This window comes from Vicia villosa, unplaced genomic scaffold (assembly GCF_029867415.1).
Source record: "Vicia villosa cultivar HV-30 ecotype Madison, WI unplaced genomic scaffold, Vvil1.0 ctg.000911F_1_1, whole genome shotgun sequence".
NCBI lineage: Eukaryota > Viridiplantae > Streptophyta > Magnoliopsida > Fabales > Fabaceae > Vicia > Vicia villosa.
Genome location: NW_026705409.1, coordinates 88,209 through 158,624, shown reverse-complemented (window position 1 = coordinate 158,624; position 70,416 = coordinate 88,209). Strand labels below are relative to the sequence as shown.

Sequence of the window (70,416 nt, the reverse complement as noted above, 5' to 3'; positions counted from 1 at the left end):
GAAATCATCTATGAATGTAACAAAGTATTTGTTACCTCCATTCGAATCCACCTGGATTGGTCCACATACATCAGAGTATATGATTTCGAGAATAGCCTTCGACTTACTTCCTGCATCCTTGCTGAAGCTATTCTTGTGCTGCTTCGCCTGCACACATTCCTCACATACCTCGTTTGGAATGTCGATTTCTGGCAGTCCTGAAACCATATTCTTTCTTTTCAAGTCTCTGATGTCATTGAAGTTGAGATGCCCCAGTCGATAGTGCCATATCCATTCATCTCTGCTAGCTGCAGTTGCAAGGCACTCGTGCTCCATCACATTGAGTTCGATCTTGAAGGTTCTATTCTGTGACATAGGAGCCTTCAAGATTAACCTCCCACTTGCATCGACAACTCTCATCATCTTGTCTTCGATCGAAACTTTGTAATTCTTTTCGACCAACTGCCCAATGCTGAGTAAGTTGCTCTTCATGCCTGGTATGTACAACACATTGGAAATTACTGACCTCTTTCCATCTTTCCTCGTAATCATTACATCACCAATACCTTCAGCTGCTAGAGTATTGTCATTTGCAAATTTCACCATATTTTTCATCGAGGGTCTTATGTTGACAAACCAATCTTTTCTTCCAGACATGTGTGATGAGCATCCTGAATCCAAGTACCATTGGTCCTTGAATTTATGTTCATCTTTTGTTGTGACCATCAACAACATCTCTTCTTCTTCTTGTTTTGCAAACTTTGCATCACTTTCTTGACTTTTATTCTTTTCTGGACAAACTGTGGAATAGTGACCATACTTCTGACAGTTGAAACATTGAATGTGACTCTTGTCAGGCTTTCGACCACCACCTCTTCCTCTACCTGCAGCACCACCTCTTTGGTATCCTTGGTAAGAAGGTTTTCTCTGATTCGACCAATTTCCTTCTTGCTGATTTCGACCAGTCGAATTGTTGTAGCCACCTCTACCTTTATTTCCAGTCCAGCTTCCTTTGCCTTTCTTTTCGTTTGCTGATTGAGCCTGCAGAGCCACATCGCTCTTCGACTTGCCCGCAGCTCTTTCAGCCATTCTTTGTTCATGAGATTCAAGCGTCCCTTGAAGCTCTTCTTTTGTCAATTTCGACAAGTCCTTCGACTCTTCTATGGCTACCACGATGTGGTCGAACTTAGGAGCCAAAGATCTCAAAATCTTTGAGACAACAGCTCTTGTTGTTAATACTTCTCCACATATCTTGATTTGATTCACTAGTTTTGTAATCCTAGTGAAGAAATCAGTTATGCTTTCGCTATCTTCCATCTGAAGCAATTCATATGTTCTCTTGTGAGTTTGTAACCTCACCTCTTTCACCTTTTCTGCACCTCCAAAAGATTTTTCAAGAATCTCCCAAGCTTCTTTTGAAGATTCTATATCACTAACCTTTTCAAAATTATCTGGACTCAGACATTGATGGATTATAAAGAGAGCTTTATAATCTTTCTTCTTCAATTCTTTATAAGCAGCCTTTTCTTCCTCCTTCGCACCTTCTGCAAGCGGTTCTACCCCTTCTTTTACAAGATCCCAAAGATCTTGACAACAGAATACAACCTTCATCTGCTTGCACCAATTCTCATAGTTATCTCCTTTCAGAATTGGTAGTGTTGCTGGAAAATGCCCATTCGGATGATTCATTGCCATCGCCATTCTTCTTGCCTTGAATCGATTAACCGGAGCTCTAGATACCAGATGTTGGAATTGGACTCTCAAACCTTTGAGTAATTCCTTATCGTTAAAGATGACAATGAAGAAAATAGGAACAAAACTAGGATTAGGGTTTGCGGAAATTAAAAGAGAAGAAGGAAGTATTTTCTGCAGAGTTTCTCTCTGCCCACAAACTGTGGAAATTCTGTTATTCACTTGCAACTGCAACTTCTGTGAATACAAGATTAATGACTTGATTACAAATAATGAGGGTTACTCCCTATTTATAGATTTAGGTTTGCCTTCTCCCTAAGCCAAAGCCCAAAACTATAAAAGCCCAAAATACCTATTTTGGAGCTAAATCAAATCTAATCTATTTTAAATCTAAAACAAACTATCTAAATTTAAAACAAACTTATGTGTAACAAACTGTTACACACTTCGACACACCTTGTGTTCGAGTAACAAACTGCCTCGACACAAGGAATTACAAATTAACATATTTGACCCCTTATGAATGTATTAAGAAATTTACTTATTTTAAATAAGTTTTGTTTTTTAAATCTGGTCCAACCAATTTTTGTATGAACATTTGTCTTATTTTCTAAAAAAAAGCTAATAAAATAATAAATAACATAAATTTTTAGTAAGTGTAATATATTGAATTTTTTGAGTTATTATGGATGGAATAGGTTTATTAAAAAGCTCAAACTTGACTCTCTTTTTTTTTTTTAATTAAACGAGCTAATCTGATTAGATTTTTATAGACCTCTATTGAATATATTCTCCTTATTGACCGATCTACATCGCTCAAAACCAAGCCAACTTCTCCATTGACTATCTATTATGCTCATTATTCACATTATCAAATTTGTAGTCAAAACCAAACTTTAGAAAATTCTAATGGTTGAATACATAGATGGTTCAAAGTTGAAAGAGATGTGTTTGGTAAATATTGATCTTTTAACAACTCAAATGAATTGATGATATATCGTCTTACGTATTCAATGCAACATAATTCACATGTTTCTGTCATAAAAAAATGGTCTAAGCCGCCATGTCCTAAGAAGATTCAAAATTCCAAACTCTTAGCTTTACTTTTCCATTTCCCATATTTATATATAACATCCTAAAGGAAACAAGAAACCAATTTGCCTCCAACATACTCCAAAGAATTTGGAGAAAAAATAAACAAACTTCCATCTCTTTGCTTTCTTTGTATCTTCTCATTATTTTCCTTCATGGACCGTTCTCTCTTACCTAGCTTCCTCTACTCCTCTACCTCATCGCCGCATAAGAAAATCGTGGAGAATGTCTCCACCTATCACCATGCTGCGGCGGAATCCTCCAAGTTTATGATTCCTTCTCCCAGCGAAACTGGGAGAAGGAACATTAAGATGTTCTCTCGCGATTACTATCTTGCTTGCGCCGTTGGTGGAAGCATATGTTGTGGCTTCACTCACATGGCAGTTACACCTCTTGATCTTGTCAAATGTAACATGCAGGTTAGTCCATTTTAATGAACACTTACTCAAGTTAACTTGTTTATCTAACCATGCATGAAAAAAATATTATAAATTTCAGATTGATCCTGCAAAGTACAAGAGCATTTCGTCTGGATTTGGAGTGATGCTAAAGGAACAAGGGTTTAGAGGGTTCTTCAGAGGATGGGCACCTACATTTATTGGTTATAGTGCACAAGGAGCTTTCAAATATGGATTCTATGAGTATTTCAAAAAGTACTATTCAGATGTTGTTGGTCCAGAATATGCTACAAAGTACAAGACATTGATTTACCTTGCTGGAGCAGCTTCTTCTGAGGTTATTGCTGATGTTGCACTTTGTCCGTTTGAAGCTATTAAGGTTAGAGTTCAAACTCAACCCGGTTTTGCTAGAGGCCTTTCTGATGGTTTACCCAAATTGATCCGATCCGAAGGAGTTTCAGGGTATGTATGTTAATCAAATTTGTATTATATTTCTTGATATGTATATACAATCTTAAAATGACAATTATAACTGTACAATGATTTCAGGTTGTACAAGGGAGTTGTGCCACTTTGGGGAAGACAGGTTCCATGTAAGTAGTTTCCTGCTAATACTTTTTTGACAGATTCAATTTTACTCCTTTTGTTGTTGATTTTGAGTTGACGAATATAATGTTTTTTGTTGCAGATACAATGATGAAGTTTGCTTCTTATGAAAACATTGTTGAGATGATATACAAGCATGCCATCCCCACACCAAAGGAAGATTGCACCAAAACGCTACAACTTGGTGTGAGTGTTGTGGGTGGATATTTAGCTGGAATATTGTGCGCGGTTGTGTCTCATCCCGCAGATAATCTTGTATCTTTCCTAAACAGTTCTAAAGGGGCAACGGCTGCTGATGTGAGTGCCACATTCATTTTCTTTTGATCTAAGGATAAATCTTTAATTCAGTCCATAAACTATCACTATTTCATTTGTCCCTGAACTATTGCTCTATACTATGTCATTCGTCATTGTTATTGACTATACTTTGTAATGCAGGCGGTAAAGAAGTTGGGATTATGGGGTATGTGTACCCGTGGTCTCCCTCTTCGTATTCTTATGGTGGGAACTCTAACTGGTGCTCAATGGGGAATTTATGATGCATTCAAAGTTTCCGTGGGACTGTAAGTTTTAACATTTATGCTTATTGGTTCTGGTTTTTGATATATTGATCGATTGGTTTATCTTAAGTTTTCAAATTTGATTGGATTTTGGAACTGAAAATTGTTTCTTCTTTTATCAGGCCAACCACTGGTGGTGTTGCTCCTGCTCCAACTTCTACTTCTTAGCTCTGCAAAGGTGTAAAATGTCCAATGCAGCACCAAGATATAACACTTTAAAGTTTGCTTCTTAAACTATAGGAAAACTAAGGAAAAGAGAGCTTAAATAAACTAAGGATTGCAGAGGCTAATGGGAATTTTGTATTGAATAATTTGTTAGAATATTCTTTTGTAGTTATAGCTTTCTATAGTTATGATTTGGAAGGTTTTGCAGAATTTATGTATATCGTGTAATAAGAGTATGTGCAACTCAATTTTTCATATATAAAAATACTGCAATAACTCGATTATGGATGGATGTGACCCATGCTAAATGATAATAACATTTGAAGAACTTTATGTGCTACATTACAGCTGGAAACTAAGGGTGTTCAAATAATCACATAAGTTTATATGATGCATTAACTCAAAGATGGAAACAGAAGAGAAAGCCATGAACAATGTATTTTCAATCACTTTCAAACATTATTATTACTGTCCAAATGGAGTTTGTGAAAGACATGTCATCAGGAATCACCTAACCTAGCACCAATCCATATTCAAGCCCATTATCTTAGCCAAGAAAAAGGATGTTCTTTGGCTTTTTGTGTGGATTATCATACTTTAAATAAATCCAACATCCTAGATAAGTATTCAACCCCAGTAACTGAAGAGCTGTGATTGGAACTAGGCTATTACAAAGAATAGAGAAAACCCCGTTGATTTCTGAAGAAATTCAAGGGTCTAAAATCTCCATGCCCTAAGGCCCCAATTAATTCACAAGTGACTAACTAGCTCTCCGTCTCAGGAAAGATGCTTATTTCTCCAAGTGCTAAAAAGGGTCAAATATAGTAGCAGCAACGAAGGCTGCTATGTGATGGCAGCAATGAAGGCAGCCTAGTATTATGGCAATAAACTGTACATGCAAAACCGGTAATGTTAGTTAAACAGTAGACTTACTTGATTTAGAAGACATTACAATGATTATTTTCGACCAACACCAACAGAAGTAATTGGAAGAATGCACTAACTGATACTCTATTAGTGGATTGATTGACTTTGGTTGAGCATGTATTTTTTTCCAACTATCATAATGATGATTATGTTACACATCAAAAGAATTTTTAAGCAAGTTTTGTTTGATGTAGTTAAGTCGTTATTTGTTATAGTAAATTGGTTTCTGGCTTAATGTGGATGCTTTTAATTTCAATGCAGCATTCGTTTGTTGATGTGAAACTTCTCTCAAACAAATGGTGAGTTTGTTTCTACTTTAGCTTGCTTTTGTAGCTTCTGCAAATCGCGGCATATATGCCATTGAGAAGAAAATGCGCATTTGAATGTCAGTACAATAAAATTATGATAGTTTGACCTCTTTCACTTTCTAACCATGACACAATAATCTGATAGCATGCAATTATAATGTGCCACTAGTTGAAAATTTAATTGGACTCTCCTGCATATTATAGGAAGATAGTCAGATTATTGAGACTTTTCAGCTTGTATTCGGCTTAAAATTTCAAACAAATTACAATACAAGATGCTCTACTTTCTTTTGACAATTCAATTTTACAATTTGATTACAATTTCAAACAGAAGTCAGTTTCAAATAAATAATAACCAAACTGCAACTATACACATCATCTAACGACTGGGCAAAATAAGTAAACAGAAACTTCCCTCCTTGAGACATGACTTACATGTGAAAACAAAAGATTATATGGATCTGATGCTTTAAGCCAAGACCTTAATCATGAAGATGGATGGCAACAGATTTATACATGCCCAGTTAGTTTGAAACCACCATGGAAACAAAAATGCCTTACAATAACTACACTTCTATCTTCACAAGTTTTTGTTCCTCTTTCTTCTTTGACTTTCACTCTCAATCAAACTTCACAATTTTATCACCTTGTTGCTGCTTCACTGGTTCAGCAGGGAAGTATTTTATGCCAACTAGATCCCCTACATTGCTAATAACCTAAGAAAGGAGCACAATCACGGCAAGTTACAACATAAAACATTTGTGGAAGTGAGCTTAAATAAAGCTTGCAAGAATATTGGTACAAACAAAAATGATGAGACGTGGTAGTCACTTTCTTTGCAATTGAAAACACATTGTAACAACGTTGCACAAAATCTATATACTACCTCCAACAACTAAATCCCGAGTTTTTAAGAAAACAACCATTGAATGAAATTCAAAATACTCACCTTCAAGGCATGTGTAAGATCTTCCCTTGAATGAGAAGCTGATATGCATATGCGTGCTCTAGCCAGTAGCAATGGGGTTGCTGGAAATGCAACAGTCACAACAGCAATCTGAAAAAGTACAGAAACAAAAAAAAATGTTAACATTAAAATCCATGATATATGGCATCAACAAGAACAACAATGGTAGAAAGAAGAATGTTGATGCTCTCACATTTTGTCTGAGGCACTCCCTTGAGAAAGCAGGGATTTTGGCTGGGTTGTAAAGCATGATTGGCATAACAGGAGAATCGTTATCCCCGAGAACCTCAAATCCCATCTTCTGCAGTTCTGACCTGAAAAAATTGCTATTCTCTCGAATTTGTGCAAGTTTTTGGGCACCTACACAAAAAGTTTTATTCAATGCTGAGTATACCAGTTTTATTCAATGCAAGTAAAAAGGCCAAATAACATGAAATTCAGAGAGGAGATCAAGTGCCAGCCAAACCTCGACTTGAACCATCCTCTCCAAGAATAACTTTTATGGATGATATTATTTGTTGAGCAGCTGGGGGTGAAATTGAAGTTGCATAAAGATGTGCGGGGCAAGTGTACTTCAAGTATTTGATAAGTTCCTGACGTTAAATTCAAAAGTTCAACATAAGAAACAGAGTTTGAACTAACCCAATAGCAAACAAATGATAGATTTCTTATGGCGAATGCAATCTGGTAGAGACATATGAAACACATATAATAGAGCAACTTCTAAATGTGATACTAAAAGCAATGTACGTAGATCCAGGAGCACACTAATTCAGCATTGCTTGCAGCAATATTACATCATTTCAGCCAAATGAAACTAAGGTCTCCAATAGTGACAGATCCATAAATTATATAAATAGTGCAGGCAACTATCATATTCGTGAATATAAATTTGTAGGGGATATAAGGTTGGCTTGGTGGCTGGGGTGAGAGTTAAGGAGTTGAGTGATAAATGTGGTCTCTGAGTTGATTCTCATCTCCAGCAAATACTAACAAATTAACAATTAACATACTAACGTTGGTTGTTTCAATATATAAACATATATAAATTTGTAACATTAAAAATGTAATATACCATTTTTCAAAGAGAAAATATAAATCATAATTGTTTTGAATTTTTATTTTCTAGAGAGATTGCACGATTATCTAATATCATAAAAATCTCTCCCTCTTAATATAGTAATTAAATTAAACAATCACTCACCATTCATCACTTATAATTTTGCATATGATTCTTGATGATATTAATAGAAGAGGAAGATCTTTTTACAATTAAAGTTGCCATTGTTGGTATCTTAGTTAACTCTAACTGCATACACATTGTCAACGCATGCATTATAGGATGATTTTCAAGCTGTTGTTATAGAACCAAGTGGTATATTATTACTGAAAATGGGGGAAGACTTCCAATTGATTACAAACAATGGCAACACTTTGAGGGTCTGCCTAACCAAAAGGCCTTATTCCTCTCCAATGACAAGATGATGCCCTCTTTGATCACTCCTCTCTATTTGGCTAGCCATCTCTCAACACAGCCACTAACTAACCCATTAATTAATTAACTAACTGCCAGAAGTTCAAAAAGTTCAACAGAAGAAAACTCAGAAGAATAAATTTGAGCAAAACGAATCAACCTCCGCTTATTAAATTTGGGCAATTGAAGCCAGAACTTTGCTATGCATGGACCGGCTCAACACAAGAATTGTTAGCACCTAGAGGGATTTGAACATGACCTTGAGATTTGGGGATCTCCGTTACGTTTTTCTTAGGTAAAGATATGTTGCACGGGTCTTGGAACATACAATACAATACACGAATTGATAGAACCAACTGCTATTATTGAAGCGAGGAAATCCCCCTAATTAGAGACTATTGCTAGAGTATTCGAGAGACTCTTCTAGACTATCCCAGATGCCTAAATAACCGCATGCATATACAAATGACATGACAGATAACTCTCTAAGGCTTCCTTCTTATTTATAGGCAACATGCCTTATTTCCTATTTACCTAACTAACACGTATTGGGCTATAGACGGAAAATGGGATCACTGAGGCCCATACCAATCACACAGGTTATAATTTAACAAATGAAGATAAGGGTGCAGCACATTCAGCAATATATATTAAATAAAATATTTTATTTATTTGTGTGAAATTACAGTTAATCTATGATTGTTCTACTATCCCAGGTCTATGCATTCTCGCTCTTCCACATTAATTTTACTTCTTAAGCCCTGGTCCACTATGTCCTCCTTCGATCAACAATATGTACATTGTACACAAGGTTAAAACAAAAGTTTGTATTCTGTAATTTTAAGGGCAAGATTGCAAATTTGTTAACTTTTTTGGAGATGGTTGGCAAGGGACTTTCCAGTAACAAAAACATGAGGAAGGCATACACAAAAGAGACAATATACGGACACGTTTATTGTGTAATCATCCTTACCAGATATGAGTATGGTACAGATATTTCAGAAATATTGAATTACATTGCATAGTTCTCTCAACCTATCTATTTCAGTCTATCAGAGACTAAATTTTCCAAATTCCCCCTACCCCTTATAGATCCAGTCACTTTTCTCTTCATGCACAATGCACGTTGAAACCTATTCCTGGTTTTAACCGAAAGGAGAATAAATATAGGTGTCTAATATTCAAATGTACATACCTTAGATCCTGCAATATAACCTCCACATGATCCAAATGATTTGGTGAATGTTCCCATCATAATATCAATATCAGCAGTATCCACACCCAAGAGCTCACAAACTCCCCTTCCCGACTTGCCCACGGCCCCAATACTGTGAGCTTCATCCAAATATGTATAAACCTATATAGATAAGGATGAATTCAGAAAGAAATAAACAGAAGTAAAAATGCAAAAGAAAACCTAATAGTAACAAGTTAATAAAAAATCCAATTTAATGCCTGCTCAGAAGGATAAGGGGCCCTTAAAAAAATAGCACCATTAAAAGTTGTTATATTAGACTATTAAGCAAAAAATACCTTTTAGAGGTACAATGTTTTAGTATTTCTTCTGCATGATCAGCCCATTTGAGTCATCAGCTTAAATAAATAAATTAAATGCAAATACACTAATTTCTTGGACTCAAATTATTTACGGCTTACAAGTTACAAACATTTGGAAAATTTTAGGAAACCTAACTTGCATAGACTTTTCACAATCTATGAATTTTAAACTCAATCTAAACACTCCCCCTCCATAACAGCCAAAATTTGCAATCTTGCACTCAAAATTCTCAAGCATGTAGTGGTTTAGAGCTACCATAATAACCAACCTTAAATTTTTTGCATATAGCTATTATCTCTGGAAGTTTGCAAAGCTCTCCTTCCATACTGTATATCCCCTCCACAACAACCATTATCTTCTTCCAAGGTCTGTGTGTTCTTGGCTGTCCATCAGCAATTTGTTCTCGTAAAACTTCTTCTAGATGTGCTGGCACTGCAAGTAGATAGCCAAGGAGAAAATGAATAAAAATGTTGTGAGCTCTGGAGCATCATATCACACCACCAACAGACAGACAAACTGAAAAACTACAATCCAGTAGATAGCAAAGAACATCGCGCGTGCACACACATACACACACACCAAGCGTTCAAAATACATTACATACAAATACATAAATAATCAAATGTCAGTACAGTTACCCTTTCCTTCATCTTGATTCTATTTCTCTGCAGAAACGAAGTCATCATGTGAAATTTCACTATCTTATAACTTTTTAGTAAATAAATAATGTGCAAAATAGCTGTCATCATCATCCACAACCCATGTGTTGGAATGTAAATCTCTCTTTTTAGTGTTAAATATGTTTTTCATTCATACATGATGCTAATCGCATACACTGACTTACTATGCTAATCGCATACACTGACTTACTATGCTAATCGCATACACTGACTTACTATGCTAATCGCATATGCTAACTCTGGTCTACACACACAAACTTTCATTTTTCTTCCCTACTAAAATTTCCTTCAAACTTTTGCCCCCAACATGTTTTTTGGTCACCAATTTTATTCATCGCTTTTTAACGATACTGAGACGTGTCTAACGAAAATTCACATGGCAAGTTTCATGTTAATTTTTTTGATGACATTGTTGAGACCTTAAAATTGCATGAACTTAATAATATTTAACCCTTCTTTTTAAAACAGTGTGTGGAAATAAAAAAGCAGGCTGTCAACAACTAACTCATAAAACTTAATTTAGTAACAGAAAGTTGGCTCTCACCGTTGTGTTGAAAAACACGAATAGTTGCTCCTGATCCCCGTGCACCATTAACAATTGAGTTGTGGTTCAGTGAATCACTAATAATCAAACTTCCCTGTAAAAGTACTAGACCAATGAATAATCACGCAACTATTGGCATCTAACAAAGAAAGAAAAAAAAAACCAAAATATACCAACCTTCCCCATCAAGACCGGAAGAATAGCAGAGTTAGTCACATAGCCCATTCCAAAAACCAAAGCAGCTGGCTTTTTAACAAAACTAGCTACACATTCCTCCAATTCATTGTGAAGTGCAGTCGTGCCTATTAGAGAATCCACATTTCAAGAAACTTGATAAGACGCATGCATCAACAAACAGACCAGTTTGTTTCAATGGATAAAACACAAACCAACAATACCTACCCCCATCCACCCGGGTACTGCAAGTGCTTGGAGAATACTTCTTCAATGTATCAATTACTCGAGGAGTGCAGTATTCATCAGCCGCAGCAAAACCAAGATAGTTATATGATCCCAAGTTAAGACATCTACTTACTTTATCGGTTCGTCTGCATCAAGACAAACAGAATGACAAATATACTTTATTTAAATCTCTGATGCTAAATCTAGAAAAAGAAGCCAAATTACAGCGGAAACTTAATATTTCTGAAAACAGATAGTTCCCCCACTCCCCTTACACGCAAAACAAAACAAAAAAGAAGCATTATTATAGGCCTAAAAAATTGAAAAGAATGTTATACTTTAATGTCTTGTTATTATCATTGGAGTGGCGTTCGACTACATCAAACCAAGCATCGGGAGCACTTGATATTGGTCTCCCAAAACAGTCCTGCAAAAAACTCAAAACATAAAAAATAATACCATGTAGAAAATAACCACTTGAAACATATGAATATATTCGCCCTGGTGTTAACTCTCCATGGTTCCTCAGAAAGAAAGGGGTCTAACAAATCAAATGTTCAACCAAAATATATGTAAAACCTTACTAAGAATTCTTCTAGTCAAGAATCAAACTCAAATACCACCAGAATGATTGGACCTTAGCTGAAGCTATTTACCACTTGAGCTAAAGTTGTGTTTGATAGGGTACTTGTACTATTTGGATTTACTTATGTGAATTTATCCGCAAGCATAAGCTCTTGTGAGCCTATTTGTAAAAGTTTATGGAAACAGCTAATGACATATCCATAAGTTGTTTTCGCCTCAATTTCATAAGCTCTCCAGAATAGCTTATAGTTTATATTAAAACACTTAAACTTTAGTTTTGGCCTATCTTTTGTTATAGAACTAGCTAATACATAAGCACTTAATTGATAAGCACTTCCACTATAAACGCTTAATCAAAAAAACTATCCTATAAAACGCACTATAAAACAAAAATTGACATGCATATGAATAATTGTTAACCTGAATTCGGAGGTATAACCGGCGAATATAAAAATCTTCAAGTCCTAAACAGATCGGTGCATAACCCTGAAAAACGCGCTTATTGAGTTGTATCTAAAAAAAATAGAAAGAAATTGAAAGAAAGAAGGAAAGGAAGGTACCTGAAGATTATTGGAGCTGCACCAGTCGAAGATTTTTCTGAAGAAATCTCTGAATTGACCGAAAGCGAAGAGCAAACCGTAACTGAAATAGGTTGTGAGTGCAGTGAGATACGGAATGGCTATCATTTTCGGCGGCGAGAGAAGGATGTAGGGAACGGAACGGTGAGGGATCGGAGATCCGAACCCGAATCTCGTTCGCGGACACTTTCTCTCTCTATCGTTTTTGGTGGATGGAAGGGATGAAGGTGAAGGGAAATTGTAGAGAGAGAAACGGTGGTTCCAAAAATAAAATTAAAAAGAAAGAACGAACAACGTGTATGTTTCTGTGTGTATGGCTGGAATGAAGATTCAAATAGGACCGTGCAATATGTGCATAGGAAATTCAAGTCCAACTTGGATTCTCAAAGGGGGAAATGGAAATGTCATCACTTTTATTATTACGTGTCAAACATTTAAAAAAAATAATGAATAACGACTGACTCGGGCTGGCTAGAGGCTCAATCATCTGTTTATCTATCGTAATGAGATGTAGGAGATATAATACACTCGCGACCTTGAAATATGTATTCGATCCACATCATAGATGATTATTCGTCATTGAATATCATCTAACATTTCCACGTTGAAAAGTATAGAGAATCTCTAATTATCTCTCTTTCATAAATGTCTATTATGATTTTTGAAAATAATGTTAATATATGGCTAACGCATTTTGGTCTCGTTAGCTAGATTTCAGTTGAAATTTCATAAGGATTTGAGTTTCATTTTGATGTTGATGCGAGAACTTGTTAATGGATAACGAATATTATGTATGTGATTTTTGTAAATATTAATTGGATTGACAGTACGTAACGGAATAGAATGTAACGGAATGAAGTTGAACGAAATAGAATGAGATAAAGATTTCATTTTAGTATTTGAATATTTTAATTTAAAAAACACATTTTATTGCATATATCTAGAGATGTCAATTTGCATATGTTAATGGAGATTCCTCTGGAGATTATTGGTTTGGAGCACTGAAATTGGGGATTTTTTTACCCGCGGAGACGAGGATGGAGGAAAAAGTTTCCCGATGACACTTTGGAGCGGGGAATGGGAAAGTACCCTCCGCCCCGTGGATTCCCCGACTCCGACCATATTATTTAACTTTTATATTTTATATATTATATAATATATAATTATATAATTTTACATAAAAAAAATTAATACTAATGTATTAGAAAATGAAGAGTCATTAGTAGATCATTTTATTCGAAAATTTCTTTAGCCACCTCCCTATGGGGGTCACCCCCAGCGAAAATCCCAAAATACTCCTGCTTCGGAAATGAACTTCCAAAGCGTTTTTTTTTTTAAAAATTCCACAATTCGGAAGTGCATCTCCGAAAACACCTCATGGGGGGTGTCTTCGGAGATGAACTTCCGAAAACACCTCATGGGGGGTGTCTTCGGAAATGAACTTCCGAATTATGCAGAAACTGTGTTTTTTTTATGTTTTTTTTTATGTTTTTTCTTAACAGTCTCGCATTTTAATTAAACGCAAACGCCAAATAAAATAAGCAACAGATAAACTAAAAATACTAATATGATAAATCAAATCCAAATAATATATACAAGCCGAAAATAATAACAATACTGTGCGAAAGATACAATCCGAAATCAAAAAATAAATAAACCCGACCACTACTGGGTGTGCCTAACCCTCTCACCCTGGGCCCTCCTCTGCCGCCTGTACCCCGCCGCACGGCCCGCATAAGTGACGATCATGTCCATCACAGCCACAGCCTCTGGACCGCCTGCTGAACGACACCTCGATCCAACGCGTCCCGCCCAAGCATCTCTATACGCTGGCAGATCGGCATGAGATCAATGGCGTGGTCATCCTCGGCCTGCTGGTTCTCCAGGATCTCCTCGTGTGCTGGCCTATGAGCGTCGGGAACGTCGGGTCTCAGCAGAGGATGTGACACCCGATAGAACCATGTGACGTATCCCTCCTCACTGTGCCAATCCTGTGTGACCCGAGTGAGACGGTACTCCTGCGGTACCACATGATGCTGCCAGTCCTCCCATATGGCAGTGAGCTGCACTCGGGTCACTGTGTCGGGAGCAGCCTCAAAGGGTGACCTGGGTATCCGCTGCACGAATCCGAACTGACGCATGCACCACTTAGGGAGATACCGGACCATGATGGTAGTCCTGCATGCCAGCCAGCCTGAATATAGAGCAATGTCGTCAAAGGGGACAATCTGAGCGTAGTCGGCAAACGGCCTCCAGGTGACGTCGTCGTGCATCGTGCGGTCCAAGTACAAACGGTATGGTCCCACCGCATCGTTCCCCCTCTGGAGAGCGTATCTGGCGGCCCTGGGCATGGCGTCCACGTACGCAGGATCGATGTGAAAGCCGTGGATGCGGGAGAAGTAGGAGATGATCCAGCTTTGAAACACAAACACGATAATGTATTAAAAATAAATACGAAACATAAAAAAATAAATAAATACGATAATGTGTTAAAATAAAACGTACCGTAAGTAGTGTGCAGCATCCGACCAACTGCCTCGTCCTCCAGTTGGAGGCCTCATTCAGCTTCTGGTAGAGGTATGCCAGAGTAGCTGCCCCCTAGTTCCACTGGTGAACGGTATCCAGGTCCATGAAGTAGCGGAGGTAGGTCACGTCGACGTACCTGACACTCTTGTCCACAAAGCATGCAGCGCCTACCACATGCATGTACCAGCACCGGAGAGCGCAACCGCGGTGATACTGTGTGAATAGCTCGTCACCCTCACCCTCAGCCTCGGCAGCCGCGTCCAGGTGGTGCTCAAAATAAGTGCTCAGTGTGGTGAACCGGACATGAGGCCCAGATGTCGTGGCGCACTCAAAGTGAGAAACCTCGTGCTCCATGCCCAAATAGAGCGTCATCCACTCAATGGCCTCGACCATCTGGATCTTGGAGTGGGTGAGTAGCGGCCCCCTAATCGGCAGGTGGAGAAGACACTGCACGTCATGCAAGGTGATCGTCATCTCCCCAACCGGCAAGTGGAAAGAGGACGTCTCCTTGTGTCAGCGCTCCACAAATGCCCCCTGCATGCCGGTGCTGATGGTGGTGTACCCCGTCATGCAGAGCCCGCTAAGCCCTGAACCTCGCACATGGTGGTTAAACCACTCAGTTGTTGGTTTAAACAGACTGAAAATCTTTCGGGCGTGGTTAACCATTTTCAACGGCTCTCGCTCCTGTTACAAAAAAAAACAAATAAGCAACATATATCAAATAAGCGACAAATAAACGGTTAAATTATAAAAAATGGTGACAATTAAACAGTTAAATTATAAAAAATACCTCTCCCTCCCAGATACGCCGAGCGACGTGATCATGGTAGCTAATCAGCACGGAGGTGTCAAAGGGCCCTCCCGGATAGCCGTCCTCCTGCTCATCATCCTCTCCGGCTGGAGGGTCAACATCCGGTACCCCCTCCGGCTCGTGGTAAGTCACTGCCGCCACCTCCTCCTCCTCCTCCTCTCGCTGGCGGGAAGAAGATGCCCGAGCCAGCTGACTCCTAGATCCTGAACCAGATGTACCCTCTCCCACGTCCACGGGAACTCACACACGGCGTCCCCGGCCCTTCCCCCGTCCCTGGGTCGACGCCAGCTGCGCCGCCGCCCGCTCGCGTCTAGCCGACGCAGTCTGAGACTCTCTCCCCTGTCTGATGCGTGCTGGTTGGTTGCCTGACATGTTCTTGTAAACAATTGAAATCGATTAATATGCGAGACAAAAGAAGAAACAAAAATAATTGAAATTCTGATACAGTTCGGAAGTTCATTTCCGAAAACTGGGATGGAGGTGTTTTCGGAAATGAACTTCCGAAACACCCCTGCGAGGAAGTTTTCTGCAACTTCCATGGCAGACCCCTAAACCAAACATCAAACCTATGTCTACACATTCTAAACATCCTAAATATCAGTATAAACCCAACCTAATACATTTTTTGCTATTTGTAAACACCCTAATATACATTTTAATCATAGATCTTAAAATCAAAATGCTTACCGATTGAATAGATTGGAGGACTTTTGAATGTAATAGAGCAAGTAGATGGAGCCTTTGAGGTAGCTTGGAACTGGTTTGCACAAAAATATCTTGGGGTGTGAGTTTGGAAGAAGATTAGGGTAAATGATTAGGGGGAGGGGGTTGTTTTGCTTAATCTGCAAAACGCGCAGTATTTCGGAAATGGACTTCCAAAATGGTGTTTTCGGAAGTGCATTTCCGAAATAAGTCAAATTTTTTAAAAAAAAAAAAAACGCTTTCGGAGATGCATCTCCGAAAACACCTTTTTCTTGCATTTCGAAAATGCATTTCCGAAGTCAGGGGTATTCTGGGTTTTTCACCAGAGGTGGACTAGAAGGTAAGGAGGTGGCCAAAGAAATTCTCTTTTATTCTTATGTTTTATTGTATAATGTATATTTCACTATCCAAGTACCTAACCCTAGAGAAGTGCACCAAATACATAGAATGTACACAACATCCCCTCCTTTTGTTTTCTCAATTATCTTTGTCTCTCCACTCATCATCTCATATGTTCTCATCATCATCACAACAACCACCCTTCTTTGTTTATTGTGCTTATGGTAATTACTCTTTAAATTCTCCGTGGGGATTTGTGGGAATGGGGAAAATGTTTCCCCATGGTGGGGATTGGGGACGGGGATGGAAAATAAATTTGGAGACGGGGAGCGGAAAAACATCCTCTGAACATTCTCTGCCCCGTTGACATCCTTATATAAATCTCAAATTTAATAGGATATAAAGTTGAGAATTTGATAGAATGTGATAGAATAGATTCCATCAATTACATTTCACTTCATTTATTATTTATCAATTAAAACAATAAAAATCTAATTAAGTATCACCATTTCATTACATGTCATCACCTGTTGCCAATCCAAACATTGTTTTAAAGTTTCTCTTAACTTTGATGAGTTCATCATATCAAATTCATCAAAAAAAATTATTCATAAAAAATATAATGTTAATATGTTTCAATAAGTCTCTAAATATTGTCAATATAATTTTGAATGGAAAATTTAATAACTATTTAAAATGTCAAAACATATTAAATGTTTATTGATAGACATTGATATCATATTAGAATTAAAGTTTGACATAACACGTTTCTATAAAATCGACTTTCGAACAAATGGTTGTCACTCTATATAAATTTTTTTCAGGCTATATCGTTAACTAATGTGGGACTTGAGATATTCTTTATACACTCATTCACACTTACGCCTAACACTATTGAACTTGATTTGTGGATATAAACGAGGGTGGTTTGTGGTTCGATCAATCTAGGATTTGATATCATATTAGAATTAGAGGTTGAACTCATCTCTACAAAACTGACTTTTAAGGCGAAGGGTGTCACTATATATAAACTCTAATACCATAATAGACTAACAGAAAGTGTTCGTGTATATTCTTTATTTAATACTGTAATTCTTTTTAGTTTATATAAACTCTTTTTAAGCTATGTAACTAATGTGAGACTTGAGATTTTCTTATATACAATAGAATTAGAGTTTTGTCTAACTCATCATTACAAAATTGACTTTTAAGGTGAGATATGTGACTTTATATAAACTATTTTCAAACTATATCTCTAACCAATAGAGGACTTAAGATTTTCTCACTATATTATCTCACGCCAACACTATTGAACTTGGTACATAGATATAAATGGTGGGTGACTCATGGTCTGATTGATGGTTATGATAGTATGTTAAAATTGGAGATTGACTAAAGTCGTCGCTATAAAATCGACTTGTAAGGCGACGAATATCACTCTGTATAAACTTTTTGCAAGCTCTAAATATAACATGATATGTATTGAAAAAAAAAGTCCTGCATATCGAAACTTCGGGCTACCCAATGACTTATACCCACACATCAATCCTAATAGCGATGGGCGTGAGAGGGCATATTGGGGGAAAATCCAAAGTTTCACATAGATTAAACATAGAGGCTAAAAATGTTTTATATAAAGTGACACTCTACACTTTACAAGTCAGTTTTGTATGGATGAATTAGTTCAAATTCTAATTCTAATATGGGTCATGGGCCAGCTACCATTTATATCAACTCACCAAGCCCAATAATGTTGGGCATGGAGGGTGTAATGTATTGGAAAATCTCAAAGTCCCTTGTTGGCTAAAACTAGAGCCTAAAAAGAATGTATGTCACGTGATATGATATTAAAGTCTATTGATTAGACTATGACATATCCACCATTTTTATCCTTGCACCAAGCACAGTAGTATTAGGCATGAGAGAGTGTATTTGAAAAATCCTAAATTCTACAGTTATTAGAGATAGCAATAAGAAAGATTTTATATAAAATAATATCATTTTTCTTACAAATCAGTTTTGTATGGATGGATTAGGTCAAACTTTAATTCTAATATAACTAGATTGTGACCCGCGCGATGCGCGGCTATATCATTTATTTTTGTCACTACCAACTCCGTAAATGTTAAAATCTTTATTATTTTCATATTCTATATTTCTCAACTTACACATCCCCTCATAATTGTAGTTTTTTTTATGTAGCAGAATAAAATATAGAATAATAAGTCAATTTATAGAAGAATTTTTAAAAAAATATGTTCATAACAATTAAATGAAAATTAAATATTATTTATATGGTTATATTCGAAAGAAATCATAAATAAAAGAAGGAAATTAATTAATAAAAATAATTTAATTGGTATGGTTAGATCTAGACGAAAGCAATGACAGTGTATATTTCAATCTTCATTCTAAGATTGTTATCTGTAGAGACCATAAACTATAAAACGGCTAGACATGTAAATTTATGTGAATGTTTATTACAAAGACAATAAACAATATATATCAAAATAATTATGAGTACAAAATATAATTAAAATAATAATTAGAATTTATATTAAAGAAAGAAATAAAAATTTATCAAAAAGAAAACATAGTTATTTTAGACTTGTGAAGAAAGAGGAAGGAAATTAAACCCACAAAAATAAATAAAAATCAATAAAAAAAATATTTGAGCTCAGTTTCTAAAATTGTGATGCTCCAAATGATTGTAAGAGTAAGATACTTATATTTTGATCTTCATTCTAAGATTGTTCTTTGTAGAAATTGAAGCCTATCAGACTCTTATTCAAATTGCAAAAGCTGCAAAATAACAATTAGAAATTATATTAGACAATATGAATATAAGTATGAAATGAATTTAAACATGATCAAATTAATATTTATAAAATGAATTGGAATATGATCAAAACAATAAAATTAAAATTTATAGAGAAAAATATGGATATGGAATTGATTTGAATTGTTGTAAAAAAATGAAACCTTTCATGATTAGATAAAGATAGAAAAAGCAATTTTGTTTTTTATGGGTGTTGAATAATTTTCCCATTCATCTCATGCTTTTCCATTTTATGCATGTTCTAAAATATACGTTTCATGAAGATAGCAAGAGGAGTTTATCTATTAAAGATAGAAAGTGGGACAAATTGACAGTTTAAGAATAATAAAATGATATTATAGAAGGAAATAAAACATCACATATATTTTGATTGAATTTATAAAGAAATTACAAACTATTAAATTTAATTTATATATTTGTGTGATTGAATTTATAATTTAAATTTTCATTGAATTAACCGTTTCATTAAACTCTTTCTCTTATAAACATTAACTTTTACAATAATTAGAAATTTGTAACAGATAATTGTACTTAAAATAAATCGTAACTGATATACAATATAATTATGATAACATTAAAATATAAAAACAAAAAATTATATAAATTAAATTACTACTAAAATACAATTTACTACAAAAAAATAGAGTAAGAATAAAATTATTATACATTACTTTATATAAATTTTAAATTGCTTCAACTTTTAAAATTATTTGTAAAATGATTATTACAAACTTCATTGATAGTAACCAAAACAAATATTGTTGGTAGATATTAAGAATAAAATAATATAATAACAATGTAAATAAAATTACAAAATTTGTAATAAAAATTAATAACTAATTACATCAAAAGTCTTCCTTTTTAACATTCTCTCATTAATTTTGTCACCCCAAATCCTCTAATTTATTTATTAATGACACCTATTTACATTGATTCCATTAATTCAATGATTTCATCAAAATGTTCTTAGATATCTTATATTATAATCGTAAAAAATCATGAAAGAATAAAAACGTTTTATACTTTAAATATATTATTTTTTTAAAGAAGTTCATGTATTTTTAATTTAATAACATTTTAATAATATATATAATACTCATTTTAATTACCCATATTTTTATATAATTTTATGTTATTTAATTTTTATAAAATTCTTTATAAATAAATTATCTTTTCATTTTCAGTGAAAAATGATAGGTTCTAAATACTTGGATTTAGTTACTCATATTTTTATGTATTTTTTATATTAATTTTTAAAATTATTTTTAGATTAATTTTTTTTATTTAGAGTGAAAATGATATATCATAAGACATTACATTGTAATTAATTTTCATTGAATTAACCGTTTTATAAATCTCTTCCTTTTATAAACATTAATTTTTATAATAATTAAAAAGAATATAATTAAAATTTGTAACTGATAGTTGTACTAAAATTAAACTGTAATTGCTATATGATAACATTAAAAAATAAAAATGAAAAAATTAAATAAATTAAAAATTAATACTAAAATACAATTTGCTACAAAATAAATAGAGTAAGAAAAAAATTATTATCTATTACTTATATAAATTTTAAATTGCTTCTTTTTCAAAATTATTTATAAAAACGGTTATTAGAAACTTTAATTAATTTTCAAATTTATTTTTAAACAAATTATTTTTTATTTTGAGTAAAAATTGATGTATCAAAAGACATTACATTAAAATTAATTTTTAATAAATTTAATGTTAACATTATTTTTTGCTACAAAAAGTCATATTATAATACATATTTAGTTATATTTTAAAAATATATAATATTAAATTTTAACTTATAATTTAAATCTCTTAATTAAATATAAATATAAATTGAAGAAGAGAGAGATTTTTCAACTTATATTTTAGAAATGATAAATATATATTAAAATTTTATTTAGATTTTTGTATTTCTTCTCTATTGAAAATTATTTATACTTATTTATATATTTTTAATATAAATATTTATTAAAATTGTATTTATAATTTTTATTTTCGGCTACTGTATAATATACAAAAAATTATAATATTTATAAATAATATTATTTCTAATAGTGTTATCTGGATAATTTATTAATATTAATATTATTGTTATTATTATTATTATTATTACTATCATTATTATTATTATTGGTGGTTTAATAATATTATTTTTAATAGTGTGATCTGGATAGTTTATTATTATTATTGTTATTATTATTATTATTATTATTATTATTATTATAGTTATTATTATTATTATTACTATTATTATTATTGGTGGTTTATTATTTTTATTATTATTTTATTAATATTATTACTATTATGTTGATTGTTATGATATTATTATTATATATATATATATATATATATATATATATATATATATATATTAAAATTGTATTTATATTTTCTATTTTTGGCTATTGTATAATAAAAAAAATTATAATATTTATAAATAAAATTATTTCTAATATTGTTATCTGGATAGTATTATTATATATTATATTATTATTTATATGATTATTATTAATAGTAGTGCCGAAATATTATATTATTATTATTTATTTTTAATGTAAGGTCAAATTAGTAAATAACACATTAGGTGTAGGGTCAAATTAGTAAATAACACTTTAGGATTTTTGCTAGGAACGGCTATCATGATGACACGTGGCTAGGGTTGCCATCATGACAACCTTCCATTTATATATATTAAGATTAAGATATTAGACGAAAATTCTAAGAGCTTTTTAATGGAATATTAATTATATGTGATTTGTAATGGTGTAAAATATGACATTTTGCGACCGTCATTTATTTAAAAAATTATAAATTATATGTGAATCGCTACAATCTCTTTTAAAAGATTTGTATTTTCTTATTTATTTAGATTTGGAGTTAAGAGTATCATAAGTGACAAATAAAAAAATGCTTAAATAGTTAATTTATCAATGTAAATTGGTGAATTTTTTGTTTTTCGTCCTTATATGTTCTTTTTTTTTAAGTCCTTAAATGTTAAAATTCATTTGATTTTTGTCTTTGACGTCAACTTTCTGTTAACAAAAGGAAACATGGCAAATGTTTGTGATGTGGCACCACTAACATGGCCTGGGACGACAAAATCCAAAAAATTAATTTTCTTCTTCCTCAATCCATCTCCAACCTTCACTTTTTTCTCATCTCCAACCTCCATTTTTTCATCTCCAACCTCCATTTTTTCTCTTCTCCAACTCCCAAACATCTATTTTCAATCTTCATCTTCACCCTCCATCTTCAACCTCCACTTCCAACCTCCAACATTTATCTCTAACATCCATCTTCGGCCTCCATCTTTAACCTCCAACATTTATCCCAACCTCCATCTTCAATCTTCAACCCTGTCTTCAATTTATAACCTCTATCTCCAACCTTTTTTTGAATGAACTCTCATATATATAAATAAAAAGGTGGAGCAACATACAAAGGAAATCGGACACAGTCCTAAAAAAATATGGGAAAATAACCTTCCATCAACAGGATGTGAACAGATAGCAAGGCAAACCTAGCCTATTACTTACAAAATCTTTCCTTAAACCTAGCGAAATGGACTCAAAAATGGTTAGCAATGTCAATTGTAATCCTAAATTAGCCAAAAAAATTGCACAAGTGTTGCCTTCTCTAAAAATGTGCGAAAAAAAGAGATGATCATTGGAAAAGAAAGTGGTACAATAGCCATGTCTTTAACAATAGCGATGTTGTTTCCTTCTTCAAGAGCATCAATGGCAACACAAACAGGAACTTAAAAGTGCAACAACAAGTTGGAATTTAAGTGAATTTGACGATGGACTATGTCAATTGTAATCCTAAATTAGCCAGAAAATTTGCACAAGTGTCGCCTTCTCTAAAAATGTGCGAAAAAAAGAGATGATCATTGGAAAAGAAAGTGGTACAATAGCCATGTCTTTAACAATAGCTATGTTGTTTCCTTCTTCAAGAGCATCAATGGCAACACAAATAGGAACTTAAAGGTGCAACAACAAGGTGGAATTTAAGAGAATTTGACGATGGACTATACTTTTGCTGCACATTGTAACTTTACGATCATAAAAAGAACTAATATATTTGCAATGAATGTAGTAATGATATATAAGTTTGTTTTTCTCCTTCTACTGTAGTTTGTGATTGTTACTTTTTTATTTGTTCATTCATACTTGGAACAACACTTTCATAGAGTGCTTTAGCAATAATTGATTAGTTTTCTTCCTAATTTGAACATTATAAATTTTTGATTTGTGTTGGATATGATTCTACAACTTTGTTATGATACACAATATTAAAGATAAAGCACTTCAAATAGAACACAATCCAAGTATAATGCAATCAACCTCATGTATCTAAATAGGTTGGAGGATGGAAATGAGAAAAAAATAGAAGTTAGAGATGAAGGATAGAGATGAGAAAAATGAAGGTTACAGATGTGAATAAACTGGCGGTTGGAGATGATGAAAAAATGAAGGTTGAAGATAGAGGTTCAAGATGAAAAAATGAAGGTTGGAGGTTGGAGATGAAGAAAAATAAAGGTCGGAAATGAAAAAGTAAAGGTTGGAGATGGAAAAAAAATGGAGGTTGAAAATGAAAAAAAAAAATGGAAATTGGAGATTAGAGATGATGAAAAAATAGAGGTTGAAGGTTAGAGATAAGAAAAAAAATGGAGGTTGAAGATAGATTGAGGAAGAAGAAAATTAATTTTTTTGGAAGTCATGTCACTAGTGTCATATCACAAACGTTTGTCTTTTTTTTTTTAAACGGAAGGTTGATGTCAGGGACAAAAAACCAAATGAATTTTAATATTTAAGAACTTTTTAACAAAAAAATAATAATAATAAAAATACAAAGATGAAGAACAAAAACCGGATCACTTACAAGTACGATTTAACTATTTAAGCCAATAAAAAATTTCAAATTTTTTACTTTGTTTCTGAGTTAAATATTATGTAGTGAATTAATTAATTAATGGTGATAATTAGTAAGTGAGGTTAAAATATAAAATTAGAAGCATTATTGAGATGTTCTGTTTTTTTTTATATTAAGATTATGCATTGCGACCAAAAGATGATGTGTTCAACATGTGAAATTTTTATCATGTGAAATTGTGATAGTGTAAAGTTCTGATAACATGTTGTGGACATGTGATAATGTGCTGTGAATTGTGTCTATGTGATGTGAATAGATTGAATTGTGTCAAAATGTACCTTGTGCCACCATGTGAATTGCGTAATCGCCTTAACCAAATGATAAAACACGTATAGAACACATGAAACTAAGACTTCAAATTCATATCTATGATGACAAGCTTCAAATAAAAACAAGATTATATGGTGAATTTTCATGCTAAGCAATTTGATAGAAAGACATTGTTGATATACAACATTATTTTAACCATAATATTATTATCTGTTCAACCATACAAGAAATGGTTTACAATTTCCAATCTAGTTTTATCACAAATAAATTCACAAATACCACATGACATAACTTGTGTACAAACCAGGATTTGTAGGTAGCTTGAGAAGAACAAGAACAAGATTTAACAAATATGAAACTCTTACCATATCTCACACTATATATCAAACATTTCTACATAGGACATTACCAAATGCTCCAAACAGAACAAACAACTTTCTATTTTGGTGTGATTATCAGAAAAATCCACAGCACTCTTCTAGCACACAGCAGCAACAAAGCGCCGCAAAGCTGCAATGTAATCGAATGTTTCTTATTCATCAATTAGAACCATACATACAAAGAGGAGAGGAAGCAGAATACTGAAACTAAGAACATTTCTTGTAATTTTTATATTTTGATGAAAAAAGTTGATATTTCAAGCTGAAATAAAACAATTCTATAGGGTATTTATTTGTTTAATGATGTGTCATATTAAAGACTAATTGGTGAATTCTGCATATTATGAAAAAACATAGGCGGAAAATCCAAGGTGAAAATGTAATTAATTAAGTTAGGTTCAGGATTGATAAACTTGACTAAGTAATCAATTTTTAATGTCTTGAGCTCATGACTGAAAATGAAGTGAGCTTGTAAACAAAGTGCATATGCAATTATATTAATATGTATGGTTATTTAACTTTATAATCTTAGGAAAGTAGAAAACAGAAAATTAACAAATTTTGATGCAGTTTTTTGAAAGGAAGAAAATTCTTGCAAAACTAAGTTAGGAGCATTCTCAACTGTAAAACAAACATGCTTTTAAGCATTTGTCCACTTTCATGTTTTACCAAGAATCATATATCCACCATAATTCAGCACAAAAGTTTTAGAGTCTGTTTGGAGTTTGTACAATCAATTTTGAGGAACCTTATCTTTATAGACGGGGAATCAAACGGATTTGTGATAATATTTTTCAATCCAAAGAATTCAAAAACGGAGGAAATTTTATCAGATATGTTTTTAAGTGAAAGGTGAGATTAGGTTTTCAAAATCCTAATCTTGTTTTAGTAATCTCTTTGGATTATGCATCTAACAATCTTTTCGACCCCGCCACGGGATCTCTAAAACCGTTATATTGCAGTTACATACGGTAGTTTAAAGCTCAAAATTACAGTGACACTCAAATTTCCAGTGAAATCAGTATTCAGAGACTAAATCAAATTAGAACTAATAGTATAGAATCCAAACAGTGAAACCCTACGACACTTACCAGCCTTTGAAGAAAGAACAGCAACCGGGATCACCCTGATGATGATGATGATCAACATGCTGGTAGTTATACTGAGGCGGAGGAGGAGGAGGCGGTGGTGGATATCCGTTATCGAAATAGCCTTGGTAGGAGTCATACGGCGGACGATGATGAGGTGGCGGTGGTGGCGGAGGGTAGCCTCCAGGGTAACCCGGCGGAGGGTAGCCTTCGTACGGTTGAGGTTGAGGTTGTGGTGGAGGGTAAGCAGATCCGTATCCTAACAGAATGAAAATTGAGTTCAATTTTTGATGAAATTGTTAGAAATTGAAGAGGAAGTTGAAGTGACGTACCTGGAGGAGGGTAATTACTCATTGGATTTGATTCGAGAGAGTTCTTTTTTTCTTGTTCTGTGAGAGAGTAATGATATGATGGTGTTGAAGAAATGGTTAGTTTAAATTATTTATTGGATTGCGATTACGTTATAGATGAGATGAGAAAAGTTAATATATGGAAGTTATTAGTAGTGGGACATGTTTTTGGTGAGAAGAAGACAAGGAAAGAAAGAGAGAGGGAGTGAGTTTGGTTTGTTTCTTAATTGTTAAGTATGTACTAGTACTACTACTACTTCACATTGTGAATTTGTGATCTATGCCCAAGTCTTTACTAACACCTAAGTGATGTGACAATTCCAAATCCTTCATTTTCATAGCTGTGTCCAGCATGGTTTTGTACTACTTTCAATGATTTTGCTCTACACTTAGATGATAATTTAATTATTGTTTGTGGAATGTGAAGATGCAAAAATCTTGATCCAATAATAGTGTGCAAAGTATTCATGTTCAAGTTTGACACAAGTAAAGTAGACAAGACTCAAATGGTATATAAGATTATGAATGTTATTATCTTATATGTCAAAGATAAATTATTAAGAGGAGTTCTAAAGGGAAAATGTGTGACAAAAATGTGACTTAACTTTGAACAATAACTTTACGTGATAGAAAACAAATCCATTAAGTAGAAATTAACATAATTTCACAAAATTATTGATAATTTATAAAATATTGTGGTAAAATTTGATGACCATGACACAAATCCATTACTATCCATGAAAGCTGGAATTATCAGAACTGTATGATTTTTGGTGAAGCTATTGACCTTCAACAAATGGTGAATAAGATTATCGATGTTGTTGTGTACCGCTCCTGGCATAAGAGTAAGGCTAAGCTTAGACATTATCTCAGTATATTAAAGATGGTCTAAGGCCCCCTGTTTTTGTTTGGTCTATAGGTTTTTGTTTTTGTTGGACCCTTAGGGGTCACTTGTTCTTCATTGCCTTTTTGGAATTTCAATAAAGTTATCTTCGTTCCAAAAAAAAAGTGCATACAGAAAAATCCGTATCATTTATAAAAGAAAATCGGTTATTTAAATATTTTCCGCAATGTCAAAAACAAAATATTATAATTAATAAAAAAAATTGAAGTCGTAAAGTAATAAAATACCTCACGATCTTTGTTTTCATAATTCTCACAAATTACCGGTGTAATTATAATTGTGTGACAATTTATACTTATAGAATAATATAAACAATGGAATATTTATATTTTACAAATATACTTAAAATTACAAGACTCTCGAAAATTTGAGACATTGCGATAATAGTCTCGAAATTTAATTAGAGTTTAAAGTAGTATAAAGAAACTTGAATTAATTAGAAAAATTATAAAACTTTTATAAATAATATTGTTTTAATATTATTTAGTATATATTTAATCATAAATATTTTATTAAAATAACCACTATATTATATTGTTAAAATTTTAATATTACTATAATAAAATTAAACAATATATCCTTTTATATTAAAATAATAGATAAGATCATATAGCTTAATTGGTAGTGGGAATGGAATGAACATGTACTTGAACTCCAGAGTACGTGGTTCGATTCCGATTCCCACGAAAGGCAAAAACTTTACTAAAGAGGGGGTAGAGAAGATCGTGAGGTAATAGTGTTGGGAGCACCTTGCGAGGGAGATTGATTTATGTTCCAGAAATATGAATAGTTATGAGATTAACTACTTGTATTCGCAACATATCGGAGACGCATCGCTTTCGTATCACGACGTATCAATTTTTTTTATTGTTTAAATAAAAAATCTGGATATTCCTTTGATATGTATCAACAACGTATCTAAGCGTATTGATACATATTAAATACGATACATCATAGATTTTAGAGTACCCGTACTTTATTGGACGCCTCTTACGACATGACATCGGACCCACTTTACGTATCAACTAAGTCCTCCGTGTGACTTACGTATGAGAGGCTTGGTATGCTGTCCCCCGGGGCTCAGTGAGTATATTAGACTTGTTCTCCTTATTGATTTTTGATAAAAGATACACATTAGAAACCAATAAATATGTTTTGGAGATGATTGATAGTTGCACAATTATGTTGAAGATATATTAGTTATCATAACCCGATCATAGTCATAGTTTTAACAATCCATATATATGCGTTGAGTTGATTTAAGTATCTATTTATCTTGAACTGGTAATGTCTATTTTGATTCTAGTTAATTCGAAGAACTAGAATATGTAGCTCTGCGTAGAAAACACCAAGTTCTCACTAAAATATACACATAAGAAATTAAGTTCTCTAAAAACAATAATAAGGTACTGTTTAGCATTATACTCAGCAAAACCATATCTAATATTATTTTTCATAGATTTTCAAATAATATGTTTATTATAAGTTAAAAAATATATGAACATATTGCATGCAAGACTAAATGTTAGTGTCCCCAAATAAGATGCAACATACACAAAGAAAGAAAACAAAAAATAGTTCTACAAAACTAAAGTCAATGGTCAACTAGTCTCTTAATAGATTTGTGTCCATTACTAACTCTACAAATGACATATTTCCATGCATACTTTTTTTTTTGTTGAACCTTTCTATCCATTCATTTCTTTCTCTCTTTTCTTCCTCAAACAAAGACCGGATAAATGCTAACCTCTAACACTATTTCTAAAAAAGAGCAAAAAAATAATAAATTTGATAATAACCATAGAAACAAAAATAGAACACAATAGAAAACAAATAGAAAAAATTAAAAAAGAAAAAACAAAGCGGATAATTCTCCAATGTTGTCTCATCTTTAAACATTGTGAAACACATTGTGTGCCTTTTTGTTTTCTCTGAGTTGGGAAACCATAACACAAACAACCACAACAATGGAGAAGAATCTTGATGAACATTCCAACAGTCTCCCTCACGAAGATAAGGAGAATAACACTAATGCCGCCGACGGTACACCTCGTTCACCGTTGCCAGAGAACGAAGACAAAGTCGTCGGTGGGGACGAGGAAGCTGAAAAGGATGGTGATGTAGATAATGTCGAGGGAGAGGCGGGAGAGGAAAAGAAGGAGGAGGAGAATGAGGAAGGTGTAACCATTGAGGATAAACCTGAAACTCCTCCTCCAAACTTGGAGAAACTTTCAGAAGACATTGATAAATTTCTTGCTGCTACTACACATGATAACAATGACAATAAGGAAGAGATTATTCCTGAATTCATTGACAAGTTTCTAGATCTGGTGGAAGAGAAAATCGTGAGGTACGAATCGAATCAAACAAAATGGGGTGAGACTGTGGAGGAAGATTCATTGTTGTTGGAAGGCGTGAACCGCGTCTCAAAGCTGGTGAAGTTGTTAACCATAATTATCACAGATTTTCAATCTGGAGAAGAAGAGAAAAAGGAAGGAGATGAAGAAGAAGATAAAAAAGAAGGAGGTGAGGAAGAAAAAGAAAAGGAAGAGAAGAAAACAAAAAAGGATCATTTAGTATTGTTGAACCGCGTCGGCGCAATTCAACAACGAGCAATGTCATATTTGGAGGAAGAGTTTCGGTTGTTAATGGAAGAATCTAGAATCCTAAATAAACCAGATTCAGCACATGACACTAAAGGGAAACACGCTGCAACACCAGAGCCGTCAGAAAATGAAGCAACAGAAACGGTTATGGATTTCCCGGGTTTTAAGGAGGAGGCCGTTACAATTTTGAACAAAATAGCGCGGGAAATGTTGTTTGCCGGTTATGATTCAGAATGCTGCCACGTGTATGCTGTTTCGAGAAAGCATGGTTTCGGAGACGGTTTGTACAAGCTAGGGTACGAAAGGATCAGCATGGAAGAGGTTCAAAAAATGCAATGGGAATCATTGGAGAGAGAGATTCCAACGTGGATCAACACTTTTAAAGAATGTGCCACCGTGTGGTTCCCCGGAGAACGGAAGCTCGCTGCATCGATCTTCGCGGAGCATCCGTCGGTGGCTGACACACTCTACACCAACCTCACGCGCGTCGTGGCGTTTCAGCTTCTCAACTTTGCTGAAAGTGTTGCGATGACAAAACGTGCGGCGGAGAAGCTCTTCAAGTTTCTTGACATGTACGAAACATTGAGAGACACAATTCCGAATCTGGACAAACTCTTCCCCGAGGAAATCGTCGACGAAACCAAAGCTGAAATGACATCTGCAAAGAATCGTCTCGGCGAGGTTGCTGTGTTGATATTCTGTGAACTTGAAAATTCTATCAAATCAGATACCGGAAAAACTCCAGTTGCAGGCGGCGCTGTTCATCCTCTAACTCGCTACATCATAAACTACCTGAGACTCGCGTGCGAGTATAAAGACACATTGGAAGAGGTTTTCAAAGAGCATTCAAAAATCGAGCGTTCTGATTCAACAAGTAGGCCTAATTATGACAATCAAAGCCAAAACGACAATCAGAAATCAAACGAGAAAGAAAATGTGTCCCCATTTGCCGCACAATTGACACGTTTAATGGAATTGCTCGACTCGAATCTCGAAGGAAAAGCGAAACTCTACAAAGAAGTACCATTAAGTTGCATCTTCATGATGAACAATGGAAGGTACATTGTTCAAAAAATCAAAGGATCGGCTGAAATCTACGAAGTAATGGGCGAAACATGGTGCCGTAAAAGATCCACAGAACTGAGAACTTACCATAAAAACTATCAAATAGAAACATGGAGCAAGATATTGAGTTGTTTAAGTCCAAAAGGTTTGAATGATAATGGGAAAGTTCATAAGCCAGTGCTGAAAGAAAGGTTTAAGAGTTTCAATGCATTGTTTGAGGAGATACATAAGACACAAAGCACTTGGGTTGTGAGCGATGAACAACTTCAATCTGAGCTAAGAGTTTCAATATCTGCACTTGTGATTCCTGCTTATAGATCATTTTTGGGTAGGTTTTCTCAATATTTGGATCCGGGGAGACAAACAGAAAAATATATTAAATTTCAAGCTGAGGATATAGAGACTTACATTGATGAATTGTTTGATGGGAATCCTCATCATCAAGCTATGGGCAGGAAGAAAGCATGAGATTAATTAATTAAAAAACTTTGATTTGATATTAAATTAAATTAACAACAGGAAGTATACTGATATATATCAAACAAATGCATGCATGCATGTGTATGTGGTTTGAAATTTGTATTTGTATGTATCACATTTAGATTAATTTTCTTTGGTGATTGTGGTTTTTTGTTATTATTAATTGTAATTGTAATTGTTGTAAAAGAAATTGGGTGGGGGAATTTTGATGATTTGAGTATTATAATTAATTGATTTATGATGACCTTTTCTTTATATAAGAGATTAGGTTGATTAGCTTTTAGGGCAAGTTCCTCTCTTGTATTCAATCGCTTCTCAATTATTATAAACATTTTTCCTTTGAATTCTCTATTGAGTTCTATTTTAATGCAAGTTTTCTTGTGCTTAATTCACTTTTTGCAATTACATGTTTTTTTCCATCATTGTTGTGTATGGAGCTTGATCTTTTTTTTTCAATGGCAAAATATTAACTTTATTAATCATTAAACCAAAAGCATATTGGAGTAAATGGTTGATTATTTATTTTTTCAATAACCAATTTTTAGACAAGTTTGGTTTGACATTTTGGACTAATTAGGCATGTCTAAAGCTTTGTTAAATCATGGCTTACCTTATGCTTAAGGCTTTACTAATACAAAATTATAAATAGAAACAATATAATGGATCAAATTTATTTTTAAAAATTGAGTCAAAATTGCACAATTGTCATGTTTAAAGGTAAAAAATTAGAGTTATTAAAATGAAGTATTGGATCGGATTGAGGAGTTATATTGAAATACTAAAAACCTATTGGATAAAGATGAAGAAAAATATAAATAGACAGAGACAATCATTAACGAGCACAAACTAAACAAACTACAGTCTTCCTCTTACACTTTTTCAATTTTTCTTCAGGATCTTACTACCACATCATGGAATTTTTCATCAAGAAGTTGTGTGTGTGTGAAATTTTTATTCTCCAAGTTATTATTTATATCTTGAATGAATGTATGTTGAGTTGAGATCTATGATTTATATCTTATAATTTTTTTTACAAATTTAACAAAGTTTGAATTAGTTGTAAATATATTAATTTTTTATGCATGTAAAATTTATCTTTTCATGTATTTTAGGTGTTTGATAAAATAGTGACAGAAAGTGTAAAAATAAAGATATGGTAAATGCTTTCAATCTATTTTTCTAACATTTGAATGTTTTACTTCACCTTAAAAACATGCATGCAATTTAGATTTTGATTTTCATATAGTTTGGACAGCCTATAAGTTAAAAATGATTATCCAGGTGTATGCTTGATTTTCATATATTTAGATGTGTTTGAGTAAAATGATTCTAACTTGAAACTAGACTTTGAATCTCATGCCTTCAAGAACTCAGATAGGAGTACAATATTCGTCACGGTTTCTTTAGTAAATAATATTTTGAACAACTTTTTTAATTATGACTTACTTGAAAAAAGGTTAAAGGAAATGAAACATTTGTTCTTGGTTGTATTGTATGTTTTTGTAAAATGACACTTCACTTATTTAAATATTTTGTTAATACAGGGAGCTTGGTATTGGAATTGTACCATATAGTTCTCATGGTTGTGTTTTTTCTACATCAACAAAAGGTTTAATTGTGCTATTGGCAAAAGTGGGTGTTCATGCTTTGGACTGGCTTAGGTCGAATAATCTATGTAGCATCAACACTTCTATATACCTACACGACACTTGTGATTATCTTTTATTTATTTATTTTTTAAATTATTACTAGTGTTCACTACAAGAAAAGTGTGATATAGCCACGTAATGTTGCGACGTGATTATCACGTGGCTCAAAAAAGTGAGTTGCGACGTGATAATCACGTCACTATAAGTTTTTAATATTAAAAAACTAAAACCAACGTTGGCGCATGGGGTGTCTGAAATATTATTTTTAAAAAATAGTTGCGAAGTGAAAAACACGTCGCAACCTTTAAATAAAATAAAATAAATTGAAAACAGATAAAGTAGTCTGACAAAGGGGGGAATTTCAAATTTTCATTTTTTTTGTTGCGGCGTGTATTTCACGTCGCAAGTATTTTAAGTATACCACGCCATAATTAATGCAGAACATTGACTGACACATTTATTACTTTAGGAAGTTGCGACGTGATTTTCACTTCGCAACCTAGACACGTGAAAATCACGTCGCTAAAGTCTTTATTAGCTTTTGTAGTGTCCCTGTCTTAAATGTGAATGTAGACCTATAATTAGAGACCCAGATGAAGTGGTCAGACATTTGTATAGAAGGGGCTTCATGGAAAATTATTGGGTTTGGACGTTTAATGGTGAAAAATTGCCGAGTAACGTACCAGAGAAAATTATTGGGTTTGAACGTTTAATGGTGAAAATTATTTAGTTTATTAATTTAAATATATATATATATATATATATATATATATATATATATATATATATATATATATATATATATATTTGATTTTTTGCAAAAAAAAAATATTAGTGACGTGATTTCCATGTCACTAAATAGTGACATGAAAATCACGTCGCAACATTACACATTAAATGCGCTATTCCATTCACTCCTAGACAAATTTAGTGACGTGATTTACATGTCACTACTTAGTGACATGAAAATCACGTCGCAACTGAAGATGCTTTTTCTGACCCTGAACACTGCTACGCCTGCTCTGACTGACTTTGCTTAATCTCTCGTACAAATATTGCGACGTGATTTTCACTTCACTAAATAGTGAAGTGAAAATCACGTCACTAAAAGTTGTCACCTTGCCTCCTGCGACGTAAATAGACACGTCACAAATATTGGTTTGTGATGTGTTTTTTTGGGTTGTGGCGTGAAATTCATGCCACTACTAAGACTTTTTTTGTAGTGGTTGTTGTGTCGCTGTCGTGTTTGGGTGTCCGTGCTTCATAACAAATAATGTACGTCTATGATCATTCTTGTATTGACATTTAATTATGCTATTGTTATTTATCATTCTTCCATATTTAAAAAAAGTGTTATTACTATGGAATAATAGGGTGAGAATGAGAAATCTTTAATTTATATTTTTGAAAAGGTCGAGATGAATGGTTGGAGAAGGATTATTGGGTTGGTGCAACAGGTATTCCAATCATCTTTTATTTTATTTTTCTCTCAAGTTCATCAATGACTTAGTTCAAATTTTTGTACATATTCAAAGACCAAGTTCAAGAACTTAGTTCAAGCTCAACTTTTAGATACTTTTCTAGTTATATACATATTAAAAAACTATCCAAAAACCTATTCAAAATTCTAGCTTTAAAACATTGAACTATTTCAAGCATGCATTTTATGAATTTATGTTTACATTCAAGTTTCTTTTAGTGTATAGCTTTCTTTTTTTCTTCAAATTATGCACAATCTCAAAAAAACACCATAAAATATTGGCTATAAATCATATATGCATATATTTTGGCTGATTACTTATTGAGCATACACTAACAAAAGCTAAGGTGTTCTTAACTGGTAAAGACAAAAGAAGCAGTGTTATACATTATACAAGTGATACAACTGATGAGTTAGGACAGTACGACACAAAAATGAACAAGTATGTCAACGATAAAGAATTGGACACAAGGTTGCTATGCGAGGTTAGTATCGACCCATGATAATTTTTGCAATAGTCTCACTGACTTTTGTGGTGGAAAATTTGGTTTCAAGCTCAACTACCCTACTCATTGTGCATTATCAAAACACAAGTTTATGAAGACCTAAACCTCTCATTTTGAATATTGTGAAAATTGGCCAGTGATTGTTCAAACTTTTTTCTTACTTTAATTACCTCTATTAAGCATACATAACATATAATTAATTAGTTACCCATATTTGTTGCAGTGGAGTTTGTAGCAATGTTTTGAGATGCATTATTATGATTCCAGTTAGTTTGGAAGTATGTAAGAGTAAAGTATAAGAATGATAGTATTTACTGTAGTTTTTTTTGTTGATTATTCCCATTGTGAATCCACTTATTATGTAAGTCATTCATATTATTGTCAGAACAAATAAAATGAAGAATATACTTTTTTCAGAAATGTGTAAATTGGTATTGGTATTGATTTCAATATTCAAGATTCAACATTCGTCAACTTTCTCTTTTACTTTGTCAGTTAAAATGTGTATTTGTTGTTTCTCTCTAACTCTTCTTTTTTAAGTTTGGATAGGAGAAGGAATATTTTGGAGTTCACCATTTTCTCTGGAATACAAGTATTATATTTTTTCTCCTATATCCTCTCGTTAGAAGTTGTTAAGTAGGAAGGAAGCCAAATGTGTTCATGTTCAAAACATTTTGTCTCTATATTGAAGCTTTGTCATGATTGTAGCGTTTCGTTAGGGTATTGGATTTTCCAACACACAACACGAAGAAAACATAATCTTGGAGCCTCGGTTTAGAAATGGAAATAGCCAACATAGCCATAGTGGGTGGTTCTCCGCTTCTTATTTTTACTTGAATATTCATGTTATTTAAGAGTTCGGGGTTCAAATTCCTTTTACGCCATTGGAGGCAGACTTCCTGGAGATCATTAGTGTCACCTTTTACCAGATCATAGCTAATGTGTGGATCATTCTTAGAGATTTCGAGATTATCTATTATAATCAGGGCACCCCCCTACTGACTAGGTATTCCTTTCTTTTTTGGCATATAGATCCTCCTCATTTTTGGATGGATAAATTTGCGCTATTTGTCAGGTATGCGTTTGTTGGAACTCAATTTCCATCTGTTTGTGAGCATCTAACAGTGAAAAGACACAACCAACACTCAAAGGTTTGCCTCCATATAAATGTTGTTAGGAAATCAAAAACAAAGTTTCATATTCTCTAAGTCAATAATAGCTCTTTTACTATAAACTAGTGATTTAGGGGTTCATCATAAATGACTGGTTTTGTTAAATGAAATTGAAACTAATAAGCTATGCAAAAACATGCCTTGTTGAGTGCTTTAAACAAATGCAATTGAAATGAATTTGCATGCAACAAACAACCTTGTAATTCAAAAGTAAACTAGTAGACTGATATCTCTCAAACAAATCTTCGTCCTTACCTAATCCAACACCAATAAAACACATCACGTTTCAAATTTATCAACCAAAACACCAATGTTCTTATTTCTTGGGATTGAAGAGTCACCGAGTGAAAAAGAAGGAAAAGAAAGAAACAAAGAGAGGGAGAAGAGAGAGAAAGTGGTGGGGCGACTAGTTTTTTGAAAGAGAGAAGAAGGTTTATATATTATAGTAAAATATTACATGTCAATTAAAATAAAATCCAATTCAGTCAAATTAATACCAATTGGAGTGCCACGTCACCCAAAATTTTGACAAAATTAACGGAAAGGACCATTGTGACTAACAGAGCTTGATTTAAGGGACTTAAAACAAATCTTTATTAAATAAGAGACGAAAGTTAAGGGGCCAAAGGATGCATTAAGCCAAAAAAAGATATAAGATATTGGCCATTAAGAATTGTTAAACTGGACAGATTATTGAGCAAAACTTTTAAAAGTAGAGATGTACACATAAGAAAGTTATGCACCATTTAATATACTAACCGATGCTTCTAAAGCTAAAAGAGGATTAGCCAAGGCACCAAAAAAACCATAATAGCAAGTCTTGAGGGTTTTTAAAAGTTTTTCCAATCTAAACCTTCAATTTCGGAAGCTACATACAATTGTTGTTTTAATAACAATAGAAAATTCAAAAGGCTATGACCAATGTAAGCATCGGGAAGGTACAAAGTCGCTATATAAATCTGTCAATATTTATACAACATTACCCGTATGAACCATGATTACTCACTTTGAAACACATTTCTATGCACTTAAATTGGCATAATCTAAGCCGAAACTAATGAGTGTAGAGAATCTAAGCAGAAACTCATTATTTTATAAATCAAATTTACAACTACATTAGATGAATATATATATATATATATATATATATATATATATATATATATATATATATATATATATATATATATATATATATATATATATATATATATATATATATATATATATATATATATATATATATATATATATATATAACCTACAAACTCGTTTTATAAGAAACCTCATTTTTAAGTGAATAAACTTTACTTTTTAAGCTTAACATGTTTTAAGAAACAATATTTTTAGGTGAAGAAAACTCATGAGTGTTGGGTTTGGTTTAAAATATATATGTTAAATAAGTCTCACATTATTTATTTTTGTGATGGATGAGGGAGTCCAAGACTATATATAGGATTTAAGTTTTTTTTTACAGTATGTACCAGTCAAAACCATTTAAAACTTATATTTGAATCATTACATTTTCTCTTATACTCTTGTTTTAGAGTGTTGTGAAGGGTAGTTAAATATTTTCTTTGGAGAGTACGGGTGTATTAGGGTCTTGGGGTGGTTCGGGATAGTCTATATATTGTAACAATTTTCACATAGTGTTATTCTCTGGTTGTCATTTGACAACAGTCGTAGTTTTTTCTCCAATTTTGGAATTTCCATGTTAACGTCTTGTGTTGTTATTATGCTCCTCTTTTTCTACATGCTTGTTATTTTTGCAACAAGTGATATCAAAGTCTTGGTTTGGTGGGGCATAAATTTTAGTATGCTTTGTGGTTGCAGTTTTGTCTAATCTTTCATATCAGAAAAGAAAATTTATACTTTGTGTTGATTGGGAAAATTTTATTTTATTGCAGGAAAGGTCTTGGCTGCGATGTCAAGTTTTTCAAGTGTAGTGAACATTGAATTAGAGAAATTTGATTGAAGAATCAATTTTGGCTTGTGGAAAATTCAAGTAAATGATGTTTTGATACAATTAGGATTACACAAGGCGTTGAAAGGAAATATTTCCAACATGGACAAGGAGAAATGGAGGAATTAGATTTGAGAGCTTCGAGTACATTTCACATGTCTTTGGCTAAGAATATTCTTGCGAATGTTCTTGGTACGTCGTCAGCCAAAAAGCTTTGGGAGAAACTTGAAAGGCTATATCAAGGAAAGGGTATATCAAATCGGTTGTTGTTGAATGAGCAGTTTCATAACTTGCGTATGAATGAACATACAAAAGCATCTGATCATCTAAGTGTTCTAAATGGTATTGTTTCTGAATTAGAAACTATTAAAGACAATATTGATGATGAAGATAAAACTGATACTCATATGGTCTCTTCCATCTTCCTATGAGCATATTAAATCTGTTTTGATATATGGGAAGGAAACTCTGAGTTATGAAGAAGTTGCCAGTAAAATTATTTATGAAGAAAGAATATTCAAGGGTGAGGATAATACTTCATCAAAATCAGTGTTAGTTGCTAGAGAAAGGCCTTATGTGAAGAAAAACAATAAAACAGGTGTGAAATGTTGAAAACATGGAAAGATTGGACATATCAAGTATAAGTGTTCTGATGGGGTAGTGTCAAAGTAGGACTCTGAGTCAAATGCTAGCAATGTCTCTCTCGCTTTGAGAGAGGATGATCTTATTTGAAAATTGAGAAGTGTGTCCTCATGACATTTTCGCTGTCATGGAAAAGGTGGGGTTATTGCTAGTGGATTAACACATGGGCATTAATGCAGAGTGTGTTGTAAGATTATGTCGATGGTTGAAGAGCTTCCTACCAACATGAAAATTGCACCATATAGTGTCAACCTGGTTTTCGGCATGTGAGAATTCTCGAAGTGGTTTAATTTCAAGTGAATTATACTCTTCTTTAGGTGGGGTGTGATAGTTTTAAAAACTATGATTGTCAGTGAAGACAATACGAAAATTCTTGGAGTGGTGTAGCTTTAAGTAACTATACTCTTTATGGTGGAGTGTGATTGTCGGTGAAGACAATGAAAGTTAATGTATTATTTTCAATCAAGGTGAAGATTGTTGGGTTTGGTTTAAAATATATATGTTGAAGAAGTCCCACATCGCTTATTTTTTGTGAAGAAATAGGGAATCCCAGGATATATATAGGATTCAAGTTTTTATTTAGAAGATGTACCAGTCAAAACCACTTTAACCTTATATTTGACTCTTTACATTTTCTCTTATACTCTTATTTTAGAGTGTTGTGAGGGGTAGTTAAATATTTTCTTTGGAGAGTACGGGTGTATTAGGATCTTGGGGTTGTTAAGGATAATCTATATATTGTAACAATTTTCACATAGTGTTATTCTCTAGTTGTCATTAAAGAATTCACGTAACTAAAAGTGAGGAAACCACATATTTTAAACATACATCATTTTTGAAGTATCCATTTTTTTCGAAACCTCAATTTTAAGAGAAGAAACTTCATTTCATAACCCCACTTTTAATAAGGTGAGAGAGAGAGAGAGAGAGAGATTTTCTCATTTTTGGAGAATCTTAAATTTTTAAAATAAGATTAAAGTTAAAGTGATGTTGATCGACAAATCAACGAAAGAAATGAGATAGTAAATATTCCATCATTTGCTAATTACACAGAAGAATTGTTTACAATGTAATTTTTTTGAAAGTAAAAGGTAATTTAAGGAGTTTGATTATATCTTTTTCATATTAGTTATAGTTTGGTTTCATTTTTAAAGAAGATCTTGTTATATTAAGATCTTGTTATTTCCTTGGATTTTTAAAATCTACTAATTTATGCCATAGTTAAAGCCTCTATAATTTGCTTTTAGCCATCTCCAAGAAGTAATCTGTATATCTTCAATGACATTACTTATGTTTTCTGTTCCTCCGAAAATCTTCTCATTTCTCATCTTTCAAATGATCCGGATACACGCGAACCATATGACAGAAAATCTCTCTTTAATATCTCTCCCTCCTTTGCTCAGTCCTGCAAAATGATGAAAATGCTGCATAATAGAATTGTGAGATACATATGAGAGATTAAGCCATCTTAGGATCTCGCTCCATGCGATCCAGGCTAACAGACATTCGAGAAAAATGTGATTAACACTCTCCTCTATACCGCAACCATGTGGACATGAATTTTGAGATTCAACCAAGATGCATCTTCTAACCAAATTGTCCCAAGGTTGTATTTTCTTTATCATCAAGATTAAATGTTTTGTGATTAGGTTTAAGAGAAGAAACAACTGTTGATATCATTTCAAAATACCAATAAAATATTAATTATTATTTTTAAATATTATAAATTTATTTAAAATATATCAACTAAATAATTTCATAAAATTAAAATAATTTTATCATAAAAACTAACATAAAAAATTATATAAAAATAAAAATGCCACATCATCATGTAATAGATGCTGTAAAGCATAGACATAGATCCCAGTGTGTGTGACAGTAAAAGAGAATCCAAAATCTAAACCTCACACAGCAACAACAAAAAAAAAAGCAACCTTTACTCTCAAAAACCAAACCCTCGTATCGTGTCTTGTCGCCGGAAAACCCCCATTCTCAATCTCTGTTGGGTTTCAATTCACTTCTCGTTTTCTTCAACTTCCAAATAGATAGATATAGTTTGTGAAAAAAAGCTTCTTCTTTTAGGGATATATACACGATATGTATGTTGTTCCTCCTCCCCAGAGATCCGATCCGGCTTCAGGATCCTCTGATTTGCGTATTTTCCAAGCTTGGAAAGGTTCTAACGTATGTAACACACTTTCTTTTTCATTCCTTTTATAATTATTTTTTTATTTTTTTATTTTTTGTTAATTTGTGATGGAATTTGGGTTTATGCTTTGTTTTCATTGATGTGGAATTCACATTTTTAGGGTTTTGTTTTAGAGTTTTGATGGGTTTTGAAGCAGCATTAGGAAAAAGATCTGTGATGAATTTGTTTGAATTAAGAAATAATTAAATGTTGATTATTTAGGGCTGTTTATTTTAGGTTTTAGTTTTAGATTTTTTTTTCCTTCTTTTCTAGTGGCTACTATTTTAAGCTTTAGATAAAGGTACTATTTTTAGTCTGTTTGGACTTGAGTATGAATTTGCAGAGAGTAACAACTACTATTTGGTTTCTTGAAAATGTTAGGCAGGTTTGATATTACAAAATGTCTCCAAGTTTTTGTGAACTGTGAAACGATGGTAGTTGATAAAACTGACATGTGTCGTCCTTTTTCACTCTTGAACCGGCATTGCGCTAAAACAATTGTAATTGGTTTGGTTCTTGATTTTGTGGATTCGCATGTCAAATCTCGACTTTTTAGGAATTGGAATCTAAATTTTTTGTACAAATAGAATAACGAAATCTAACTATATCCTTGAGATGATGTGTTGGATTTCGGTTGAATCCTTGTATTGTAGCTGAATTTATATAGTGGTGAGCGACATAAATTCTCATATTCATGACCAGTTTTTTGCATTGTTAGGTAAAATTTGTATACTCTTTTCCATTAATGGTTTTATCCACAGATTTTGTAAAGAATGGAACTATGTTGGTGACAGTTGCTGCAAGTTTATTTGGAATATATGTTATTTTCTAGTCAATTTATAATTATGTCGATACGTATTAATTGTTTTAAGCCTTTTCATGCAGAAATTTTTTCTTCAAGGTCGGTTCATATTTGGACCAGATGCAAGATCGTTAGCCCTGACGATTTTTCTTATCGTTGCTCCTGTTGTTGTATTCTGTATCTATGTTGCCAGAAAACTGATAGATGATTATTCTGATCACTGGGGGATATCAATAATGGCAGTTGCTGTTGTCTTCACAATTTATGTGAGTCTCTCTCTCACACGCACACTCGCGCACACTCCATTTGTGTATAAGCATGAGAAGCATTGTTCTATGTTGCAACTGACACAGTTGTTTGTACTAAAATATTTACCGAATGCTAATGCTATAGTCTTTTGCCAGATCGTAGTTCTTCTCTTGTCAACATCTGGCCGTGACCCTGGTATAATCCCGCGCAATGCACATCCTCCAGAGCCAGAAGGTCTTGAAGGCGGTTTAGATGTTGGGGCTGGTCAAACTCCGCAACTGCGATTGCCTCGCATCAAGGAGGTTGAGGTCAACGGAATTGTTGTTAAAGTTAAGTATTGTGATACTTGCATGCTCTACAGGCCTCCTCGATGCTCTCATTGCTCAATTTGCAACAACTGTGTAGAGAGGTTTGATCACCATTGCCCCTGGGTTGGGCAGTGCATTGGACTGGTAAGTTGGACATTTCTCAATTGTACGTATATTTCTGCGTTTCAGCATTTTACATGCCGTTCTTGATATTCTGTATATCTGAACCCGTGCGAATCTTCATGCAGCGTAATTATCGGTTCTTCTTCATGTTTGTCTTCTCAACTACGCTACTTTGTATATATGTTTTCGCATTTTGTTGGGTCTATATTAGAAGAATTATGAAGGCCGAGGAGACAACAATTTGGAAGGCAATGATCAAAAGTCCAGCCTCCATAGTCTTGATAGTTTACTCCTTCATATGCATGTGGTTTGTCGGTGGCCTGACTGCCTTTCATTTATATCTCATAAGTACAAATCAGGTAATTGCTTCTTTTTTAGTCTTTATATTTCGTTTAGAAATCGAACTAGACATCAAACCGGCGAGGTTCAATAAGTTGAACTGTTCGGTTCGGTTTTTATAATACTGTTTTATTTTCTTTGACAATAACTTAGCTATTCTAAAGTCCTTAAAAACTTGATATATGTGTTCGTTGTTCTTGCAGACTACGTATGAGAACTTCAGATACCGATATGATCGACGAGCCAACCCATATAACAGAGGAGTGTTTGATAATTTCAAAGAAATATTCTTCACCAGCATTCCCCCATCAAAGAATAATTTCAGGGCAAAGGTCCCAATTGAACCAGCGTTACCTGCCCGATCAGTGGGTGGAGGCTTTATGAGTCCAAGTATGGGAAAAGCTGTTGACGACATAGAGATGGGAAGGAAAACAGTCTGGGGTGACGTGGGTAGCAACATCGATCATTGTGAAGGTCAATTAAACAATCGTGTGGCTGTAAAGGATGGAGAGTTTGGCGAGTTGTCTCCAGAAATTAGGACAACAGTAGACGAGACGAGTGACCGTGTTGGCATACATCCTAGGCGATCTAGCTGGGGAAGAAAAAGCGGAAGCTGGGAGATGTCCCCTGAAGTTCTTGCTTTGGCAGCCAGGGTTGGAGAACCAAATCGTGTCGACAGAGGTAGCAGCAGTTTGAGCATCGAGAGCAGACATACATAGCAACTAAGCAAACAACCGTGACACTAATTTATTAATGTGAAATCTACCGCTAAAGTAATTGTAATTGAAGTGTGAGGGATTGAAAGGCTTCTAATACATTCTTGTTTAACTTGCTTTCTTGATTCAATATTGAGGATTGTGCATTGAAAAATCATACAACAAAATCTAGTAACCATGGATATAAGTTATAACTGGTTCACTTCAAGCTTTAATTCCTTTGATACCAAAAGGTATCTAATATTTGAAAGTTTAATTACAAAGACATTGAAAACAACACCATAGAGAGAGATCTGATTCATTACAAAACAATGTATTTGGTGGAGTTTTACAAGTAGCTGCTAATATATAAGAAAGATTGAGGTTGAAATCTATTGTGGTGGAATAAGAACATTTCCAATGTTGTTGTGCCATGGATCAGCCAAGTGAGTTGCCAAATTCTCCAAAGGTCCAGTCCCTGGATATGCTGATTGTTGAATACAGATTCCAACAAAAGCCAACAAAGCAAGACGTCCTAATAAAAACGTTCAACAAAGTATGAGTAACACTGTCATAGTTAATTATTCATTTAAGAACTTCAGTATTCATGAACTTGAACGAGATTAACCACGAGTTAGTTGAAACAACTGAAATTGTGGTTGATGACGTTCAAGTATGTTAACGGTGTGTGAACTGTGGTAACCATTTGAACAAGTTGTTACTTACCATTCTTAACTTCTTTGATTTTGTATTCATGGAACTTTTTAGGGTCTTTAGAGTAACCCAAAGGATCAAAAGCACCACCAGGGTATTTCCTCTTTTCAGGGTCTTTCTCCATACTCCTTTGGTGTTCAACAAAAGCAATAGAAAGGAACTCAATGACCAAAATGGTGGGTAAGGTACCCCATGGAACAGGGTTTCCTAAGTAGGTTGCTTGTCCTCCAGGAAGTGCTGCCCATTCCTGAGCTTTTACCCAGTTCCCTAACCCCAATGCCTCTGGTACCAAAATCCCCGGCTGCAAAATATAACAAACTTACTAAGATGTCACCGTGCAAAATTAACAGCGAGTTCATCACAGTGACACCTTACTGAGGTGGGACCGTGATGATTTCACTGTTAATCCAAACATGCACTAAAACAACATTAAACCCCGTTTCTTAGAAGGAGAGATACTTACAACAGCAAGCATTGCCCATCTGCAGTGAATGAGTTCAGACTCTTTGAATCTCTCAAGATTCTCTGGTACTGCACCAAGACCAAGAGGATCGAATCCAAAGTCACTGAAACACAAAATCATTCAAGCACTAAATCATTCAAGTAATTATTTCGACATGGTATAAAAATACATCAATTATAACTACTAGTGATATTAATAGTTATTTTACAACCTTTTTCTAGAGAATTTGAACCGAGCATCTTAAGTTTACACCACTAAACTCTTAGTACCATTCAAATATTAATGCTAACAAACCAATTCAACTATTGAACTGAATTCACCAATCTACATAACCAAAAGAAAAAATGAAAAATGAGTCCATACATACCCTGGAGCTGAACCATCAAGATAGGAAGGTCTAGGCTGACCAGGCATCCAATCAGAAGTCATGGTGAATCTAGAAGCATTGGTAGAAGCAGCACAAGGAAGTGGAACTGAAGTTAAAAATCTTGATTTTGAGGAAGAAAGAAGAGATGGAAAAGCTGAGAAAGCTGAACTCATCAATGTGTTACAAGCCATATTTGTGATTCTTGACACACAGTGAGAATAATTTGTGACACTTCTTGCAATAGTATTATGTGAATGAATGAGTGAAAGTTTGAAGGAATATAGAAGAGTGGTGAGGATATAAGCAAATCCAAAATTAGATTTCCATTGGGTGATAATGTTAGTTTGTAAGTTATTATTGGTCCACGTTGGTATTTGTTCATCCAATTTCATTGTTGAGGTGGATTGACTTGTGGTGGATATTTCCCAAGTTTGTTTGTGGTTGCTGGTTGATGTTTCATGTCATATACTTGATTTTTAAAAAATCAGCAATATAGTCTGTCTTTGGTTAGAAAATTTGTGGAAGGTAATTTATTTATTTTATGAAAATTGTGGCTATAAATTTTTTAATTATTTGACCACTTTGTTGTTATCTGTCTAGTAAGATATAATTGAATGTGTACAAAATTTGATTACATACCAACTAAAGTCAAATTAAAAATGGTATTTTTATATACTTTTTTTACACTAATTTTTTAAGAAAAAACAGATTTGGGGTATGTATTTTTCACTAATAAAGAAAAACTTAATAAAAGATTGTCGTTGAAATGATTATCAAAACTAGTTTTGTTTTTCATTAAAATTATTATTATTCTTACAGTTTTGACATTATACACTGACTGAGTTTTGAGAGAAAGTATATTTAAATATATTTTTAAAAAATCTTAAAAGGATAATACCAAGAATGAGAATCTTACTAATTTGACTTTAAAAAATGTCAATTTGATATTTTTCAACTTTATTAATTACATATTGGTAATTTTTCGTCTAAACCATTATACCAAGTACCAACTCACCTTAAATCCCAAATGTGGCTATTCCATAGAGCAAATATGTAAGTAAACATTGCAGATTGAGTATATATTACAAATTCTATAGCAAACAGCAACAGATTTACTACTATGTAAGACTGACTCATTCATGATCATAATATGACAGTGGCATTCAGGAAATCATTGATAGATGAAATGCAAAGATTTGCAGAGTACCAACCCCAGATAACATTGTAGGTCAATGATGATAACATGTTTTAGGCATTTAAAAAAGTGCATAACAAAAAAGCCTCCTCTTTCTTTTTTACAAGACATGTTTTCTCTGATGTCTATTTATACATGTTAGTGATGTAAATAAGTGTATCAACAGGCAATTTACAGGTAATTTAATGTATTGCATTTGCATCAAAGTTTACTTTCTCTTCTTGGCAGTTGTTTTCTTTTTGGATATTTTGGATGCTTCTCCACTCTCCTGTAAACATCAAAAGACATTCAGTGACAGATACCAATAAAAAAAGACCATAGAACAAAATCAAAATAATTTGCAAGTGAATGTATGTACCTTTCGATAATTTCTATAAGCATTTCGGCCGGTGGACTCCTTCCCACTTTTGTTCACATAAACCTACAATGTGAAAGATAAAAAAATTCAGGTTTTGTTCAATTGATACAATATGCCGAAATATGGTTTCTGGCTTTCTGCTAACTAAGAGAAGGTCCAAGACAAATCATACAGAGAATTGCAAGAATGACTATAAGGTTAGAGTATGCTGAAGTGTTTGTTCTTTGCTAGAAGGTAAAAGGAATTGCAGAACAAATTTCCTTATTATTGATCAATTAAAAACCATCAACTTCAGATTGTGTTACAGAAACAAACACATTCAGCTGTAAATCCTTGATTTCTACCATGAGATGTAAAACAACACTGATATTTTCTTCATTAAAGTTGTTGCAGTATCTAGAACAATAAAATGGAATAGAATGACAAAGAAATTATGTAACAAGAGCAACATTAGAAAGATAGAAACTCGAGGATTGGTAGAAATTTACAGTACATTTCCTCAGAAAAGAAAATATAGCAACATATAGTGATATCTGTAAAACACTTGATATTTCCTCAAAAAAATAAGATAAATGATTGGTTTTTTTTATTTTTTGTAACAAAATAACACATCAAGTTTGCAGCTTTTCTTGAGCAACATCTAGCAATGACAATGAGAATAAACAAATTGAACCAGCTAATAGCATAAAACATTTTTCAGAAACTAGAACATACCTTTCGTCCATCTGATCCTGTATACCAATGACCAGCCGGTTCACCGCTTGCTTGTACTCGCCTTTGACCTGCATCTTTCGGTTCCACCCAATTCGCAGAATCATTTGAAGAGTTTAATTTGCTTGTTTCATTATTTTTCTTAGTGTTGTTTCTCTTTGTTGCTTTCTTTCTAGTACTAATAGGAATGATTTTGGGATCTACCCAACCTTCAGAATCATTTAAATTTTTTGATTTGCTTCTTCTGCTTGTTGATCCTCCATTGTCAAATTGTCCCCTGAAATCAAAACATAAGCCTGTGAGATACTTATTAACTATGATCAAAAAATAAAAATAGTTAAGGAAAGAATATTCATGAGTTACATGTAATCGATATTTTCTTGCTGATTCACTGTGTTGTCACCTAATGGAGAAAAATTACACAGGCGACTGCAAACTAACTGCTGAATTCTTGTATTGTCGTGGAAAAAATAACGGTGAGCAGGAGGAAGAGGACCTGCCGCTTCCCACATTTGCTCATCTTTTTGACATCCCGAATTAGCCCCGCGATATGTCTCGTTAGATTTCGGCACCTGTGTGTTCTTGGCGGAATGGAAGTACTCTTCACACACATCATTGAAAGCAGGTGTAGGAATAGAAAAGTTCTTCCTCACCGGGGAAAGATGTTTCTGATTTTGGTTTGCTTCAACAAACCGCACCTTTTTGTCTTGCTTCAAAGAACTAGGATGTCTGTTTCGATTACCAGTTGACGAGGAGGGACCAACTTTAGCTTCACAAACCATAACATCGTCATCATCATCAGAATCAACCAACTGAAACCTGCGAAGAGGACTAGCTGCTAACTTGCCATTTGGAAACACCGACCCACTCTGGCCCGTTTCCAATCCAGCAGAAGCTTGTTTATCCCTAGGAATGGGGAAATTCTTCAATAAATCCTCCTTATTTTGGTTCACATTATCAAATTGCTTCTTGCTATCTTGTTTCAAAGAAACCACAGGTTTGTTTCCATTACACATTGGCCCCGTCAACGAGAAGGGACCAAGTTTATTTCCACCATTAACATCCGCACCAACCATATCATCATCATCATCAGATTCAATCAATTGAAACCTACGAAGAGGACTAGCCTCTAACTTGCCATTATTAGGAAACAACGACCCACTCTGTCCCGTTTCCAATCCGGCAGAAGCTTGTTTATCCCTAGGAATGGAGAAATTCTTCACGGGGGAAAGATGTATCGGTAAATCCTTTTTATTATGTTTAACATCATCAAATTGCTTCTTGCTATCTCGTTCCAAAGAAACCACAGGTGTATTTCGATTACACATTGGCCCTGTCGACGATGAGGGTTCAAATTTACTTCCACCATCAACATCCTCATCAACCATGACATCATCATCATCATCCGATTCAATCAATTGAAACCTACGAAGAGGACTAGCCATTAACTTGCGAAACATGGACCCGCACTGACCAGTCTCCAACCCAACAGAATCAGGAATTTCTAAATCCAGCTTTCTTTTATTATCCCTAGAGTTGGTACATGAATGAGGAGTTAAAACTCCAATACTTTTCAATGACACTTTTGAGCTGCGACTTATAGAACTATTCTGATTCCGAACCGAAGAACATGCAGATACTAATTAATATCACAAAAATGAACAGACTTACATCAGAATCAATCAAAATAAATAAATTACTTAACAATCATAAACAGAAAAGAAACAAATATTATATAAGTAAATGAAGAAACTTCATAATCAAAATAAAAAACAGCTTGACAGTAAGAAATTCTCTTTCAGTATTCAATGTGATGATATAATATATTCATATCAGATTAAACTCAAATTCAACTTATATTGCTAAACACTAACAAAAAATATAAAAAATAAAAGAATAAATAATTTGACCTTGAACAGGTTCATCTGAGAACTCCTCGATATCATCATCGTCAACATCGATGCACGGAGGCGGTTCGGTTTGGTGGCGAACGGAGGAGGAGAGACCACGACGGAGACGTTTGAAGATGCGGCGTGGTGGATCGGGTCGGGTTTCAGGATCGGATTCGGAGTCCGGAACTATTAGTGTCGGGTCGGGTTTGGGGGAATGGGGAGATGTGTCTTCGGAATCAAGATCGAACCCTAGAGAGAACGAAGGAAGTTCACATTCCGCCATGGAAATTTTCAGAATCAACGAAAATGGTAATAAGAATATGAAAGGGATTTTGGTTTTTAATTTTGTTTAATTAGGTTTTAGTTTAAATTTTGTGAATGTGGAGGGAATCCAAATTGCAGTCATGTTGGCGGGGGTTTTAGTTTTAAACAAAAGTTTATAATTATTTATATTGAATTAAATTTTATTTAATGTGAGTAGTTTTATTGTGAAATTTAGAAAGTATAATATAGAGATAATTTTGTCTTTCTTGTGCATCATGTTAAGTTATGTAGAAATATATAGTAGATATAAGACAGTAGTTTATTTGACTTGAATAAGAAATAGATATATTTAGTATAAGAATAATTAATAGTTTATACTGATTAATGTCAAAAAAAAGTTGTCTATATCCTAAAGTTATTTACCATATTATCATTTAAAATGAGTTGTGAGAAATAAGGAAAGTGTTCTCAATGGCACAAGAAATATGTAATGTATAAAAGAATGAGCTTTTTTAATATTGTGACATTGTCGGGTCGTCCTTTGATGTCGTCATATTCTTTTCGGGCTAGCTTATGGTTCACAAAAGAGGAAAAGTCTGGTGAGTTGGAGCAGGTGGTCTCGGGAACACACGTATTAAATAATTGTCATGTAGTCTCAATGTTTTGCAAAGAGAACTCGGTATGTGGCCCTAGGTCTCACGCCAAAAGTGACATTTTTTATAGTACTTTAGTACCTAAGTAAAATGAGGTTTGATCAAGGTCGTTGATGGCATGAGCATGTTTCCCTATGTCTTCTAATGTTGACTGTGTGGTAGTAGTTCAAAGGATATATAGAGATTCAAGAGCGAATGTTCTCTTTTTTCTACTTTTGTTGCTTGTGAAATTTAGAGATTCTCTCACTACTCTTTTATTCTCGACTTCATTCCCTATTACAATTTTTGCCAATTTTAGTTATGATACATGTAGTGATCTATTTATAAAGATCTGTAATAAGGCAATACGAGGACTTTTCCTCGCCATGCGCCCACCCCAAAATATGTCGCCTTGTCATGATCCCCCTCATTAGATGGCTCGCCCTGGTGGAAAATATGGATGGTGACTTGTAAGCAGTCCATAACCATGTGTAGAAACAATCATGACCACAAAGTAGGTAGTCCACAAGCTTCATGGTCATGGTGGAACAGTTATTACTTCTCAGGATTTTCCAAATTCAAGCCTATAGGCCTTTATAAATATCTCACTCTCAGGGTTGAGAAAGACAAACTCATATTCACCAAAAATACCATTTAATAAAATTTCTTATCCTCGTGAGCTTGCTCTAACTCTACATAAAACACCTATAAAACAAGGCTATTTACTCTCGTAAGCTTGCCCTAACACCCAAAAAAACACTAAAGCCTCTAACAACCCTTACCAGCATAGTGTTGTTACGCATATATACTTATCACCGTCACTTTGACACTCACTAAAGTCCCCACTCCTAGCCCTAACTATCACCAATCATGATCTCTAGAAGGGCACAATCCCCTACACAAGAGGATACTGGTGGTAGCAACAATCCCAACTCCATGACAGATATGCGCGCCACCTTGGACGAGTTGCACCATCAAAACCAAAATTTGGAGGACAACATCCTTAACATTCAACAACGCCAACATGATGCTACCCCCCACAAAGGAGATGTAAGTGTTAGATCCTCAACCACTCTCAGATGAGATATGGAAAACACTTGTCCTCAAAGGTTTCAAGTCTCCTTCATTGGCGAAGTTCGATGGACGAAGCGATCCTTCATCGGAGAAATCGACTTCTTTATTTTTTTTTTTGTAAAAAATCGACCTTTTTATTTTTGAAAAACATCGATTTTATTAACCTCGGAAAAATCGATTTTTATTATTTTAAAAAAATCAACTTTTCTAATTTTAAAAAAAAAATCGACATTTTTATTTTTCATAAAAAATCGACTTTTTAATTTTTCAAAAAAATCAATTTTGTTTTCTTCGGGAAATTCGATTTTTCGTTATTTAAAAAAAATCACTTTTCTAATTTTTTGAAAAAAAATCGACATTTTTTATTTTTCGTAAAAAATCGGCTTTTTTATTTTCTTCAAAAAAAATTGATTTTTTGTCATTTTCAAAAAATTGAATTTTCTAATTTTTTCAGGAAAAATCGACTTTTTTATTTTTGAAAAATATATATTTTTTTAAAATCAATAATTTGAAAATCAGTTTTTCTTTTTATTTTTGAAAAAAAAAAATATAAAAATTAGAATAAGAAACGGTTCGATTCAGAATTAATTAGAGATTGATTAATTACTTAATGATTTAGTTCTTAAATCATTAATAAAATATAAGTTTGATTCAACAACCATCAATAATTATTTGGTTATTTTAATTTCAATTCGGTACATAGTCCGATTCGGTTCATGTTTTATTTTAACAACCCTAGCTACAATTGCCCAACATTCTTCAAAGAAAAGGAGGTGACAGCAGGTAAACTTGACGACATCAAAACCAAGATCATTCCAGAAGGAAGACGTGGGAAGCTGCCTTGGTTTTTACCATTTTTTTCTTCAATTCCTAAAGAAATCTTAACCATTTAACCTGCAAGACAATCAATAAATATGACATATCGTGAAAGAGTATCTATAAAAGCTTCAAAATATCCAAACTTATTTAATTCTCCGAAATTGCATGGATTTTGATTCATCCTGAAAAATCCTCTATACTACTGTTAGAGAATTTGGGTAGAATGCACGTGACTCTGCAGAATCGATATCGGAGCTTCCAATTGTTGAATCACTCGTCTCTGCAAGGGCCTTACGGTGGTGCTTGTTGTTTCTCACCTTCTCATCCACTTTTTCCCTTCAGCTGCCTCTCCCTTATTCCCGCCAGGTACCTTTTCTTTTCTTCTATATTATTTCGACTATGCTTTTCAACTAGGTTTTCCATTTTTCAGATTCTAAATTACTTATGTTCTACCAGTAATAATTTAAATTTTGATGAATGAAGTGATTGAATATAGTTAATTCTTGTTTCTCTAAAAGATAATGTTGTCATCAATAAAAATACAATATGATCCTAAAGTGGATCTCTTGTTTCATCTGCAAGAATGTACCTAATCGGTATACATTAAACTAGTTATCAATATCTACAAATCTAATCGCTCCCTCCCTAAGTGTCGCTTCTCGAAAGAAAAATCGTTTGAACCAGAGCTGATTTCCTGTCTAATTCTAACCGGCAATTCGGTTGTCGAAAATGACTCGATACCCGCTATTTGAATCTCCGATTGCTCTGTTTGATTGTTTCTTAGGGAAGTTGATCCTTCTCCTTCAAGTTCAATATCCCATTGCTCGATTTTATAGTTAGACTTCTTCGGAAAAGTTTGTAGGCTGTCACTGCTTCCAGAAGTGTGTCTATGGAGCAGGTGGACAGGAGACATGGCGTGTATCGGGGTCGATGGCCGGCTCGAGTTTGGTGTTGTGTGATTTGAATGCTTGCTCTCTTTTACCTGCTTTTTGGCTGTGTGATGCCAGTTCTTAAGTGCTGTTGCCACTCTTTCGTTGAAAATGGTTGGTTTCATGGTTGTTCCCATCTGTCATATCAGTCAAAACAGTGTGAAATCACTTCATAACTATGCGCACTAGATGGTAAACTATGAAGCACAGACACCAGAAACACGACACAGACAGTGACACGTTGACACCATAATAATTTTAAAAAATTATATGTAATCACAAACGTCAGTGTTTATTTCGGATACCGACACTGACACAGATACAACTTTTTTTCAAAAGTGTCGGTGCGTGTTAAAAGAAAAGGAGTTTACACAAAGAAAAATGAATTCTGTGGCTAATTAATTACCTGTGTGACTAAAGCATAAAGAGGCAAAGTCGCATAGCTACATAGAACTTGTATTACAACCCTGCAAATTAAAATTTCCACTTCATCGTTAGTTTAATATATAATTGTTAATATCATTAGGTCCTTTTTGTTTCAGAAATGAACTTACCCTAGGGTGATTCTTATAACAGTATCTACAGTGGTCTTGTGGAAGCAAGATGTTATGGAAAACTCATACTGAAACAGAAAAATTCTGGAAGAGTTAGAATTTTAAATTTGAATCTTAAAACTAACAAAACATATCAGTGTCTATTAAACAGAAATATTTCATAGCATGTGTGTAATCAACATCAAGGCCGTCTTTGAGGGCGTGTTAGGCGGGCTATCCCACATGATTAAAAATTTAACCGTGACTAAATATGGTATCGTAAAATGTTTGTCACAGTTAAAACGTATTTAAATATAACTTCTATTTGTTTTGTCATAGTTAAACTACGACTAATCTACACAGAACCTATAAAAACTTAAGACAGCTCTGATCAACATGATACCACAAACTTAAGATTAAGAAAAGACGATCAAAGATAGATAAACTTACTGTACTCCAAACAAAAAATGCAAGTTGAAAGGCATTCTGCATCATAGAAACAAACATAATTAGTCATAATGAATCACGATTCATCATAGTAAATCGAAATTAACTATAATGAATCATGATTCAAGATGCGATTCATGTGCAAACACACGCGTGCACACACACGAGATTTGTATAGACGGAATTCTATTTAGCATTGAATTGAGATACAATTCACATGTATTGTTACTGATAACACTGAAATTACCTCAAAGAGAACAAGATGAATCATAAAGAGAAGAAGGCGAGGACGATTAAACCAGAAAAGGTGATCTCCAGTCTCAACCAAAGGTGCACCCTTGATTACTTCTCCTCTATCTTGAATCCTTGATCCCATTTTTGTTATGATCATTTGTAACTTAGCACCAACTAATAAGATTATCTGTAAATTTTACATTAAAATTGATTACATGTTTATTATTTCTACCCTTAATCAAGAAAGCAAATGTAGATTATGCTTACAATTAGTGGAAGAAATGGAAGCCAATAATAAGAATACCACCCTGTCCATAGAACAAAAATTTAAAATTTAATCAGCCAAATAGACTAATAAACTAAAAAATAAGAACTTATATTATCTAAGCTTATTAAAATAGATTATTACCATGCGTATTAGTAAGAAGGAAAAGCACTGTGAAGAGCCAAATAGTTGGACTGCAAGTTACAATAAAAAAATTATTAACTAAGTCGAAGTATATGGAATCAACAAAAGAAGCAGTGTTTTTTAATTTAGAGGTGAAAGTTGGAGATTATATTATACGGTTTAAATATCTTGAATTCGTAGTAGAGAATGATGGAGAAATAGAAGGAGATGTGAATCATCGAATACAAGCTGGATGGTTGAAATGAATAAAGGAATCGGGTGTTTTATGTGTTGCAAAGGTACCGTTAAAGCTGAAGGTAAAGTTTTATCGGACTGCGGTAAGACCTGCGATTTTGTAAGGGACAAAATGTTGGGCGGTTAAAAACCAACACGAGAATAAAGTAAGTGTAGCAGAGATGATGATGTTGTGGTGGATGTGGGTAAGACTCGACAAGATAAAATTAAAAATGAAATTATTAGAGAGTGTTGGAGTAGCGCCTATCATAGAGAAGATGGTAAAAAATAGACTTGGGTGGTTTAGGCATGTAGAGAGAAGACATGTAGACTTTGTAGTAAGGAGAGTAGACCAAAGAAGACAAACAATTCGAGGAAGAGGAAGACCCAAAAATACTATAAGAAAAGTTGTTAAGAAAGATCTCAAAATTAATTATTTGGATAGAAACACAGTCGTCCTTGATAAAAGATTATGGCGAAAGTTGATCCATGTAGCCGACCCCACCTAGTGGGATAAGACTTGTTGCAGCAGTATTAAGGTTAAGTTGATCAACAACTTACGGAAAGGAAAAAGAACAGATAGTATATTTGATGATAAATTGTACCTTATTCCTACTACAACTTTAAAATCCTCTTCAATTGATTTACTTATATACTTTTGGAAATTAAATTGTGCATCATGTCCCGGGGCAAGATGAGCCTGAAATTAAACATAAGATCTTACTATATTTTGATATATGTCTTATCAACAAAAATGTGTCAAATTCAATATAAAATTTAAATATAAGAAAAAATAATAAGCCCACCATGATAAATCCATGCCTAAGAGCCATATAATCAACTCTACTGATAGATCCAAAGAATTGTCTGAAGAAACTAACCTGATTCAACCACAATATATGTCACTAATAGTATGATTAATTTTTGTGTTTATCTTAATCATTTAATTAATGTGTGTGATTAATTTTATGTAACAAAAGTTCCCTTACAATCCATAATAAAATTGGTGACTGAGTCCACAGGCTCAAGTGCCTTCTTCCAAATGTTGTGTCCCTTGCAAACCTAAACCTCTCAGGATCTGCACAAAAAAATATAACCAGAAAATAAAAATATTAGAATATTAAAATAAAATCACTAAAATTTATCTTTTTTGTTTTTTCTACATGTTATGTTTTTTCAACTTTAGTTTTTATTAACAATTAATTGATAGAAGTCAAATTTATCAGCATTTGAAATTGTTCTAGATAATAAATAAATTTGGTTATGATTTGACTATAGATAATACAAATTAAATTTAAATTATATGACGTAGAAATGCAAGTCAATTTTAATTTTTTATATATTCTTCTAGTTGCTTTCAAATTCAAAGTAATATGTCACATCATTGACTTTTTTATGCATGTGGGTGATACACAATTATATTCATTTAATTAACTTAATTAACGTGATTAGTGGAGCTAAGAAATTTTGGAGTTGTTACCATTATCAAATTGATATTCAACTGTTCTTGTCTCATCTTCCCAAGTCTTCCACTTCTTCATCTGAAGAAAATAGTTATTTTAGATAGAAAAAAAAAAAACAAAAGAGGAGTCTTGTACGGAATAAAAACTTTATAATAAAAAAAATATCTGAGATAAGTTAGAAAAAGAAATGCATGGAAATATATACCTTGATTCTTCCCAAAGTTAATGTTATAATACATTGAAGGATATGAAATATTGCCAGCACAAAAATGAATATATGGAGTTGGTGAATTCCATATGCAGAAACTAAAGCAACTTGACCCTACAAAATGCAAAGAAAATGGAAGAAGTGTGATTAAGATAAACAAATTCAATTACCACAATACGCATCGTAACAACTGCAATGTTTACAGTGCAACGCCCTGCGACAACTGCCTCAATTTAAAACCCTACTTGTTGCACTGCAGTTTCAACAATATTAAAAACGTTAGGTCACGACTAGATTGAAATCGCGATCTTACCTTATCAGAACATTTATCATATCCTTTTGTAGCGAGAATTCTTCGAGGTATAGGATCAAAATATTCCAAGAGTTTTCTATCATTGACTTCATAGTCAAGTGATTCTTCAGATTTAGTCTCAGTCTTTGTCTTTGAAGAGGAAGAACAAGGATGCCAAGTTGATCCAATTTTTTTTGATACGCATATTTCAGAAATATTACCTTGGAACACAGTTAGGAGCAAGGATATGAATCCTAGAAGCATAAGCTCTGAAACATAACAAAACATAACAAATAACTATTATACTCTAAAGTCCAAACATTAAAATGGAAAATTTAACAAGGATTACACAAATACCTCCTTTGATCTTTTCCAAAGCTTCATAAAGAGCATTCTTGTTTCTCTTCTTCAACCACTATAATTACAACAAGACCATTAGAACACGTGATCAGTATCCGACACCGATATAACACAAACAACATGATTCTGACATGTGTAATTAAAATTGATCTCAAGTTATTTGTGTCATGTCAGAGTGTCTGTATCTTTATATATTTGTTACTAATATTTGAGATCAGTTTTGTATAGAATGAACCATGCTTGGCTTACCTTTCCAATAACATGAATAATATGTTCAATTAAGATTGAAACAGCAAGCAACACAAGACACACAACCGCAACAGCCCAAGTTGGTGTTTCTTCCAAAGTTCGTTCTTTAACTCCTCCTTCAGCCATTTTTTTTCTTTTTTGACTTATTGCAACTTGAAAAGATTCTGTAGAGATTTATAGAAAAAGATTATGTACAGTTTTTTGTACGGAGAATTGTATTAAGGAAATTGAGGGGTGTGATGTCATTCTTGAAAATAATGCATTGGTCATATATATGTGCGAAAGATCATGGAAGACTTGGCAGGGATTAGAGAGGGATGAAATTACCAATTTGACATTAAGATGAATGGTTGGTCAAACAATAACACTGCCACATGAGAATATATGCTGCTTGCTGAACAGTTACAAAACAAATTAACAATCAATTCATTAAGATTACAAGATTAGAGAGGAACCCATTTTTTTAAACTACAATGATGAGACTGTTTCTTCCTCTTTACATATTTTCTTTACATATTTCAAATAATTGTCTTCAAACTTGATTTTTTGGAAGTGTGAGATTCAAGTAAGAGGAAAACTCTCCCTAAGAATTTTAAAACATCTTCATTTTCAAACTTGAATTTCAACTTAATACCTAGTGAATAAGATGATACATGTCTCTTTCAACTCAATATGTGGGAGGGTGAGTAGATCAAGTGACATGCATTAGTTGAGTTAAATGAGTGTATACTGTTGATCTATGGTTCAATCTCTAGCAACATAATTTATTTATATTTATTTTTTAGAATAAATAAGTTGTTGATATTTATACATGAACAATATTTTATTTTTTAAATCCCAATATCTTTGTTGAAGTGTGAATCACTAATAGTTTGTCAACTAACAATATCCTATATATAGTGGTATTAAGAGAACAGGTTATTAAAGAGTGCAAGGTGAACTTCTACATATACAAGATTCTAAATTGTCTTTCTACACATTTGTTAAGGTTTAATCGTGCTTAAATAATGACTATGTGTGTGTTAAAATTCTTACACACGCCCTTCAAAAATTTAAGATGACTTTGAGTCTTAGTATCATATTTGAGAGTGTAATTTTAAAGAAAATTCTATAGTGTCGTAAGACTTCGATACAATTTATATTGAATTTTTTTTCCTTGGAAATGTCATGGTTGATAATCTCTTTGCACAATTTTAGTTAGTATCGCATGATATTTTAAAGAGAGTCAGTTAATATGCAATTCATTTTGGCAATATCTTTGATGGCTACAACAATTTTAAACTCTGATAGCAACAAAAAAGGACATCTCTTATATATATTTTGTAAAATTGGGTAGATGGTCATTAAACACTTCTTCAGTGGAGACAATTACAGACACGGTTGTTACAAGTTACAACTATACACACATAAAAGGGAATGAGAGAAAGTGAAAGTAATTTTGTCTTGATTGCATTACATATTAATTTATTAGTTTTAACAATGAGTTTAATTTATATGTACTGACAGTGTAAAATTATTTTACACTGTCATCCAATAGAAAACTAACAAAGTGTCTTGTCATTAAAAGAATTTTTAATTTAAAGTGTGATTTATTCTGATACAAGGTTGTGATTGGTTGACAGTGTATGAACCTTTTTCTCTTTAACAATTATGATCACATGATTATTTATACAACACTAGTTGAACTTACAAACAATATTAAGGCCTAATTAACTAAGTTATTAGTTACGTGTAACTGGTAACTTTGCTAACATCTTTTAGACTTACACTTTAAAACATTCACATAATCCCAAGTTTCTATTTATCACATTGAGTGTGTTTCTCATTTATTTGAATTTTTTAAATCTTGAATAGTTTGGTTAGAACATATGTTACTTGATCCTCAATTTTACAATATGTTAACTTGATTTTGTCCTTACTTATTTAATATTTGGAAAAGTGAAACTTAATGTTAATGTGTTTAGAGTAAACCATTAGTTCCACTTCCTTTTTTTTTTTCCATTTGTATGTCAATCACTAGAGATTGTAACCACACTCAAGGACAAACTACATTGTATGTTGGGATATACTCAACTTCACAAGATAAAACCACCACTATTTTCTTCTTAGAGCACTATAAAATTGGATAATTGAACAACCTAAACATATATCTCATTGTGTTTACTCTTTCCACTTTGTCTCCACATCAATATGACTCATAACAACTAGCCAACTTATCTCGTTGGCCATCAAATTTGGGAGGTAAATGTCATGACCTATTGCTCTTAAAATATCTAATTATCATATGAGTTGTTTAAATTTGTGACAGTTCAGGTTTATCCATAAATCTCATTACCACACCTGCATTGTGATGTATGTCAGATGTGGAATCGCAAGTGTACCCCGTACAACCCATCATTTACTTGTATAAAGTGCTATCAACAACTGTGCCATCTTCATCTTTACTTAATTTTGATTTCGTTTTCATATAATATTTGTTGAGTTATAGTTTAACATATTTAATCTCTGGATATCATTGACGTACTTTCTCTAATGAATTATAATGTATTTCATGGTTGCAACAAATTCAAGGTCAAGAAGTGACTTAGAACTCCTAAATCAAACATATTAAATTTAGTGCTCGTGTTGAATTTGAAATTCTCATTCCCAATTTGATTGTTTTCTTTGATGAATAAATCATTTATATATAGGGTCCGTTTATTTTGGTTTTTTTTAAAAATAATTTTTATAGTGTTACAAAATTTTGTGAAAATTTTTTTTACAAAGAAATTTTTTATAAAAGTTTCAAATGAAAATTTTGTTTAAATAGTTATTCTTAAAATGTGATTTTAGGTATTTCATTTATTTATGGGAAAAAAATTTGAATATCAAAATTTCAAAAATCACTTCATTTTGAAGCTATTTCAAATAAATTTTCATAAAAATCATTTTTGAAATACAACTTTTTGAAAAAAATACAATTTTGACTAAGTTTTTGTCTTCAATAATCTATGTTTATGTTCTAGGATGTTAAAATTAGTGTTTCATTTTAGAAAAAACGAATATAAAAAAACTTGTAATATTTTGAAAAACGATTTTGCAAAATTTATTTTCAAAAATACAAAGAAAAAATCCATTTTTTAAAGCTGAAACAAACAGGCCCTATAGATACATTATGTTGAGATTTTCCAGCTTCACACCTACGTATATTTTATGTTCAAGTATGTACTTGCAATAGCCAATCTATTTTAGGTACTCATCAATTTGTTTGATCTAGGCTCTTGGAGCTTATTTTTGACCATATAGAGTTTTATTAAGTTTCAAAGTTTTATCTTCTTCAACTTTCACAATGAATTCTCGAGGTTGTTGAACATAAACTTTCTTCTCAAAGAAGCCATTAAGAAATGCATATTTGACATCTAGTTAAACAAGATCTCAATGTACGAAGTTAGCCACAACTACCACTAATTTGATTGTCTCAATTCTTAGAATTGTTGTAAAACAATTCGTGAAGTTGAGGTCAGTCTTTTGTTAAAATCCATATGCAACAAGCCTTGCCTTATGTTTGGCGATGAAACCATCTAAAAGTGTTTCATCTAAAAGGTGTTTCACTCCGTACACTCACTTAATTATAATAGATATCTTCTATGTTGATAAGGAGACTAAATTTCATATTTGATTTTTCTTTATAACTTTAATTTCTTCCTTCATAGTAGTAATCCACATAAAGGATGTAGCTACTTTTGCTTAGCTAAGAGGCTTAACATCAACAAATAAGGCTAAGTGCACCATATCTCCCTATAGTGTGACCACTTAGTTAGGAATGACATCATATTCTTGGAGACCTCTAGTTATAGAGTGCCTCTGTCAAGTAAGCGAGACTCCATTTACTCATAATGGATAACAACTAGCACGCTTGAAGATGATTCAACATTCTGGTGTAACAAACTTTGAGGGAAGACCTCGTACATTCAAGCAATATCTATCGCAATTAACTCGGGAATCAAATGCATATGCCTTATACAGGTAAAAGCAATATCACAAAGTCAATTTTATTTGACTCACACTTTACAGTGCAAGGTATTACATTGCAAAAAAGAAGGAATCGATAATTCCTAAAGGAGACAATCATTCCATCTTGAAACATCTGGTATGATTGTACTTACTCCTTCGAAATACGTAGAGGAAAGTGAAAATGATCTACCTACTATAAGGCATTCTCAAAGAACTTTGAAATGGTTGTGGGACTAGCGGTGAATGATTCATTTAATGTATGAATTAAGAATGCATTCTCAAGACGCTGAAGCATTACCTATCCCAATAAAAGAAACAAAAGCTTTATATACTTTTTGTAGGTATGTATCCCGTTGAAGCATTAGCCTATGATTACTCTCCTCCAACACCCGCTCTCTTTGCATCGTTGATCAAACAAGAAAGCGTCCCAACAATCAACCCCGCTAAAAAGCACGTCAAGTATAAGACGTCAGATTCAATAGTTCTTCCTCGAGTGCCTCACCAATCAGGTTGGCAAGATAAGAGCAATCTTCTTCCGGAGTTGATGTCTGGTGCTCTTTTGGAGTACGTGGACCCAGCCTCACCAAGAGTGTAGGAGTTGGAGGATCTGATGCACGCAACGACCTCCAAGGACCATAATTGCACAAGCCTCTTTATGGAGAGGAACAACCAAAAAGAATCAATTTTCAAAATGTTTAAGGCTCTCCGAAAACATTCTGAAGCTATAGTAACTTACACTAGGTTAATCAAGCCATGAACCCGCGTCTGGATCACGGAATTACATTGTAATTTGAGGAGATGGAAGAAAAGGGACAAATAGAGTTTTCATATTTGATATTTGCAGCAATACCGAAAGACTTTAATATACATCCAATTAGCAAGGAGCAACCATCAAGTAATTTGAAACTTCTATTTCGAAGTTGTTGAAGCAAACTAAAGTTAAAAATTGCATTGAAAATCAACATCAACTCAAAAGCTTCCAATAATAAGTTATTTATTATGTTTACATTTTATTGAAATGAGATGTGGTTTTCAACGCTATTTTATTTTTCAACATTAATCCAAACGGTTTTATACTACACATTGCGATGATGTTTCTTTTTGCTAAAAAAGCTGCTCCTTCTTTTCATGAAACCATCTCCAGCTGCAGTAAAAAAAAACATATTATTGTTATTTTCATATTTTGACAATTAAAATAAATTGATTAGATTAGAGACTGGAGATTAAACTTACCAATGATAATCCCATCTAGGTCTAACTTTAGACATACGATTTTCACCATGTGGATAATCAGTTTGAGCTCTTCTTGAATTTCTGAAAGCACAACATCCAATAGAATATATTCCTATAAGAAAAACAAGAACAACAACACTAAGAACTGAGACCTTGTGCCAATCTCTTCTTATGTTTTCAAGTACACCAGCTTTGCATGAATCACAATTGTAACATAGTATGTTTGCTGCATTGTTCCAACGGTAGCAATCATTGTCTTCCATGTTGGTGTTGCATGATGTTGGTGGTTTACAACATCCAGACTGCATTTATTCATCAATTCATAAATTAAATCAAAGTTTATAAAATGATTGTTCAAAAGCTAAGATCAACCATGTAAGTAAAACTCTATCGATACATTTGATACGTTGGAAAGTATATTCGAATATGTTATTTTTTCCTTATCAACGCCGAAGATGTGTAGTTTTTGCCACCTAATTAGGGTGGTAAAAAGATTTGGATCATCACGCTTTACCCTGTATTTTTGACAAACCGAACCAAAATTTATAGCTCTATCTTGTCTCTTTTATTTGGCAGACACATACCTAAATGGGACGATATTATTTTTTGTCATTTTTAAGCTTTAGGGAAACCGCATCGGTCCTATTTTTTGGTGGACCTAAATAGGATGGATATAGTTTGTTTTTCTTTTGCCACTTTTAAACTTTAGAGGTGATAGGATTCGTCCTGTTTTTAGCTGACACATGGCTAAATGGGACAGACATGATTTTTTTATCATTTTTAAGTTTTAGGGATGATAGAGATTGTCACACCTGTTCTATTTTTTGGCAGACCTAAACAGGACGGCCGTAGTTTTTTTTTCACTCTAACTTTATAGGTGACATGATTCATCTCTTTTTTATAGATGCATGCTTAAACGAAACTTAAACGGAATGCACATGATTTTTTGCCATTTTAAACTTTAGAGGTGGTAAAGTTTGCCGCAACCACCCCGTTTTTTTTTACGGAATTAAACCCCTTTTTTTGTCATTTTTAAACTTTAGGAGTGACAAGATACATCTCATTTTTGGCGAATTTATACAATACACAGTAATTTGTCACCTTACAACATGACTATTTTATTCCACAAGACAAAAATAGAAAGAAAAAAGTTATATTGTACCTGAATTGGAGACATATCCTTCTCCATGACATCAAGAGAGGTCCAAGAAGCAAGTTTAGAACAAGTATTAGACCCCATAATACAACTCCTCATAGTACTCCAATATTGAGGATCCTTAATCTTATTCCTCATCCATATTGAATAATTCTCAAGATGATATTCCATATAAACCCTACCAGGAACTTCAACACCCCCACCTTGACTAGTCACAGCAAATCCAAATATAGTCAACCCTAAAATAGCTGCTATGATCAACAACATAATCACCAAATAAACCCAAAGTGCCCATGCCACATGAAAACATGCTCCTATGAAACCAAATAGTGAAATCATAAGAACAATAAATCCTATAATTAAAAGTGGTGTTTGGAAGAAATTTTCACATGTTGTTGTGCTTCTTGAAATCCATAGTCCTGCTCCTATTATTGGTATTGATGCTAAGAGTGTGAAGAAGTTCAAGAAACCTATCACTGAGTTGCTGAATCGTTGCATCTCTTAAACTTTTTTCTATCTTTTTGCTTTGGTTTTGGTGAGGGACATGAATTTGTATATATATGCACTTGTAATATCTTGTTGATTTATTTTATATTGTCACTTGCATAAAGTTTGTAGAGTTTATATATGCTTATATATTCTTTCAACTTTTAGAAAAAGTTAGTTTTTATTCTTAGCTTAGTTATTAAGATGTTCACAATTTTTGAGTGGTTCACTTCTATGCCTATCCGATGAGAATATAATCAATTTAAAGAATTAGTATCAATGTTACAAAGAATTTTTATGAGGTAGAGATGAATTATAGAAAGAAAGAAAAATAATATAGATGAAATTTTACGAGGGGTCACTTTAATCTAAAAAATCTTAAAAGATTGAAGATAATTCACTCTAATAAAATCAATATGAAAATCAAGTAAAATTAACATGTTGATTCAAAGATAAAATTTTCGAAGTTAACTTTTCATGAACATGAGCGAGTAATCTTTTGAAGTTTCCAAACAAAAACGGGACTGAAAACTTAAAAGTTAAAAGTGAACCACTCATGAAAATTTCAAACACACATTATCTTAAAAAATCACAACGATATATAGATTATAGTTAAGCATCTTTAACACGTGTTTTAAATTTTCATGACTTAACTAATTATTTACAAAAGGGCTAAATAACACGATGCGAGGTGCAGATAGGAGTTAGCAAGGTGTATGATTGGTAAAAATAAGGCAATTTTGGAAATAAGGTGTATGAAAGGGGAGGAATCTACATGCCACCCTCCCTAATTTAGACTTGGCACCCTCCAAAAGGTATGAAATGACCTAAATGTAAAGATTTTTCATTACCACGTTTTAGCAAATCTACGTGAGACACCGAATTTTTCAAATTTTTGGGCGATACCGGAAATTCGGCGAAAACAAGTAAGTTTTACAGTAGATTTTGTGAAATTTCCGGTATTTTCTACCGAAAATTTTGAAATTCCCTGCACAAATTCTCATACAGGAAAATTTGAAAATTCCGGTATTTCTATTTTTTTTAGGCTTAATTGCAATTTTAGTCCCTCTATTATCCATTTTGTTGGGTTTTGGTCTCCCTATTTTAAAATCTGAAATTTTAGTCCTATATTTTAGTTTTTTGAGGATTTTGGTCCCCCTACAAATTCGAAGGCAATTTTAAATGAAATAACGCTCACATTAATGATGTGTCAGTGTCAGTTCAGCATTGAAATGTTCAAAAAAACTAATTTTATTTAAGATTTATGTTGAACATGTCATCAATCTGAGTTCCATTTCATTAAAAATTGCCTTCGAATTTGCAAAGGGACCAAAATCCTCAAAAAACTAAAATAAAGGGACTAAAATTCCGGATTTTAAAATAGAAGGACCAAAACTCAAAAAAAAATAGATAATAGAGGGACCAAAATTGCAATTAAGCCTTTTTTTAAAAATGTTATTTTTCTTATATTTTTAATTTTTTTCAGTGAGGACTAGAGGCACGGATGGTACTGTTGCGGGACGAACCATTGATAGAGTCGATGCTCTTGATCGAGCGGCTGCTGATGAGGTTGGTACCTTAGTGTTACGTGCTGGACGCGTTCCTTCGAGAGTTCTAACCGGAAACGGAGGGCTGAGCAGACGGGGAGGGGGTTTCGCGTACCTCGCCGTCAAAGTGGTAGAGCATCCACTGTTGTGGACGAGCAAGTGGTTCAGGATGAGGTTGTTAAGGATGAGGCGGCGGTGCTTGTTACTAAAGAGCTGATGACTATTGTTTGGGAGCCGGTGGCTGTTGTTGAGGAGTCAGTGACTGCAGTGCCGTCTCAATTTTTTGGAGGCCCTGTGTGGGTTAGTCATTGTTAAACTATGATAAAATAATTAGAGGCCCTATTTAACCTCATTTTAATAGTGGCAAAGATTTACGAGGCCCTGTTTACTTACTGTTTAACCGTAAAAAATTTGAGGCCCTGTGCGGTAGCCCGTCTTGCACACCCTCAAAGACGGCCCTGAGTGACTGTTGTTAAGGAGTAGGTGCCTAGAGTTGAGGAGTCGGTGGCTGTGGTTGAGGAGGGGGTTGTTGAGGAGCGAGTGGTGCATGATACAGATACCACCACTGGTGCATCTACGGAGCAATCAGTACACACTGATGGAGCTTTTCTAGGAGGACCTTCTGACAGGTCCGTTTTGACAGGGGGAGGTATGTAACATTGCTTAAGTGCTTATATTTTTAATCATACTAATGTTTTTGCCAATGTTTTAATTATATATTTTTGTTACAAGAGCGTCAAGTGCTGAAGGTCGCTTCTCACGGGTTGAAGTTGAAGAACTTCCCCGAGAGACCGATGCATGAGCAGGTGGCGAGAATGGTTCGGGACTTCCATTTGATGGACTTTGCTGGATGCTCCCTGACGATGCTGGATGCCCCTCTATTATTAGCTTTTTATGAGAGGTGGCACCCGAAGACATCATCCTTCCATCTTCCATTCGGGGAGATGACGGTGACTTTGGATGATGTGCATTCCCTATTTTACCTTTCGATTGCTGGTACATTTTTCACACCGGTTAATAAGGACCAGGAGACGGCGGTGCACATGGTGATGGAGGCTTTCAAGATTAATGAGGTGGTTGTGCTTAAGGAGTTTGGTGACATTTGGGGCTTTCACCTCAAGATGTCTTGGTTGAGGAAGATTTATTAACAACTTGTCGATGTAAGGAGGTACCAGGCTTCCGCTAGGGCGCACATGCTACATCCATTGGCATGTACTCTCTTTGCGGACAAGTCTGGAGTTTATATAGATGTCTTCTATCTTTCTCTATTCAGCGACCTTGATACCCCATGTTGGGCTTGGGGAATGGAGACATTGACGATGATGTACACAACGCTTGATGTTGCATCTCGTCCTGACACCAAACAGCTTGCTGGTTATCTGAGCTTATTATAGGTATATATTTTTACATGGTTTTTTGTGTTTTATTATAATTTACTTGCGCTTGATTATTTTATTTATGCAGTGTTCGATCTATGAGCACTTCCCTCACATCTTTGAGCAGAAGATCCAGCGTTGTGCAGCTGTTGACCCATGTGCGAGGAGGTGGAAGGCCAAACAGGCCATTACAGAAGGGGTGATTGAGTATAGACGGAGGCTGAATGCTCTGACGCTTGATGTTTTCATATGAACACCGTATACAGGTCACCGCGTTCATCATCCTTTTGATGTATCTTATTTATATTCAGGGTATGTCAGATGGGAGAGCCATATGGCTAGACACATGCCTGAGAGGTGTCTACGCCAATATGGTTATATACAGGGCATCCCACGGCCGGTCCCAGAGGCTCCAGCTGGTGGCATTGATCGCTGGTTTTAGAGTCACATCCTCAGCTTCCCCCGTGAGATCCTTAATATAGTCGTTGCAGTTTAGCAGCCTGGACAGTGACAAGATGGATACCTAGAGTGGTTCCTTAGTGTGTCACACCCTAAGGTCATACCATTTGCCGCAACATCTGATGTTCCAGGGCCTTCACGTGCCCAGAGACTCTTCCGCTCCACCACCACCTCCACCTCCCGCAAGTGACCAGGACACTCGCCTGCAGTACATCGTCGTTCACTTGGATGGCCTCATGGGTTTGGTGAAGCATGATGGTGAAGTTCACAGTATTTTAGCTAGGTTGGTGGATGTTGCCCGTGGAGAACCTATGTAGATTTATTTTGTTATGATTATATCATTTGTATTATTTGTATATTTGTATATTTTGTACGAACATCTTTTTTATTGCATCATCTTTTTGGCTAGTACATGTTTCGAATAGATAAAGAAAATAACATCAATAACAAACAAACATAGTTAACAAACATCAGATGACAAACAACAAGCATAAACAATACTCCGAAACATGAAAACCTAGGCACTAACGGATGACTATGGACGAATCAGACACTTCATTATGTCGTCCACAGATTTTTGGATCTGCCCATCCAATTCGATCGGACCTTTAGTTATCCTACGGCGAAATGATTTTCACATGGCCTTCACATCTTCATCATTCTTCAACTCGATTAAGTTGTATTTCACTCTTCCATTTGTATCAATTCAGTCCTCCCGAAACTCGATCTTTGTCACCCTTCTGTTATCGGAATCAGATAGCAAATTATTCAACGTTTATTTCAAGGTGGCAAAGCACTCGGGCCCATCTAGAATCTTGGTTTGAACAGCAGAGTTGGGGCTATTGAAATACACTTCTACATTAATCAAATACCGAGGAAGAAGAATTTTGTTGAAATGATGTGTTATCCAATAACCCTAACACTCTTATTTAAACAAATGGTGGTGCATTCTAGACCACACAAATGTGTCGGAGCAATCAAGACCCTCAAAAGTGTCCGCAAAATCTCAACCGTTAAACAAACCAAAAATTAAAACATACCAGAAATTTTAGTTATAATGAAATTTCCTGAACTCTTCGGAACTTTGAAATTCACGATATATCGGAAAATTTAAAATAACTACAATTTCCGGTATGATGTACCAGAAATTTTCTTATAACTGAAAATTTCAGTTTATTGTACTGGAATTTGACAGTGCATACCAGAAATTTTTTCCGAAAATTCTTTGTATCTCAACATTTTTCAACGAGGATAAAATTAGATTAAAAAAATATGGGGGTGCCAAGTCTAATTTTGTGGGTGGCATGTAGATTTTTTTCAAAAATAGTAAGCCCAAATTAGAAAGTAGTAGCAAAAAAGAGGGGTGTAAATAGAAGTCTGAACTAAATTATAAATTTCTATTTCTAAAAGCTTAAAAAATTTCTAATCAATTCTTATACTTTATATGTAACTAAAATCATATTCTCGAAAATTATTATCACGTTAAAATAATAAGATTAATAAATAAAAAACTTACAGAGTTTATATTAATCATCGCCGTGTATAAATTTACTACATTAGAACAAACACACGTATTAAGAAAATTAATCATAATATTATTAAAATAAATTAAAAAATTAAAGTGTTACAATTCTCTTCTCAATAAAAAATTATATCATGAATTTATCTGATTTAAATATCTTTGAATTTGGTTTATTCGTCTCACTTTTGCTTTGAAAATTACGTTATAAGGAACTCCGAGCAACCTTAAAATTTCACTTATGTATAGCTCAGCCAGCTTCACAATAAGTGATGTTCATTAGAATAAAATATGCAGACTCTGTTAGTCTATCAGCAATAACTAACATTGTATTACATCCTTTTAAGTTTTTGAGGTAATTCTACCACAAAATGTATGAAGATATTGTTCCACTTCTACTTAGAGATGCTCAAAGGTTGCATAAAACCTAGAGGTTTCTAGTGTTCTACCATATACTTCATACAAGTTAACTTCATACAAGACAATCATAAGATAATTTAGCCAGATACTTATTTAACTTTGGCCACTAAAACATTTTCATAAGGTCTTTATACATTTTTGTAGCTCTCCAATTTATACCAAGATTTTGTTTTTAATTTTGGAGAGGAAGGGAAAATTTTGGATTAAAGTAAAAGGGAAAGGAATTCGAAGAAAATATAGTCCCCCAACTTAAATAGGGAGGTTTGAATTTCCTCATATTACAAAATCTCCCGAATATGTGAAGGATTTATTTTTATGATAAAACATTAAAATCTAACTTATATTATTATAATACTCTCAAAATCAAAATTATACTAGTGATAAAAATTTATTTATCATTATCTATAAATAATCTCTTAAGAAATAGGTAAGACTTCTCTATTTGTCCTCTACTCTCTTC

At 33.5% G+C, this 70,416-nt stretch overlaps 9 protein-coding genes across 9 annotated transcripts; 3 read left to right on the top strand and 6 right to left on the bottom strand.

Moving 5' to 3' along the window:
* Positions 1-2,789: 2,789 nt before the first annotated feature.
* Positions 2,790-5,149, top strand: LOC131632166 (mitochondrial phosphate carrier protein 3, mitochondrial-like). Its single transcript, XM_058902945.1, has 6 exons — positions 2,790-3,182; positions 3,262-3,623; positions 3,711-3,754; positions 3,850-4,064; positions 4,206-4,330; positions 4,450-5,149. Exons 1-6 carry the CDS (start codon positions 2,919-2,921, stop codon positions 4,493-4,495), a joined length of 1,056 nt encoding a protein of 351 aa, XP_058758928.1. The 5' UTR covers positions 2,790-2,918; the 3' UTR covers positions 4,496-5,149.
* Positions 5,150-5,944: 795 nt separating this feature from the next.
* Positions 5,945-12,846, bottom strand: LOC131632165 (long chain base biosynthesis protein 2a). The gene is made up of 12 exons (XM_058902944.1): positions 12,498-12,846; positions 12,358-12,423; positions 11,691-11,779; positions 11,353-11,498; positions 11,128-11,252; positions 10,951-11,044; positions 9,995-10,158; positions 9,364-9,525; positions 7,161-7,287; positions 6,888-7,054; positions 6,677-6,784; positions 5,945-6,443 (listed from the first exon to the last, which is right to left on the bottom strand). Exons 1-12 carry the CDS (start codon positions 12,621-12,623, stop codon positions 6,348-6,350), a joined length of 1,470 nt encoding a protein of 489 aa, XP_058758927.1. The 5' UTR covers positions 12,624-12,846; the 3' UTR covers positions 5,945-6,347.
* A 12,292-nt stretch (positions 12,847-25,138) lies between these two features.
* On the bottom strand, positions 25,139-26,981 carry LOC131632153 (cysteine-rich and transmembrane domain-containing protein WIH2-like). Its single transcript, XM_058902931.1, has 3 exons — positions 26,753-26,981; positions 26,424-26,679; positions 25,139-25,462 (listed from the first exon to the last, which is right to left on the bottom strand). Exons 1-3 carry the CDS (start codon positions 26,772-26,774, stop codon positions 25,408-25,410), a joined length of 333 nt encoding a protein of 110 aa, XP_058758914.1. The 5' UTR covers positions 26,775-26,981; the 3' UTR covers positions 25,139-25,407.
* A 2,587-nt stretch (positions 26,982-29,568) lies between these two features.
* On the top strand, positions 29,569-32,176 carry LOC131632156 (exocyst complex component EXO70C2-like). The gene has a single exon (XM_058902935.1). The coding sequence runs from the start codon at positions 29,642-29,644 to the stop codon at positions 31,811-31,813; it is 2,172 nt and encodes a 723-aa protein (XP_058758918.1). The 5' UTR covers positions 29,569-29,641; the 3' UTR covers positions 31,814-32,176.
* An 8,938-nt stretch (positions 32,177-41,114) lies between these two features.
* On the top strand, positions 41,115-44,092 carry LOC131632179 (probable protein S-acyltransferase 7). The gene is made up of 5 exons (XM_058902961.1): positions 41,115-41,421; positions 42,311-42,493; positions 42,632-42,928; positions 43,033-43,266; positions 43,450-44,092. Exons 1-5 carry the CDS (start codon positions 41,335-41,337, stop codon positions 43,963-43,965), a joined length of 1,317 nt encoding a protein of 438 aa, XP_058758944.1. The 5' UTR covers positions 41,115-41,334; the 3' UTR covers positions 43,966-44,092.
* Positions 44,093-44,146: 54 nt separating this feature from the next.
* On the bottom strand, positions 44,147-45,758 carry LOC131632180 (chlorophyll a-b binding protein 6, chloroplastic). Its single transcript, XM_058902962.1, has 4 exons — positions 45,486-45,758; positions 45,119-45,221; positions 44,668-44,956; positions 44,147-44,476 (listed from the first exon to the last, which is right to left on the bottom strand). Exons 1-4 carry the CDS (start codon positions 45,674-45,676, stop codon positions 44,334-44,336), a joined length of 726 nt encoding a protein of 241 aa, XP_058758945.1. The 5' UTR covers positions 45,677-45,758; the 3' UTR covers positions 44,147-44,333.
* An 892-nt stretch (positions 45,759-46,650) lies between these two features.
* Positions 46,651-50,116, bottom strand: LOC131632167 (uncharacterized). The gene is made up of 5 exons (XM_058902946.1): positions 49,660-50,116; positions 48,113-49,388; positions 47,753-48,026; positions 47,039-47,101; positions 46,651-46,948 (listed from the first exon to the last, which is right to left on the bottom strand). The coding sequence occupies exons 1-5, from the start codon at positions 49,922-49,924 to the stop codon at positions 46,889-46,891; spliced, it is 1,938 nt and encodes a 645-aa protein (XP_058758929.1). The 5' UTR covers positions 49,925-50,116; the 3' UTR covers positions 46,651-46,888.
* A 2,674-nt stretch (positions 50,117-52,790) lies between these two features.
* On the bottom strand, positions 52,791-57,900 carry LOC131632168 (MLO-like protein 12). Its single transcript, XM_058902947.1, has 15 exons — positions 57,768-57,900; positions 57,516-57,573; positions 57,180-57,427; positions 56,864-56,980; positions 56,676-56,736; positions 56,185-56,273; positions 56,002-56,076; positions 55,801-55,895; positions 54,983-55,032; positions 54,841-54,881; positions 54,587-54,760; positions 54,343-54,378; positions 53,914-53,981; positions 53,766-53,826; positions 52,791-53,496 (listed from the first exon to the last, which is right to left on the bottom strand). Exons 1-15 carry the CDS (start codon positions 57,891-57,893, stop codon positions 53,053-53,055), a joined length of 1,743 nt encoding a protein of 580 aa, XP_058758930.1. The 5' UTR covers positions 57,894-57,900; the 3' UTR covers positions 52,791-53,052.
* A 4,837-nt stretch (positions 57,901-62,737) lies between these two features.
* On the bottom strand, positions 62,738-64,756 carry LOC131632164 (tetraspanin-6-like). Its single transcript, XM_058902943.1, has 3 exons — positions 64,156-64,756; positions 62,994-63,295; positions 62,738-62,904 (listed from the first exon to the last, which is right to left on the bottom strand). Exons 1-3 carry the CDS (start codon positions 64,645-64,647, stop codon positions 62,865-62,867), a joined length of 834 nt encoding a protein of 277 aa, XP_058758926.1. The 5' UTR covers positions 64,648-64,756; the 3' UTR covers positions 62,738-62,864.
* Positions 64,757-70,416: the final 5,660 nt, after the last annotated feature.

Excerpts from the sequence above, each read along its gene's own strand:
- LOC131632153 (XM_058902931.1), bottom strand. The coding sequence starts at position 26,774 with ATGAGTAATTACCCTCCTCCAG. Across the intron at positions 26,680-26,752 it reads GAGTAATTACCCTCCTCCAG|GATACGGATCTGCTTACCCT; the intron begins GTACGTCACTTC and ends TCATTCTGTTAG. Across the intron at positions 25,463-26,423 it reads TGTTCTTTCTTCAAAGGCTG|CTTTGCGGCGCTTTGTTGCT; the intron begins GTAAGTGTCGTA and ends ATTACATTGCAG.
- LOC131632156 (XM_058902935.1), top strand. The coding sequence starts at position 29,642 with ATGGAGAAGAATCTTGATGAACATTCCAACAGTCTCCCTCACGAAGAT.
- LOC131632166 (XM_058902945.1), top strand. The coding sequence starts at position 2,919 with ATGGACCGTTCTCTCTTACCTAGCTTCCTCTACTCCTCTACCTCATCG. Across the intron at positions 3,624-3,710 it reads CGATCCGAAGGAGTTTCAGG|GTTGTACAAGGGAGTTGTGC; the intron begins GTATGTATGTTA and ends CAATGATTTCAG. Across the intron at positions 4,331-4,449 it reads TTCAAAGTTTCCGTGGGACT|GCCAACCACTGGTGGTGTTG; the intron begins GTAAGTTTTAAC and ends TTCTTTTATCAG.
- LOC131632167 (XM_058902946.1), bottom strand. The coding sequence starts at position 49,924 with ATGGCGGAATGTGAACTTCCTTCGTTCTCTCTAGGGTTCGATCTTGAT. Across the intron at positions 48,027-48,112 it reads CAAGAAAATATCGATTACAT|GGGACAATTTGACAATGGAG; the intron begins GTAACTCATGAA and ends TTTTGATTTCAG. Across the intron at positions 46,949-47,038 it reads CTTATAGAAATTATCGAAAG|GAGAGTGGAGAAGCATCCAA; the intron begins GTACATACATTC and ends TGATGTTTACAG.
- LOC131632168 (XM_058902947.1), bottom strand. The coding sequence starts at position 57,893 with ATGGCTGAAGGAGGAGTTAAAGAACGAACTTTGGAAGAAACACCAACT. Across the intron at positions 56,077-56,184 it reads CACCAATTTTATTATGGATT|GTTAGTTTCTTCAGACAATT; the intron begins GTAAGGGAACTT and ends TGGTTGAATCAG. Across the intron at positions 54,761-54,840 it reads TTCCATTTCTTCCACTAATT|ATAATCTTATTAGTTGGTGC; the intron begins GTAAGCATAATC and ends TAAAATTTACAG.
- LOC131632180 (XM_058902962.1), bottom strand. The coding sequence starts at position 45,676 with ATGGCTTGTAACACATTGATGAGTTCAGCTTTCTCAGCTTTTCCATCT. Across the intron at positions 44,957-45,118 it reads GATGGGCAATGCTTGCTGTT|CCGGGGATTTTGGTACCAGA; the intron begins GTAAGTATCTCT and ends TATATTTTGCAG. Across the intron at positions 44,477-44,667 it reads AATCAAAGAAGTTAAGAATG|GACGTCTTGCTTTGTTGGCT; the intron begins GTAAGTAACAAC and ends CGTTTTTATTAG.
- LOC131632165 (XM_058902944.1), bottom strand. The coding sequence starts at position 12,623 with ATGATAGCCATTCCGTATCTCACTGCACTCACAACCTATTTCAGTTAC. Across the intron at positions 11,045-11,127 it reads TTCCGGTCTTGATGGGGAAG|GGAAGTTTGATTATTAGTGA; the intron begins GTTGGTATATTT and ends GTACTTTTACAG. Across the intron at positions 6,785-6,887 it reads GGGAGTGCCTCAGACAAAAT|ATTGCTGTTGTGACTGTTGC; the intron begins GTGAGAGCATCA and ends GTACTTTTTCAG.
- LOC131632179 (XM_058902961.1), top strand. The coding sequence starts at position 41,335 with ATGTATGTTGTTCCTCCTCCCCAGAGATCCGATCCGGCTTCAGGATCC. Across the intron at positions 41,422-42,310 it reads AAGCTTGGAAAGGTTCTAAC|AAATTTTTTCTTCAAGGTCG; the intron begins GTATGTAACACA and ends CTTTTCATGCAG. Across the intron at positions 43,267-43,449 it reads ATCTCATAAGTACAAATCAG|ACTACGTATGAGAACTTCAG; the intron begins GTAATTGCTTCT and ends TTGTTCTTGCAG.
- LOC131632164 (XM_058902943.1), bottom strand. The coding sequence starts at position 64,647 with ATGCAACGATTCAGCAACTCAGTGATAGGTTTCTTGAACTTCTTCACA. Across the intron at positions 63,296-64,155 it reads AGGATATGTCTCCAATTCAG|TCTGGATGTTGTAAACCACC; the intron begins GTACAATATAAC and ends GAATAAATGCAG. Across the intron at positions 62,905-62,993 it reads CCTAGATGGGATTATCATTG|CTGGAGATGGTTTCATGAAA; the intron begins GTAAGTTTAATC and ends TTTTTACTGCAG.